The sequence below is a fragment of the Hydractinia symbiolongicarpus genome, chromosome 8 (assembly GCF_029227915.1).
Source record: "Hydractinia symbiolongicarpus strain clone_291-10 chromosome 8, HSymV2.1, whole genome shotgun sequence".
Classification (NCBI taxonomy): Eukaryota; Metazoa; Cnidaria; class Hydrozoa; order Anthoathecata; family Hydractiniidae; genus Hydractinia; species Hydractinia symbiolongicarpus.
Window position 1 is genome coordinate 14,566,277 of NC_079882.1, and position 72,089 is coordinate 14,638,365.

Here is a 72,089-nt window from a genome sequence, read left to right on the forward strand (position 1 = left end):
CTGACGTCAGCAAAATATCTAAAACAACTTATTTTTCTATTGCCCATCTGCCTAAGTGGATTTCTCCACGGGCCTTATAGACTAGTCTCTTATAATAATACGGAGAGTGTGTCTGTAACAGGCAAAGTTGATATCGTCATTTTCCTTTGATGTTGCCGAAAAAAATCTTTGATGTTGCCGAAAAAAAATATTTCTTCTTTGTCGTGAAAAGCCGCGAGTTTTGTGTGGTTTGTTAAATGAAGTTCTAGCACAAAGTAACGGAAATTGTGTTTGCAAAAAAGATGGCTGTCCTTTTTAAGCATTTGTCTTCTCTTGCCTTCAAAATAAATCTTTACAAAAGCATTTAAAAAGGGGCATGGTATATAAATGAAGTATAGAAAGGTTTCTGTAAGGTTTGTTTATGTTTTTTAAAGTTTTGATGATATTATTGATGCGAGACATGTTTGTTAGCTAGCATCAACCACAACAACAACAACTAGCTAGCTAGGAATTTATAAATATGTAGCCATGTTCTTTATACCTAGCTAAGTCTCCAGTTTATATTTAAGTGACCAGCGATTAGCTGCTGTAGCTACCTTATGCTAGCTTCAGTTTTATGTTGCTTTTTACATGTAAGCTAATCTTAGTGGTCTTTGCTAAGAATGTGACTGTAACTTATTTTAATTGACATTTTAAGCTTAAATTAACAAGCCACAACAACTTTTAAAAAAGTATTACATAATATTTAAGAAGAGTTTAAGGACTGTTTTTAAGCAAATAATGTATTTTTCACAATTTGTATATGCAAATAATGTATTTTTCACATTTTGTGTAACTAAACTTATAGTAAGTACGGATCATTAGACGAAAAATTGTTTTGTTAACCGGTTAATTTTTACATTTTGTGCATATTTTTGCGGGAGAGGATGGTATGCAACCGAATAAATGATTTTTCAAAGTTTAACTTTTTGTTTTTAGGTGTTTTGTGTTTGTTTAAGTTTGGCTTTTTGATATTATTCAGGTTGTATTATTGTATAAGCATTTAGGGAAAAGACAATGTTTAAAATGCGTAAAGAACTTGTTTCATAGATCTGTGCTTACTGTTGCAAGCCTTTCTTTTCGACACTTCAGATTAAAATATTGAAGGTTTTCAACATAATTGAGATATGTGTTATTTCTGACATTATTATTATTGTTGTCGTAACTGTCTGGGTTGTAACTTTCTACTAACTAGATTTTACACCTTGCACGCCGTTGTTTTTCATATTTTGTCTGAAGTTTTGTTGGGAGGATTTCATGCGATTTGACATTTGATATTTTGTGTTAGATTTTAAGAACTTTTTTGTTAAATTATGATATACTTTCTTTTTATGCATTTTCAGATTATTTTTTTTAGTAAAAGGCATATTCAATATACTGAAATATTTGCTGATGTCATCAAAATTCAAATGACAGAACTTTTCAATTGTTTTTCTGCCTAAGTGGATTTTTCCACGGGCCTAATCGACTAGTATTTATATAATTTATTCTAGTTTTATTTTGGTTATTTAATAGTATTTACTTCACATTATTTTTCTTTGAAACTTGACTTCTATGGTTTTCTTTGTCAATTTTACAGAATTTGTTTCCAGGTAGATCCCCAGTTTTTATACGTTTTAGAACTATGTGTAAATGTGCATATTTTTGTTATTTATTCAGATGTAATTTTAAATTAAAGTATATGTAAATCGCGTTATTTTTCGCCCACATTTAATAATTTTTAGGCCAGGTTACTTTAACTCCTGTTTTTTTTATATAAAAACAATATTATAAGAACATGAACCTCAGACGCAAAACCTCAGACTAAAATCATTGTTTTACAACTAAAACTACTCAAGAAATGGAATAGTCAAAAAGCCTCAGAAAGGGGTTAAGTCACATAGTTTTGCGCAATCATTCAATCGTTTATCCTGTTTTTAAATTAAAAATCTCAGCCTTGGGTCGATCATTAAACGTTTTGCTCTAAGGAAAGTTTCTCTTGACAAGGCGAAAATCTTCAAGCCGTAAGGCTTTTTGTTTTGTTTTAAAGACAGCTAAAACATGGGAAAAGTGTACAATAGAAAAACATCGTTGTTTCTTTTTTCATTTGTATTGGTCACTTAAACTCAATTAAAGTTTAGGTTGTGTAATATATATTGTTTCCTACGTACTTATCGCGTAAATATTATTTAGTCTATACATATGTGCTGATTCAGCAAATGATGCAATTATACTTTAACACGACAAAAGTAAAGCTTAAATAATTTAGCAACATAAACAAAGTAGAACCAGCGATAAAAAGAAGGTAATGAAACCATTTCTAGGGACTCAAGAAGAGACAATTTGCAAATAACTTGGTGCCATAGGTCAATTTCGATGCCCGCTTTTTTGCGTAGGAAGTCAACATGTTACCTAATACTATCGCATTAATTAGAGTTTCACTGAAAAATAGAAACTTAAATGACCGATAAGGCGCACAGGTCTAACATTAAAAAAGCATAACACATACAAGGAAAAGAAATGTACCAGCCGTTTTTAAATGAAGTTGTATACGTTGTACAAAGAAGTTGTACAAACCACGACGTTATACACATTTTTTATAACAAATTTACAGAGATTTTACCCTTCTAAAAAATTTTATTCTTTGCCGTAATTTCGAAAGTTTTTACCCTCTGCTGTAATTTAAATGTTTTTACTCTCTGCTGTAATTTTAAATGTTTTTACCCTCTGCTGTAATTTTAGCTCCGAATATTTCCTAAAAACAACAACAATTCTTTAGTCGCAAATATGTCTGACTAAATAGACATGTTTTGATATGAAGATTAACACTGTGTTAAATTACTGTTCTTTAACACATAACGAAATTAGCGGTTAGCCATTACAAAAAATTTTATTTGCAAACTTTACACTAAAATTTGTTTTACCCTCTGATTGGGTTGGTTTTCAGTCAGTTGATTATAAACCTATCTTTTACTAATAAGACAATAAATAAGTGAATAACGTCTAGCTTCGTACACACGTGCGAAAGGTTTTTTTTGTAAATCCACTTTCCAATTTTCGTTGAAAAGAAACTACAAATATACAAACAATATGCATAAAATCTATTTCATTAGGGTTTTCTCTTTCAACCAAGTAAGCTTAAATAAACGTCTAGATTACAGACAAGAAATGCAAATACCAAACAGGACGCTTTACCGGTCATTTCCGTTAAATAAAAATACTAACCGGAACACACGACAGGAACAGTTCAACCCCTTTGCAGCAATCGTGCAGTGAAGATCAACAAGAACAATAATAAAAATATTTGTCGGAATGTGCAATCAAAATTTCCTCAAACCTCTACATCATCAAGAAACGTGCAAGTGAAATCACTCTAATCAAAAACAATTGCTGCATAAAATAAATTCTAGGTGGCACATACAACTCGCATACTCGTTAGTTAAAGTGAGTTTTAAACTCACGGTCAAAAAAGGAAGAAGTACAATCGTGGACTTTGTGGTAGAAAATCTCATCCAAAAAAAAGGGAAAGAAAAAACCCATCTCTATATTTCAATTAAAGCGAGCCTAAAATAATGTCATAAACAATAATCGTTCCTATTAAATACCCACACTACAACTTATATTTCTCCTGCAGTCTCTTTACAATAAAGGCAAGGAGTGAGCTCGTGTGGAAAGGAACTTACACAGAAAATCGACACACATATACAACAGACACACTCAAATAAGTTAGTGAAGACATTTACATGTAAACATATAAGCAACAATATTAAAAAACATCCCTCCAGCTTTCACCGTTACCTTTTGTGTAATTTGACGAAAATTGGATTGCCTAAAAAAGATGATTTACATCGAATTATGCACAATAAAATATAGCAAAGCCATATTTAAAAATAAGATAAAGAATAAGAAGTGTAGTATAAACAAGACTACACGCTTTTTTAGCATCTCCTGGAAATTGGAGTACTTCAAAAATTCATTCAGTTCAGCTCAGCATACTAATAATCAGAGGTGTACAGAGCCAGACAAAATTAAGCCCCGATCAAACTCCCAAGATGGTAACTGTTTTAAGAACAATGTTTCGCTAAATAAGCATTTTATCACGTTATGTGCACACTTCAGCGGGACGCAGCTCGGCATTTGGTTTTCTACAGGCCAAACTGTTTCAAGGCACGGTCAAGTGAGCTGCATGGCACGGCTCAATTTAGCACATCAGATATTGATTTTATAAGCTGTGCCGAGCCGAACTAATTAAAATTTTGAGAATTTGAGCCTGATTATATGAGGAATTTGACTCCGTGTTGGTCCGGTTAGCGGGTCAACCCGTTTGAAAAAATTGCATGTTATATGGGAAAAGTCAGCCCGGAACAAGACCTACACTGCTGCTGGGTTGAAAAAAAATGCGCGTAATTTTTTAAAAATGGCGGAACAAGATGTAAACAAACAAGCGGAATTAAATCAAAATTATCATTTAAGGTATTTATAACCTGTTCTGAAGTCTAATTAAACTTATAGTATGCTACTTCGCTCGCCATTATTGTCTTTCTTCTGTTTTCGATTGCAATGCACATGCTCTTCTTTTTCAATCCGGCGCGTGGATCGGCAAAGTGATATTATATGAAGCGAGTCAACCCACCTAACTAACCCGTCCCAGGTTGAAAAAACGAGCCAGCTCGCCTAGGCGGCTTGACCCATCTCATATAATGTCAAATATTTTTTACTAGTGATCTGCCATTATGCCGAGCTGTTTAATTTTATCAAGCTGAGCATGTGGCGAGCCAACACCGAGCCAACTCACCTCATATAATCAGGCTCTTTGTCTCGAAAATGGTTCGGCACAACTTATAATAATGGGCTTAAACAGTTAAGTTATGTTTTTGTGAAAATATTATTTACGAATGTATCATTACAAATTAAAAAACTTTAAATCAATGCCTTCAAGTCTTTGGCAAAGAAATCTGAAGAAAATTTTATTACCGAAATTGTCGAAGTTTTAAAAATGTTGCAGCACTGCCCTACTAATTTTTCGGCTTGATTTTATTAAAAAATATATAAATAAGCCCGTTCAGCCACAATAACAATTTATCAAACAAGTTGTTAGCCCGTGGGAAACCCACGGGTTCGCCCGTCCTTTTTATACCGCATTGCGTGTCTAAGCTACCATTTTGCGTGACAGACAGACAGACAGACGTATACGGGTATTATAATATCAACAATTAATCAAATATGGTGAGAAAAAAACCAGAAAAATAAGACAAAGCAACGAGATCTAAAGGGACTTACAAACGTCGAGGAGGAGAAATTTATATACAGAAACGTCAAACTACCAATTAAACTTGTAATTGTATAGGAATGTCACAAAAAATGGTGTTTGTGTAGTGAGTTAATTTTCAAATTATTGACAATGATTATATGCTAAAATCAAATTACTGAGTATGATGGTTAGTTGCTGTTAATTGCTACCTTCTGTGGATATTTTTTGAACTAACTTTTAACAATCGGTCTCCTTGCTTCAATGACCTTGTTTTTATTGTTTTCATTGTTGTTATTTGACGCGTGCTCTGCTTTCAATTTCTCTTGTTGTTCAAACAATTTAGTCCAGTGGTGTCTATTGTTTATACACTCTTTTACCAAGGGTTGGAAATATGAGTACTGTTCAGCTAAATGCTAGAAAAGAAAAGTAGTACATATTTTATTTTAAGGGTTTTTGCAACAAGAGTTTAAAATGTAAGCTCTCTTCACTGATCATGATTGTATTACGAACTAATCATGTTATTAAACTGTACTGGGGGATAATGCAAAATTAATACATTTTGCTATATACCGTAAATTTCGAGTTTATTCATGTTTTTTAATACCTTAAGGGAAAAAATTATTGTGCAAAAAAATATTGCGGATAAAAAGATTACGGAATTAAAGATTGCAAATTAGGAAATCCACCCTAAGCAGACAACAGTTAAATTTACTGTATGCAATTTTGAAATTTTTGTTATTTTAGAAATTTGTCCGTTTCAATAGGACATCTTTTTTGACGAATTGTTTGGGAAATTTTTAAGGATAAAAGTTTTTCATGGCGTCATCAGTCAGTTGGTTCCAAAAAGGGTGGATTGGTCAAGCTTTGGCTAATTTGACCAATTTTGGTTACAGGTGGATTAGAGTTACACATGCGGGACAGTTATTCCTAGCCGTTATGTTATTTGTCCCCAAACTTACTTTGGTTTCAGTAATTCCTTCCCGTCAATATCATGTCTTACTTGCTAATAATGCCTATCACAGACACACCCAGACTTGGTGTATAAATATAAGCGATCTTTTTTTCACATAGGGGTTTGTTTGTTCGAGTTCTTTCTCCCTTCTTCAGGCATCGTTTACAGAACTTGTAATTAATTTGTTATTGCAAAGCGTAGTCACTTACTTGATATACTGGCAAACAGATGTTATCAATAAAACCAACTTGCATCTTAGGTAGCTTATCCTTTTTCGCACGATCCATCATTTCCTGGAACAAATTGACGTTATTTATTTTATAAGATAAAAAAATCAGGAATCGTTTAAAACTTAAGAAAGACCAATACTGGGTTTTTCAGTACGAAAATGAAGATGTTATGTTTTGGACAATATAATTTCTATGAAGTAGTTTATTTATTCAACACCAATACAACGTCCTTTTTTTTCGACTTTCACACTGTTAAAGGAAACCGTGGTAATAAATGATATTCAACTTGTGTTTTAGAGCTGTCTTGTGTATAAGTCTTTTAAAAACTATTACACGGTATAAAATATATAAGGTTTTATACGGCATAAAAACGTCATACACTTCTATAAATATTGGTGATATATAAGTATTTTAACTTTAACAATATAACGGATTAAACAAACAAGAAAAACGTTGCAAAATCTATAGTTTAATCGCACTAGGTACTTTACTTTACTAAAAACCCTGTAATTAGGAATTTGCTGATCAGTTTGTACAGTGTAAGCATGCTCAAGAACCTATTAAACTTGCATGCAAAATTTTACTGTAATCCCCTAAGCGCGGCATTGGTTCCAGGTTAGCAGCGTCATAGTCATAAGAAAAAGAATCGCGCGGCTCTATTGGTTATATTTTTGTAAGCAGAATATACCTCGTATCCAGTGCTTTGACTGCACGCTCGTGTTGAAAAATGACGCATTTAAGTGGTTAGTTACTGTAAACATAGGATTAACAAACATTTAAACAGAATTATTGCTTTATATACGGTTGCACAGTTTTACAAAGGGTTCACGGCTGTTTCAGGGGGCAATATTTCGGAAACTCAGACTGCGCATGTCTAAACATTTTTTTGAATTAGGACTGGGGCGAGATCCGTTAAAATGTAAACATATTTTAGGCTAGCTAACCTTTATTTGGATACAGCTTTATACCCATTAAACACACTGAAACCTGAAAATGAGATTTGATAATAAAATTTTTTTCATTTATCAATAAAATTTTGAAAAAATAATTAAGTTTCATTTGTTTATCAGCAGCCACAACAAGCTTGGATTTTGTCTTTTTTTTATTCAAAACAGATACCCTCTAAATCCTGTTAAATTCTTGTAAACACGAGGCAATAAATTTGGTTAAAAAAGGTAGTTGAGGCTTACGTGAAACCGATAAGGCATTAATTTGAAGTGTATCAGTACTTAAGAAAAAATTAAGGTCTGTGACCAAAACACGTTATTTTTAAAAATATTTTTGTTAAATTCAACATGGCCACTGTAGAATTTCACCTAGCCTTGATAGGAAAAACGTTCTACATGTTCAAAGAACTTCAGAAAATGAGATTTTTTTGCACAAAAAAAAGTTGGGGAGCAAAATTTTGTCCCACACTATTTCTTGGATACCTGTTTTTTAGTATGTCGACCGACCTTCACAATACTCGAGACACACCGGGTTGTAAGCTACTGATATGTACCTTATATCTCCAAGTGAGAATGTTTTAACCTTGGCCGACATGTAAGTGATTTTGCCGGTAACAGGGTAATGTCGGTTTGAATTAACTTTTTAAAAAGAATGCTCAGACGAAGTAAACATATGTTTTAACATTTTCCGGCAAACCAAGAAAATTCTTCCAAATATACTAAGCTTAGGCATTTTAATCCTATTGTAACGACAAATTTTATTCCCTCTATTTCAGGCTAGTAAACAGGAAATAAAGCACTGTGAGTACAGAATCAACAGGATTCTGTACTTACAGTGCTTTAGCAAAAATGGGCCGTTTTTAGACATTTTATTTTAGGGGGCATTTTTATTACTATTAAAGCAAACTTTCTGGAATAAAGTTGAGAATAAAGAAATATAAAAACACTTTCGGGCACCAACTTATGACTTTGAAGAAACGGTAAATGCCTAATTAAACAACCAATCTATATTTATGCCTGTCTTCAATAAACACCCACTACCCAAACGTTGAGGCTCTAATAACTACTTCTTTACTCAAAAAGGTGCATTTAAATTTATTTTATGTGAATTTATGATAAAAATATAGGTTTGTGTTAAAGAGGAATATTTGTATTAATGTAACACTTGTATCCAATAACGCTGCCTAGAAGTTCTGAAAATTGAATAAACGCCACATGCTTTTATTAAAATTTTATAGTACGTTATATTCTTTAACATTTGTCAAGAAACTTAAATGACCCCTAGACTTAAGTTACTTTTTACATAGAAAAAAACCTGCATGTTGTTGAAACATTGTCTTTGCGGAATTTTGAATGTAAAATATTTTACAAAACATTTGGAGAATGAGAACTTCTAACAGCTTAAACCTGTGACAATCTGAGAGCAATTAAAATAGTTTACACCACATAATACATTACATAACAACCTCAAACTGGAATAATGTGTGGCAAATGCATGTTGTAAAGTCTTAATTTGCAATGTCTCAAAAGCATACTTTTATTCACAAAAATTTATGTTGCAGCAATTATTTTTTTTCTGCAACATAATATGGCTATAAAATCAAACTAATGGGAGGCATTTATTGCATTTTTTGCTAAAATGGCTGCTTTTTGCAGCTGTGCCAGACCACCTTACACATAATTTTTTGGGCACTAAAATTTTAAATTAACAAATAAAACTTTTTCACAAGAATATAATTGCCAGGCAAAAAATAGTTTTGTAAACAAGATGCCAGCTTGTAAGAATTTTTGACCCAGGAAACAATTTTTTACATGAAAAATACATATAAATACTCACAACTGATGATCGCATACCACCAAACTTGAAGTTTTGTAAATATTTTATCCTTGTATATATATTTTTAAATATATCTAATCCGATTTGCAAACACACGTATATATTATACTATAAATATACTACAAATACAATACTAGGGGACTCTATATTAATGCATTTATGGGACTTTAAAAACAAAAGAAAACTGTTATTTGCTAAACATGTGAGTATTATGTAATAAAAGATAATTTATATATATATATACATATGTAATAAACACACACACACATATATTCTCACTAAAACTATCAAAATTCCACAGCAACAGGTTGTTCCATCTCGTATGCAAATGTTCTAACTAATTAAAAAAGCAAGTGAAATAAAAGGATAAAAAACTAACAAAAACAACAAAACAAATTTAATAATGTAATGGAACACACACAAAAAGGCAAGAATTGATTACTTTTTAAATATTTTAATATAAACCATATCAATTGCATATATATTTTTTTTCTCAAAAAAATATCACAAGCAAACTCCTTGACTTTTACATCTAGTTATACAACATATAAAAGTTAGTCTAGGAACTTTCTTTAGCCAGACAAGGTGGTCCCAATTGCAGCATCTAGCTTAAAAGGTTTGAACAGAATAATCACAAAAAGAATAAAAAGAACCTATAATTGTGGCTGAAAAATTGTTTGAATTCTGCGTATGAATACTACCTAGCTTGTGAATGTTGGAGCAATAGGTTGTCCTACTTACTAGGTATTATTAAGGTATGTAGCTATCCATTCCATTCATGTTTGTCCACTTTTGCACTTTTGTATATATTACCCATTCGGCCCAGCAGCTACAAACGAGATTATCTAAAAGACGCATTGCGTACGGTATTACAAACAAATATTTTGCTGAAAAATTTAGGCTAAAAACGAGCAATTTTTTACAATAAAAGTGAATTTATATCATTATGGTGCCTTTAGGTTTCAATACGCAGCATATTTGACCCTGCCAGTAAATAACAATACTAATAAATTAGGCAATAAGTCCTACAAGCCAAAAGACAACGGAATTTGTTACACTTTCAGCACATTTTTTACCAAAAGTTTGTCAAAACAGTAATTTTTCAGAAGTACTTATACAAACTTAATTTTTTCTTTACCTGTTATATTGTTCTTTTAGCTTTCTAAAAAGGTATGCCGCACTAGCTGCATAACTTCACACAGCCCACAAATTCAAAATGATTTAGTGTAACTTTCATTTTCCCAATTTCGATAAAAAATGTATGGCTAAATTAGACCAAATTTGCCCAATCTAGCTCGTCTATGATGTGATGCACACCAACGCCGTCAACGGCTTCAATAATTTTGAAAAACTAAAACAAATCCGCTGAAATTCATTTAAGTATGTAAACACGATATGGAAAGTGTATCTACTTATTTATCGAAACTGTTTTTATTCTCGGCCGCCATTTTGCGCCCGCAACGTGCTCAAGCAACTAGCGCATGCGCAGTCTTACTTTCCGCGCTGAAACAGCCGTGGGCTAAATATAAAGGTCTATCTATTTTTAAAGTTCCTGCTGGTGAGAATCAATTTGACAAGTCGTGGAGAGAAAAGTTAGTTGCTGTTGTGCTAAGAGATAGGGAAGTTGATCATGCTAAGGGATACAATTCAAAGAAAGAAAATATTTGTGAAAAGCGCTTCAGCGAAGATCAAATAAGGCGTAATCACTCTAGCAGAACCACACTTGTTCCCGGTGCTATACCTACAATAAAACTTCCTATCAAAAGTTAACTTTTTCTAAGCCTCGTCAATCAGCACAATCTATTTTGCAGGAAAAAATTGAACCAGTGGAAAATGTCATTACTGATCGGTACAAGTCATTTACAGATTTTATTTCTAAAACTCAGTTATTAAAATTAGTCAGCTGGAGTTTTGCTTATACAAGTAATTGTGCTTCTTTTGCCTGTCATGATGCTATCCACTCAGTTCCAAAGTTTGAGATATATGTTGATAATAATCTTGTTTTTACTGTTCGTGTTTTATTATGGTCTGTTCCTGCTAAACACGACATTTATTCTCAATCACTAAAACTTATTACAATCACACATTAAACAAGATTAATTATGGATTTGAAATTATGCCCAGGTTTGACAGACCACTTTGCTGGTAGCTGTCTTGAGCACTGTGTTCCAAAAGTATTTAACATCAAGGATACTGCACCTCTTCATCAAAGCAAATGGTATCGATCTTCAAATTGCATAGTTCTTATTCCAGCTTCTTCTAAAAAAAATGCTTGGAATGTGTTAGGTCGGAGTCAAAAGAAAGCCTAAGTTTGAAAAGGAAAAGGGACAATTTAATTGCACCATAAAAACCCTTCAAAATCACCGGTTTGAAAATAAAGAATTAAAGGAAGAGTTAAAGATTAATAATGGAGTTCCATATGTACTGACAGAAAGATTTTGTCAAGATCCCCTTGAAAACTACTTTGATCGTCAACGTGAAATTGGTCATAAGAGAAAGATAACCCATTAATCCGTGATTTTGGTTAAAATGACAACACAATTATAACACAAAAGATTCTCCGACCCATAGCTGGTAACTGTCATGAAATTGATCTTGAAACTGTGACATGCCGTAAGAGCAATTAAACACACTTGGAAGAAAGAAGAAACTAAAAACGGTTATTTTTATAGCCACACATTTATAAAAAACATTAAATTGGCTTAATAAGCAAGAAAAAGCACTGTATTTCAAATGATGACAGGTAATATCAATTTAAAGCTTTTATCTGCTTAACACAAACATTAATAAAAAATATTTTGAAATACCTTATAACCTATATACACTATCTGGACTTTTTTGTAGACTTCCATAATTATTTATTATACTATGTGCCAAAATAATATTGTTTTAAAAGTTGTTGCTATAAAAATAGCAGTTGCAACAGGTTTATAGTCACTGTTCTGGACTGTTAGTGTTAATGTCCATCTGAAAGATTGCTTGAAGATTTCTTGATTTCAGTGCGTAGAGATCGAGCGTTTTTCTGTTTTGATGCAATTTTGTGCAGCTCACATTTATCTTTCACAAATGAAAAAAACGAACACGAAAGCATGATCAGATGCTCAAGTAAGTTCATTGCTAATTCTTTTGTGACTTTTTCAATTGAGTGTGATGTTATTTTGGCGTAATTCCAAAGCACAACAGGGTTCTCAAGCAGGTCTGAAACAATTTTCTTACTATCAATTGTATGGTGAAAATTACCAGTCACAGCACGAACTTCAAGTTCTGCACAACAAAAAATTCTGAAAACATCATCGGTTACTGACCATAACCCTCCTCTGTCCTTGATATTTACTAAATCAGAATTTTTATCATCTTCCACAAGACACGACTTTCCAACTAATAAGATGTCCAAACTTTGAACTCCAAGCATACTTCTTGATTTTTTTGATCTCCTAATGCGACGATATAAGGTACAAATGCATAACCACTTAGATATTGAATTATGTTTTTTCTTTGGGTGAAAAATTCTACAGTGTTTTCTTTTACAGTTGAATTAGTGAGATGAGCAAGTACGTGATTAGCCACTTCAAAACCAAGGAGAAATAATATTTTCAGACACAGATTTGTAGAAGGCCGGATAAAACTTTTCAGCATCACCTTTAAAACTACCAATCACATCTCTGACAAAACTATAGGAAAAGTTTGTATCGTCGTTTGTAATAACAAAATTGACACAATTCATTTCTGGTCTTCTCACTAGAGCATTCATCAATAGAAAGTTTACTTGCACTTGATTGGGTGTACTTCTTAAAGTATAACGGATGGAGCTTGGTTTCAGCAGTAGTGAGGCTGTCGTCATTAAACTCGTTTTGTGGCTGACGATGTTTCGCATCACGGTGTCTTGTGAGTCCCGTTGTGTTTTGCATGTTTTGGAGCATATATCACAGCCTTCAGAAGGGTCGTCAACTATTTCCTCAACAATTTCGGACAATTCTTCAGTTAAATCACCATTATTTTCTAAAAGTCTTCATCAATAACAGCCAAAATTGCATTAATATCATCTTCACTAAAGCAATCCTCCCCAAGGGCAGCCATTATTGATAATTCCGTGCAGTCTTAAATCGGCCACCCCGATTTAAGAAACATATTTACCCGTGAACAATAGGAACGCATTATAGACGGCCCGGAATTACCAGACTATCTCTTTTTCTTATGACTATGGCAGCGTGTACTAAGGGGACCACCATAAGCTTATTAAAATATTTACACCGAATGTCAAACTGGATTCGTAAGGAAGTCTCAATACTGAAATTGTAAAAAGTCTTAGTTATGGGCTGCTATACCAAACTTTCTTAAAAAATTAGTGTAAAAAGAAAAACAAAAGAAATAAGTGTAAACGAAAAACAAAAGCCTAGAAAATTCAAGGCAGATTTGTTACGCTAGACAAACCTACGTACAATCGGTGTTTGGTGAAGTTCTTTTTGTTCCAAGTCACCCTGTTGAAAGAATTCTTCAGCTACAAGGTGTGCAACCTAGAAAGAAAAGTAAAAAGTTTTTTTTCTTCTCAAAATTTAATCTTCTAGCGCTTTAGAGGAAATATAGTAACACACCAAAGTGTACTCAATAACGCTAAAGGAGCAATAAAAAACTTAACCCTATTTTATAAGAGGGAGAAAGAAATTTTGAGTATTTTGAATTTAAAGGGAGACAAATACTCTGCCTATGAAACTCAGTAAAGTAACTGACTAAAATAAAAGTGATTAGACCTCAAAATAATTAAAGCTGACGTAATCATTTTTTCCAAAAATCAACCTTTTTCATCATTTAAAATCATATTGTCTTCATTTGCCCTTAAGATGTCAAGAAATAGTGTATTCAGATTTGAGCACTTTGAGCACCCCCACTCCCCCCAAAAATAATTAAAAGAAAATTGATCAATACCCAATCAACTTACTCTTTGTTGCACAGGCCACGGTTTGCAAATTGCAGATATGTCACACGACGTCATTAACATTGACCTGTGTCAAACATTGAGGAGATGGTTAAACATTTCATGCGTTATTTTTTTATCTGTTTATGGTTATATTTGAATAAAAAGTTACCTCAACAGCGAACGTTTATTTATATCTTCCCAATTATACGTCTTTTGATTCACCATTTCAAAGTATTCACTGCGTTTCCTGCAACGTTAGTAAAAAAAACCCTGATTATCGAGCACAAACAACAAAACCTATTTGACACTCAAGTTACAATTTACAATACTATGTAACTACGACGAGGAGGTCACAGCTCAAGGTTTAGAATTTTAAACACATTTTAGCAGATCTTACCAAAATTTAGCAAGAGATGATCAAGCCTTAACTTTCTTGAATATCGTGAAGGTCGTTTATTTCCATCTATCTTGCAGTAGCTACGCAAATATAGCTCATTACTACATACTAATCTGCCTTGTTGTAAAGTAAACATGTGTTTTGTTGTCACATTGGTATATTTTATTCAAAATACTGATCGCGGTAAGTCAGAGACAATACAATAGAAATTGCTAGGGTAAATACTGGTTACTCTTTTTATTTAAAATACAATAAATGTATAATATAAAAATATTGTGACCAGGTTGCAAGTGCACAACATCAAAGAACAAACTTTTCCATGATTAAATCAATGACATGACGAAATATGAAGAGATGAAAAACCAAGTAAAAAAGAACTTAAGAACGAGAGATATTGTAAAATAAAAGGTTATCAACATTTATTCAGAAAATTTACGTCAATTGTATTATTGTTATTATTATTATTATTATTATTAATCGACATATATTTCAATCATCCATAAATTACAATGGTTCTTAATGCCGAAATGCGTAAATAATAAATGTATGTGCAAACAAACGTAAATATAAATTCAATCAGAAATAAAAACAAAATGAACAATACAAAAAAAAACATACACGAAAGACGCAGTCAAATAATCATACGAAAGTTTTGAGTTGTGAAAACGTATTGAACAACATTAGGATAAATGAATCATTATAATTAAATAAAGCTAAAGGAGGCTTGGCAGTCTATCCGTCATGATCAGGATAAGCTAAGACAGAGAGCATATATTCAACCGAGTGTTTTGCTAGTGTCACTAACCTTGTAAGTTTTAGACAAACTAATTAAACCAACCACCCATTGGGCAAGAACAATACACATGACCTCTGCACCGTAATACCATTCTAAATTTTTTTTATGCATTGAATTTCACAAGTGATCTAAGTATCTTTTTGCTTCAAGTCTGTTAAAAGTTGCCTCGTTATTTATTACTTAAAAAGAAAGTCATAATTGTTAAAGGAATTTTAATATTGGATTTGTTAAGAGATCAGTCTGTAATTAAGATACACACAAGATAAAACTAGATCATTATCGTATTTTTGTTACAGTAAAAAAATATTTACTGCGTTGGGCCAACAAACAACGTTATCAAACGCACGCGGGAGCGAACAAACTTAACGCAACCACTAATCAATGATTGCCAAGAAAACGGACCCATAGTAGGTAAGAACTAGTATCAGTAAGCAGAATGTTGGCAATTTAAGAACGCAAACAACCTACTCGGCTATTTTTAAGATTAAGTTTTCAGTAATAACTTTCGTATCTCGCTTATCGACAACAATACCAAAATTTAACAAAAGTTTAATCAATACTTTGCAGCAAAAAATTGATTTAAGAGTTTGCTCGATGACTAGGTCAGACCACAGTCCTGCCCAGAATCGTCCAGATTGTCGTACAGCTGGAGAAGATAAATCTTTTGTCTCGTATGTTTTAAAATCCTTATAGTTTCATATTTCGGCTTTGAGGAACTAATCGATATTATCCCCTTTTTGTGGAATGTGCCTTTGCCATAAGTTTCGTATATTGTATGAACAAAAAATTGCTAGCAAGGAAAAGACCATGCTGAGATGGTCAAATTGCTTGGGTGGCCGGACAAACAAGTTTGAAGTGTGGATCATCATAAGGTGCATTCATCATATTTGCGAAACACCTAAGCGAAGTTATACCAATCTGCTGGTAAACAAAGAAACTACCAAGGGTAGCCAAAAGCCCAATTGCTTCGGAAACACTTGCTCAAGTGAAGGAGCTGATGCTAGTTCTTATTTGGCCTATGTCATACAGTAAATCTGCAAGTTGACAAAGGTTCTAATGATCACTTGTATTATCGACAACAAGTCAATATTTGAAACCTTGAAAATGACAAATGTCACAAAGGATTTAAGACTGCAAGTTGATATAGCCTGAATGAGGGACATGGTGGAACAAGATGAGATTACTGTCAAGTGGGTTGAAGGAAAACACCAATTAGCCGACTGCTTGACTAAACATGGAGCGTCTCCAAACAAGTTGCTTGAGGTTGTGGAGACATCCAAAATACCTTTACAATAATTGATTGTAGTGATTACCGTTGTGTTTTTGATAATTTTAATTTGTTTGTCATGTTGTGACAAACGGTTGCAGCATGCAATTTGATATTCTACTTGTGTTGGCTTTAAAATTGTGTTACTGGTGGCAATGTTGATATTGCGATTTATGTTACTTCTTTTGTTTTCTTTCAGTAACCAATACAATAGTATTAAAGACTGGTGAAACCTTCAAGTTACGTCATTAAGGTAAGAATCATTTAACAGAACTGTCTATAGTGTCTAGGGAGAATAAAATTTAGACTACAACGATGCCATCCATCAAATAGTGCTAAACGATTTTATGACATTTTACAGACACATTTCATCAACAGTACGCTTAAAAATTGTAGCTAAAAATGAGAAGCAGGAAAGTTTAAACACTATTTCTATGAATATATAGTTTTGAAAACTGGCTGTAGACTTACTTAAAATATAGGGCTAAATCTGTCGACAAAATTGCGTGCTCCAAAATATTGATAACAACATTATACTCATCTGATGACAAGGTGTTAAAAATTTCATTTCCCTAAAAAATAACAAAATTACCAAAGAATAAAAAAAGCGAACAATACTTCTTAAACAAAAAAATCATTTACAATGTATAAACAAAATGAAGTGAGAGTACCATTAGAGTCGGTGTGTTTATGTCGAGATAGCCTAGGTGTTTTTATTGAAACTGCCCTAACACTTTTAAACAAACAGTGCAGGAGAGTAAAAAAAATAAACTGAAAATCTTTTTATAAATTGTAGCAAATTATCATGGATTTATTATCCATGTAAAATAAGTAAGGTCAAAGATTGACTTTTTGATTTTCTGTTATAGTTAGATTCTTACTACAAAATAATTTTTTTTTTTGGGGGGGGGGCGGGCGTATGAGGGTAAAACAATAAAAACTCCTTTGTGAATGGCGAAACAAGTACAAGAATGACTGGTGAGACACAAAATCAAATATCACATTATAAAAGTGAAGGGTGTGGAGGATGACTAATCTATATCGGACACTTTTGTGACATTGCCAGGCTCTGGTCACCTAATTCCTGTCTAGACCACCTGCAAGTGGTGCACCTGCGTTTGGCTGAGCTGTCTATCCCGGTACCTAATAAGAGACGTTATATTTTCTGGGCTTTGCCTGAAGATGGTGATCTTTGGCATCAGTAAGAAGATTTAACAACTGGTCAGATGTTGTCTTAGGAAAATTACCTGGGTTTTACCTTGATCAAGTTGAATAGACAAGTACAAAAACAGCCCTTAGTCCCGGTGTACCAGCGAGGGTGCAAAAGAAATCTGCCAGAAAGTCGCTTAGCGCAAACATTGCCACATGGAATGTGAGAACAGTCAATGATAAAACTAACTTCAAACTGAAAAACCTGCTGAAAGAAATGGATCGGTTCAAAATTGATACACTAGGGTATCCGAAACTCATTGCACTGACCAAGTGGATAAGGCATTTGAACTCGATGGATATGTCATCATTCATTCTCCGCGACTAGACAGTATTCACAAACAAGGTGTTGCTTTCATCATGACCAAGGAAACTTCTCAGCACTTGCAAGGCTATCAACCAATGGACGACGATGATCCACTTCGTAATGAACAACCCTTGTTTGTGCTTTAAGCATATGCCAGACTCTTCAATTCTATGACAACCTGCAACAAGAAATCAATGCACTACCAAGACGATGTAATTCATTCATCCTGGGTGATTTTAATGGTAAAGTTGGAAAGTATGGTTGCACAAGATGCAGGTTCAGCACTAGTGTTATAAACGATGGCGGAGAAAGGCTTCTATGGTTCTGCGCTAGTAATAACTTAAGCGTTATGAACACTATACGTAAGCACAAAGATAAAATGCTTAACACCTGGACATGCCCTGATGGAAGACACAGATTGACTTTATTATTGTTCCCAACAGCCAGAGAGGCTTGGTGAAAAACTGTAGAGTGTACAACTCTGCAGATATCTTCTCTGATCACTCTCTCCTGATTGCAAAATACTACTTGGAAACTAAAAAGAAGAAAAAGTTTCATGCCAGAATTCCCAAATATGATGTTTCTAAACTATTAAACTCAGAAACTGCGAAAATTTTCAGGGAGAAATTAGGAGGAGCCTTTGAACCGATAATAAACTCTGATAAGACACTGGATGATTTGTATGAGGACTTTGCACATGTCACAAATGAAGTTACTGAATCCACTTTGAGTTTCGATGTACTATAGCTGTGGAAAAGATGTCCAACGAAACGTTACGACTGTGTGCACACAGATGTGAACTATAAATGCTCCTCAAGACAGATCTGTACAGGAAAAGAAGCTAATCGAAAAGCTAAAGCCTTGGTGAAATCGGAAAAAAACTATTGGAGGACAAAATCATCAAAATGGAAAACGACTTCCAAAACAACAAGACTCACGATCTGTTTAAAGAAGTTCATAAATTGGTAAACAGACTTGTAAATCGCTCATGACTGTTAAGAAAAAGAATGGAGAGAAAATAACACAGACTGATGAGGTTTTGCAAATGTGGAAAAAGCACTTTGAAGCTCATCTCAATACCGGATTTCTGCATGACGATGAAGCAATTAACTCCATACCAGGTTCTCTTACCAAAAATGATTCAGATGACCTCACTGTAAATCTCCCTGATGTGGAGAAAGCTGTTTTCTCCATGAAGAACAGAAAGGCACCAGGATTAGATCAAATTACCGCAGAAGTTCTCAAAGCAGGTGGCAAGACATCTATGCTCCATAAGATCTTTGAAAAGATACTGCATACTGAGGATACACCATCCCATTTCTCAAGCTGTTAAATCCAACTTTCAAAAAGGGCGATGCCTGCAAGCCTGAAAATTACCGACCGATAGCAATGCTTTTAATACCTGGTAAGGCATTCAGCAAAATCATGGCGAATAAAATCGGAGAGAAGACCGAAATGTTTACAAGCAACTCTTAGTTTGCGTTCAGACCGGGGTATGGCACAGTGGATGCAATCTTTATCGCCAGACAAATCATGGAAAAAGCTAAGGGAAAAAATGTTAAGATGCATTTTAATTTCGTTCACTCTGGAAGATGATTACGTTTGGCATCAACAAAAAGAATGTGAACATCATCAGAAACATGTACAACAATTCCACCTGCAATGTTGTAATTGATGATTACATCACAGAAAGGTTCCATGTAGATGTGGGTGTGAGACAAGGTTGCCTCCTGCACCGACTCTCTTCAATCTGTTTCTCGATTTCCTCATGAAAAAGGTAGAGAGCCAGCAACAAGAACTCGTTCTAGACAACAATTTAAACTTTAATTTAAAATATCCAGATGACACAACCCTGATTTTAGCAATATTCGAACAATTGAAGCTGTCAACAGAGCAACTTCAAAACGCTTGTAGCAAATTTGGATTGAAAATAAATTCAGCAAAATGCAAAGTTATTTATTTCTGATGATCTAGATGAACTCATGTTAGATCATATTGCGATTAACAAAGTAGATAACTTCGTTTTTCTTGGATCAATGATTCCAGGTACATCTCTGGATGTTAAAAGAAGAGCACCTCTTGCAATGCTTTTGGAAATCTAAAGAAAAATGTTTGGTCGAAAAAGGATGTCAGCTGAAACTTAAAAATACGTCTTTACTATGCTTTAATTCATCCGATAGCAATTTACAGCTTAGAAACGTTGCGAATAACGAAACAGGACTTGTCTGAAGTATTTGAGAACAACTGTCTAAAAGCGATACTTGAGAAGTTACAAGATCGAATCCCGATCAACACTATCAAAAATATGTTGGGTACGACAAGCAATATCACAGAGATCATACGAAAAAAAGAAGGCTCAAATGGTTCGGTCATGTCTGTAGACTGCCTCCTAACAGTATAGCGAAGACAGCTTTCAAAGAGGATTTCGTAGGGACGTGAAGATAGGAAGACCAGTGAAATGGTGGATTGACCTTGTTGAGGGAGACACTAAAATACGCAAAAAAAAAACAAAAGGTGGAGAAAACTTGTCGACACAAAGTGAGTGAAGCCTCTATTGGGGTGTGCTACAAAGTAAAGTAAGTACGTAAAAGTGTAGCATAAGAGAAAGGTGCTTGGATTGTCGAAATATTTTCAAACTAAGTCAGCTTGTGCCTAGATTTCTCTTTTCTTTCTCTTCCATTTATAACTTTTTATTTACATATTTTTAACATTTTTTAAATCAACCTGTTTGGATTTCTTTCCTGTATTTGTACTTATTTTTCTCTTTTCAGATATTTCTGTCTGTACTCTATAGGCACAATGAAAACAATCAAATAAAATTTAATTGATAAATAAAAATGTTTGATGTTCCGTTTGACAAAAATAACTTTTTATAAGGGCTGATTAGCATAAGACTTATTTGAGCATTTCTTTTTTTAAAATAACTACTTTGTTTTGTATTCTGACAGCTTTATTGCTGTTTAAAACAACATTTGTTCCACATTAATGTCTCTTGTTTATCAGGTTTCTGTTAGGCCTTGTAAATTGTGTTATATATTTTTAAACACTTGACATTTAAATGTAGTAAAGAAACTTTTTATATTTTTTGCAGATATTATCAAAAGCATGAAGCAATTCCGCTACTATCTGAAGATGTCCTTTGCGTTTTGAAACTGTTCAACGTCATACAAGTGATGTCACACTTTTAATTCACACTTTTAATAACGTGACTTTAAAAACTGCTAATTAATAGTTATATACAAATATTTTAAGCTGAGGTCATATTTTGACTAAAGTTCTCTTTTATTGGATGCATCTTTTCCACTCAAAAAATAAAATACGAAGAAAAACCTATTTCTTCAAACGTATCTAAAATTTACTAACAGAAACTTAAAAACTGTCTACAGGACTTCACACCTTTAAACTGCTGAACATTACGGATAAGACATGGACCTAACTAATATTTTATAAACAAGTCACTTACAGAGCTATGTATAATCATAATACAGTGATCAAAATGATGGTGTTCCATTACTGATGTCCCATATAACTGTGCCAGTGGGGATGCACTCCTAAAAATGAAAAAACCTAGATGTAAGTATTAGTGCGGAATATCGTCTTAGATAACACCATAATTTATATGGTACTTACTTAACTTGAAAAGTGTTATTAGTTCCTCTATGATCCAAATCATGACACAAGCAACCAACTAAAAGCGCTAATTTTTCTTCGTCTGTAAAATTTACTTTGAAATCAGGCAATTCCTACAAAAGAGAACCAGATATCAGGCAGACTTTGGTATAAAATCACTTTGTCAGAATGCATGAACAGAACTATGTGTGGAGCTTACAAGTCAATTTGTCAACACAATATAACAAAATAAGTATTAAGACAACATGCTATTAATAAAGGCACATTTACATGAAACAAAGACGAAGTTGTGATACATCTCAACCAGATGTAACAATGAACAATTAATGAACAAAACATAATTCTTCATTTGCACAAAAATAGCTTCAGCTGCTGTTAATACCAACAAAGAAAGAAGAACAAAACATCAAAGTAAAACAAAATTCCTTTATCAAAGGTGGGGTGTACAAAATAATAATAAAAAACCGGAAATCACCAACTGAGCTATTGGTGCGACAGTGATTCGAATTTGAAATCCTCTTTTTCCTTACTACCAGATCAAGCACCAGTTAAAAATAAGAATGGAATTGTGTGTTGATATTTTTGTGAAAATCGAAGGCAAAAATGACATTTAGCAATAAACATTGAAAAAATTGACTGGAGTATTTCAACTACTTTCTTAACAAAAACGTGACATTTCCTGTTACTGACCAAATGCAATGTCCCTTGAAATAATTAGCTAATACTGTTTAGAATATTACTGGAAAATAGTGGCAACAGGCAAAACTGTTGAATTTATTTGCATAATTTTTCTTTCTAAGTAACAACAATATGAAAACACAACAGAAATATTACCTTTAGCATAAGAAACATCATTTGTGCCACATTAAATGCATGCCTCCAGTTATGATATATTACTTTTCTGTAATTCTTTTTTACTGTAAGTATCCAATTACATAATACCTAAAATGAAGAAAGACATCACTAAAATCCATTAGTTTGTAAAGACAATAAAAAAATAAAAAGCTTTCTGGTCTATTACAATCATGCTTAGGCTCTTTACCAACCTATTATTCTAATAACATAAGTGGAGTGTTGGTAAGCAGACATCTGCAAATCACAGTTGTCCATCATCTCCTCAGATTAACTTTTTTTTAAAAGATGTTCCCTTTGTCCTTTCAATAATATTTTGTGCAAGAACAACAGGTAAAACTTTTCTTACCTGATAATCAATTCTGAATCTTATAATTAAGCGTAAATCTTGAAACATTCTCAAGGTTGCTAAACATGTCTCTCTATCTGATAGAGTTGCATCATCAAACGAAAACTCTCTTAAACGGAAAGTCTTTGAGGAGGGAACTATTTCTTTCTATAAAAAAAAAGAATTTCATTAATGAAAAGGATAATCACGTAAAATAGATTTCGATTCATAAAACCGATAATCATGTAAAATAGATTTTGTTCATGTAACGATAATCACGTAAAATCGATTTTGATTCATGGAAACCATAATTACTTAAAATAGATTTAGATTCATGAAAACAATGACAACCTTGGTGACTTTTAATATTTAATATTGAATATTTTAAAATCTGAAATAAAATTTAGATTTATCAAAGCATTGTTATTACATATAGTCAAAGTTATTTTAATTATGTGGAACCATGTACCAAACTAAATTCTCACATAAACCAATTTCCGTTAATTATTTTTGCAGTAAAACATGTTATCATAAATATAATGACAAAAAAATGTTGTGTCAGCTAATTTTTTTATCTTATCGATTATTTTTTATGTTATATTATATTTCTGACAGAGGTTGCGTATATAATTAACATGAAAATCAAGTCAAGTCTCTATAATATAGGAACTCTCTTGAAAAATTGAATAGCATTAAAAGGACAATCATTACCTGTAAATTAACCCCTTCATTTTGGGAAGCAGCTGCATGGTATGAAAGCACCTACAAGACATTATTTTAAAACACGCAATCTGTTATACCAAACTTCTTGGCTCAGAATTAAACAGATAAAACAATAGTAGACTATTAAGTCTAGTTTACATACCTAAATTAAAAAATAGTCTATTTCAATAACTCTTAAGTAAAAAAGTCTTACATCGAGTGCGATTTTTTGCCTTGCCATAGCTTTCACACATTCTTCATATATATATGTGTTATGTATAGCAATGCCACAGAAAATCGCAAACGCCTAACATGAAAGAATATCAAAAGCATAAATAATTACAATTAAAATGGTGAGGTGTGGTTTGCACAAATTAAAATAATCCAGCTGCAAAACAAGTTGATCTGGTCTATTGTTAAAATCATTTTGACTTAAATATCATAGTTCCATTAAAATGAAATTTCAGAGAAAGAAAATGTTGCATAAAATACACCATAAAGAATACAAATACTTTCAAAGTCAACATACATACCTCAAATAAATTTTCGTCATTTTGATTAAATGGTTTGCCATCCATTTTATTTAACAACTGCACAACACCTGAAATATTAAAATCCTATACTATTCTGACAAGGAAGCAAACTTACATTTTGTCAATAATCCAAGTAAATAACCAAGAACAGTACCTATAATATCGCCTTTGCTATTTTTAATAGGCATACATAAAATTGTTTTTGTCTTAAATCCCGACCCACCATCAACCTATATATAAAAAAAGATTTTAATACTTAAAAAATAAATACAAATCAAAAATATAAATCAAAGATACATACCGAAGGATCAAACCTTGGATCATTGTATGCATCTGGTATATTCAAGGTCTACAGTATAAATATAAATTGGTTAAAAGGCACAAAAATTCCAAAAAAAATTAATTAGTAAAAAATTTTAAAAGTAAAAGTTTAGCTATTTTAAATTTAAAGATTAGCACCTCTCCAGTTGTGGCTACATATCCTGTTATACCAATATTAATAGGGAACCTCACTTCGGATGTACCACTAAAAAGAAATTCAGGGAAAATTATTGAAAATTGGTAATACATACAAAATAAATGAACAAAGCTCCAGTAATACAGTGCGGAAAACTTGTTTTTAAAGGTAGGTAGGAACCATATGTAGTATATGGTTCCTAATGTTTGTTAAATCATAAGAGTCATCATTAAATTATTGAAATACAACTTTGCAACAAATTTGTTACCATAGGTTAAATCAGAACTACTTGAAAATACAAGGAATTCTGTGATACACATCTTACAACATTTAAAACAATCATGGAATACGATTTAGCATCAAGGATGTCTGTGGTAGAGTTAGTGAACTGTGCCACATTTAATTTTCTCAGCCTGTTATTCATACCACCCTGATTGTTTTATTTTAAAGTTGCCATTTTTGTTACATTAACCAGACATTAATTTTCTTTTAATGCATCAGCTATGCAGTTAATTGTATAAAAATTGATAAAAATATTCAATCAGTTTCATGGATTCATATCCCACTGGATTATATATCCGTGAGCTATAGCTAGCCACAATCCTGTTTAAAAAATTATTGGAATAAATGCTTAATGCTTGTACTTACAGGAAATTATTTTAAACTGTTTTATATTAGAACCATTATATTGAACTTGTCAATGTTCACAAAAGGACAAGAAATAAGGATTTTAGGATATTTGGTTAAATCCAAAACCTTAACCATGATAATTCTTGCTGACATCAACACAGCCTTTTTTTGACTACCTGAATCTTTGTGGATTGTCGCGTTAATTGCTTCACAATGAAAACATAACAGGAACTGTGATTAGCATCTCTAACTTTTCTCATCCGTCGTATACATCTTCCTAATTAGAAATTTTCCAGCTTTTTGCCAGTGGAGCATTTGTCAGGTGATGCTGTTTTGTCATTTCGAGAAATGGCCAAAAAATGCCATTTCTTGAAGAAACTATAAACAGGATTGTAGCTCAAGACCACAAAATAAATATATTTGAAAATTTTAAGTATATCCCACAAATTTGATAAAGATCTCACCAAAGTTTAAAACTGCATAAAAAATAAAGAGATACATTAAAGAAACCTGTGACTACATTTATCTACCCAGGTTTTGTGAAGTGACATTGATAAAGCATGTTTTACACCACAATGTGCAGAGTGTGAATTATAACCAACTTTTCGTTTTTGAACTTAGCTTTAAAGACTACCTAATTAAAGATGGGAGTGAAGTATATATAAAAGTGGGATTGGGAAAAAGTTACCACTATGTATCCAGAAAGGTGGGTACCGTGTTGATACTACAAATAATTCAATAATAATAATAATAATCACCATTAAAGCCATGTTCATAGTAAGAGCAAATTCTGTCTTTGAAGAAAACTAACACTACCATACTATACTTCGCTCGCAGTCCAATAGACTGTCATATTATTATGGAAATAAAGAACTTCATTTGGTAGAAAAAACATTTGATCTTTTAGACCCTTCATCTTGTTGGCTCTGTAACAAATCAGTGAAAAACAAACTTGCCATGACTGCTTTCTACCAACAGTTCCATTTTCATCAACATAGTCTCTTGCTTCAAGATCAAAAGCTTGAGAAAATAAACCCTAAAAAGACAAAAATTACAAAATAACATACTAAACAGTTCAATAACTCAAATAAATAACTAGGTTTATATTTTGCTTACTAAGTTAAGTTATTAGTATTAATACCATCTAACAAGTTAACAGGGTTTCTACTCCATATTAACTCCTTATATCTCTCACTGACATTCCCCTGACCATTTAGCTATTTTCGGCCGACATTTCACACTTAGTGGAACCTTGGATTTAAAATTTAATTACAATCGTACTGATAATTAGACTGTAAAAAATTAAATTTCCTGAAAAATCAAAGAAATTGTCAATATCCTTGAATTTGTCCTGGCATTTTGTCAATATGTTAGAAATTCCTGACAACTCCTTATATAGTGGATACCCTGATTAAAAGACAAAGTTCACAAAATTTCCAGAAAGCTTTTAGCCAATTTTGCTATAATTTCCAGGACATTTTTTTAAGGGCAGTAAGGAAGACCAGCAGGGGCAGTAAAAGAAGATGTGTCAACTTGAAAGGACAACTGATTAAGGCTGAAATACAACATATGAAAATGTTAAATTATTTAGGAGGGTCTATTTTCAAGTATTTTCTGCTAAAATTGCATTTTATAAAATTTATATAAAATATAAAATTTATTTATTTAAGACTAATACACAGCACAAAAGCAACTTACTTTTGATGTTGGATCTACTAAAAGAACAGAGCAGCGTTCACATTGCAAAAGTGTTTGAGTATTCATCATAATTTTATGAACAACATCATGTAAGGTGCTTTGTTCCTCAAATATAACACGTGCAAGGTCTAGCAACACCTAGAAAACAGCAAAAAGTACATTCATGTTAAAATGGTGAAATGAAGAAGATTCATTAGTAGATACTATTACTGTCAATAAAATGTTTAAAAAAATCTTATCTAGAAGACAGTGCTTTAAGTGCAAAAAATAGATGACAAAAATTAAGTTCTTATTCCTTGATTCTATCTTCTATTTATTAATAGCCAATTTATGTGTGTTTAAAAGGGTTGCGTGTAGCTTTCTTTCGGAAAATTTTTGCAGAACCTGATTTTTACAGACTTTTTTTTTTGGTTGCACGCAGCTTAATGTTAGAATCGTGGCACAAAAAGGAAACATGCTATGAAGGCCATTTTGGTTTGGAAGTCATGGTGTGAGGTTTGTAGGTCTCCTTTTGACCTTTGCCTCTTCTAATAAATTTGAATCTACAGGATTAGATATTTTCTGTATGTATTTCCTGTATGTTTTCACATGTTAATGAATATATCATCACATTTTCTAGCTTTTCCTAGCCACAAACGTAGATTTCAAGGCAGCACCCTGGTAACGTCAGCTAGCTACCTTATTTTTTTTTCTTTTGAGTTGATTATATTAATTTTCTGTTGGGGTTGTGGCTATCTATCTAGCTCTTTAGCTTAGCTACAACAAAATTCTTAATCAATAATTCTTATTCCAAATGCAGGTAGGTAGATACACCTTTCATTACTATCATGAAAACTTATGCCACAAAATGAAATTGCTGAATAATTTTTCAGATGCACAGTGTAATGATGGGCTGTTTATTGTGTTTTTGTTTAAAGCAAAGTTGCAATAAAGTTATTTGAAAAAGGCTGTTATGCCTAAATGCATGTTCAACACGATTTACCTGTACTAAGCGCTCCGCCGGTGTTACGATTCATTTTTTAATTTTTATGGAAACTTATTTCCCAAAATAAAAAAATGGGACACAGTTACTTGTGGCTTAACTCAGGGTTTTGACACTGGTCCTTTGGCTAGTCTATTAAATGATAGCCATATTTTGGTAGCTATATACTCTATGCTAAGGACACACAAAATAGAACGTCAGCTTTACTTCAGAATCCGTATAGAACCCTATTTAATAATCAATCCAAGTTCTTCGCTGCCTTGACAAGCTAATGGAGGAAACATGCAATGGTTGGGCTACGTTGACAAAGGCTAGTTTGGTTTGAAAGTGGTGGTGTCATGTTTGGAGATCTCTTTTTGATCTTTTTCTCTTCTAAATACCAAAGCAATATTTGTTTTCTGTATTTTTTCACACATTAAAATGAATATATTGTCACTTACTTTAGCAAATTTTTAAATCTTTAGGCTATGATTGTACATCACAACATGATCTAGCAGATACTAGCTTTAGCTAGAAAGCTATTAAACTAGCTACGTTTTTTTTGTCTAGTGTGGTATAAATGCACTTTATCCTAGCCAGCTTTATGCTTTCTCTCATCTAGCTGAAGTAGCAGTAGCAGAGCAGATGTGTGTTTGTATTATGAACAAACTGCCAGAGAATTTCCTGATGTTGTTTTATGCTTAATGTCACTGGGTAAGCTGCACCTTTGAGTTTCGAATTAAAAGCAGTCTAGATAGCCTGTTTAATGCTTAAACTTGGGTAGGTGATACACACAACTATTTTGATCAGTGTAAAATACCAAGAATTTTTTTCAACTTTTCCATATGAATAATGACGTGTTTGGTAATAGGGTCCTGATTAGATGACCCGCAAAGAATCTCTGAAATTGAAACTTAAAATCAGAAAAAACAAAATTAAATCGAAAAAATTAAAAAAAAACAATATTGGAAAAGTTAAAAAGTTATTGGAAAAACTAAATAAAAATTCAGAAAAGTTAAATCATAGTTAAATCAAAAGTTAAATCACAATGATTATTATTTTTAATTTTAAATACCTTTCTTAGAAACCTTTTGTGGACAAAAAATGTTGCTACCATTTTTCCAATTACACAATATTAACAGGCTGTGGGCCGTGTTTGTATTTAAACTGAAGTTGCAGAAAATTTTTGGAAACATTATGCCTAAGAGCACATAACTGGCAATGTTTCGGACCAATGTTTGCAGCATATCTTAACATACTAATGCTAAACCCTTTTCGCTTTTTGTTAATTTTTCAATATTTACAGGAACTTTGACCTAATTTGCAAATTAGAAAAAGCTAGGTGGCTGTTTCTGCTATAATTGGGTAACAACAGGGTTTATCCTGTGTTTTTATTTTAATTGAAGTTACAATTAATTTCAAAACTTGTTCTCCAAAATGAAAATTCTGGTTGACTGTTAAAGCTAGCTACATGGAGTGATGAAAGGCCTGTGTTTTTTTTAAAGTTTTACTTTCAGAAATTTCAAAACTAAATTTATTCTCAAAATAGAAAATGTTGGATGTCCAGTTGACAGAGTTGTAATAAGCTGTATTCTCTATTTTTATTTGAACCGCTGTTGGGGGAAGTTCTTTTTTGAATATTAATTTAGCAGATATGTGAGGCATAAAGTATACCTGACTTAGTGCTCCAGTTAGATGTATGACTTTGTTAACGTGCACCAAAACGCTCAGCCTGGCGTTCAATGCTATGTCCTTGTTTATATGTTACCCTGAAACGCTACATCGCTGTAAGCGCTTTATTGGATTTGTGACATACTGCATACTTATAGTAAAGTACTCCACTTGGATGTGTTGCACAGTTCACCTGGACGTAAATCCTTAACCAGGAATTTAAAGCCACCTAGTATAAACGGTACAGTAAGTCTGTAACAGGCATAGTGGTTGTGTTCGCTTTTCTTCAAAGTTGCTAAAAAATGCATGTCTTAAATGTTAATTGACAAATTAAACGTGAGACATCAATAACATTAATTTGACATTGATAACTTAGTTTAAATTAATGAAGACATTACAATGCACTTATAACTTCAAATGGAACTTAACCAAAATTGGTCATATTACCTACGCTAATTTATCCGATTTGGAACAAATGAGTTTACAACCTTATAGAAAGCCTGGTATCTCTGCAGCGGTTCTTCAAAAGCACAATTTTTATCAGCGTTTAAATTCTACACAATAGATGCAATAGGTCAAGATATTCTTTGCCATTGTTCTTCTGCCTAAGTTGGCTTATTGACTAGTTTTCAAAAATAGCATCTTAGGCTACCTATAATTGGAACTTCATTTATTGCCAAATTATATATTTAGGATTTCACCATTGATATTATTCCCTACATTTTGATTCCATAAAATTTTCTTTTGGTAAGGAAATTTGTAATTCAATTGACTTGTAGTGTAGTGCAAAACAAAGACAAATGATTGAAAATACATGTGTGTTCCATCATAACGCCCTGCTGGGCACATTAAATTTTGTCTTTTTTCTCCATCGTTGTACAATTCTTCGTTGTCTACTTTTTAATGTTAAAAAGACCACATTGATTGGGAGTGAACCATGCTTTTTAAATAAATTTTGTGTTTCCTTATATTTTCAATATGGAAAAAAATGTTGTCCTATGCTTGATGTACCAACACACAGATGTAACCTCCTCTGTATGCTTGTTCAATTTTTTTTATCGCTAAAGGCTACAATGAATTTCTGATGTGTTCAGAGAAGAAATGGTTAATAACAGCAATTAAATTGTTATCGCTAATTTGAAAAAGTCGTAAGGCAGGGGCATTTTATTGATGTCGCTCATGGCTGATAATAGTATATATCCCTGGTATCCTACATTTCTGTTTAAGGCTATGAAATGACAATGAATGAATTTTTAAATATAAATGGTCTTAGAAGTACAGCCTTTCTTGCACCCTTTTGTGTTGTTCACAGATACATCCAATAAACAACACCTTTCAAACTAAAAAAATTAACAATGCCTTTTTGACATGCATTTATTTTGACCAAATGGACAGCTACTCGAGTGGGTTTTTTTTTTGCAAAATATTTGCTTCAAAAAAGGTACTGTTTCAAAAGGAAAAGTTATGTCGAGCATTTACATTGAAAAAAAGGTTACCTGATTGCGTTTAAGTTCTATGTTAAATTGTTCAAACAACTGTGCATTAGTGATTCCAATGCCACAAAAAGTGAGATATTTTTCAAAAATCTAAAACAAAGATGTAAAAGATTACATAAGTTCATCTTCCCTAAAGAAAAAATCTATATTATAACACTGGCAAATGTCTGTCTGTCTGCCATGCAAAATGGTAACCGCATTAGTAAGACACATGAAATTCGGTTAATAAAGGAGGGGCAAACTCGTGAAATTATCCACAGGTTACCAATTAGTATAATCAATATGCTTCTACCTTTTCATCCTCCTCTGTAAATACATGGCCCTTGCTCTGAGTTCCACTTTTATTTATAACTTGTGCCACAGCAATTACCTAAGTTTATAATAAATATATCATGCAAACTTCATCTTCTTAAAGGATCATCGTGAGAGAAAATACTGCTTTGCCAAGCATTAAAACACAATACAGGTCAGACAACTGAAGTCAAAATAGTGTTAACGGTCACCTCCTAATATCAACCACCTGCTTATAAAACATGATGCATTATTCGTTTCTGAAATAATTGTTATACCAAAATTTGCATGTTAAGAAGACCACAGGCTGGTTAAAACAATAAAGTCAAAATGGTTGTTTTCAAGTTTTTGTCTTAGATGGCAAAGATTATGAATAATCGTATTTTACACATGTATAGAGGCTGTTTGCCTTAAACGTCTAGTACTTAGCGCATTATGTAGCCACTGTAGACAGGTTTAACGGTAATTAAATTTAACTTCATAATGGATGTTTAAAAAAAGGAAATAATCCATGGATTAGCCATCAACTATTAACAGACATAAACTCTGTTGATAGTTGATGTATTTATCTGGCAATATTTGGGTGACGTTATGCACCTTTAAAAAAAATATTGCCAACATTTATACTTCTGTTATAATAATACAAAAACATTTTTTCTTTCAAGTTGCTAAAAAAAATGTGGTCTGTAACGTTAAACTAAAAAATAGACATCACAATGATGTAGATATCAATGTGATTTAAAAAACACATTAAAATGTACTTATAACCTTAAGACCAAATAACTTTCAAACGTCAATATCCCTGTAATAGTTCGTCAAAAAAGCACAATCCTATACATTTTATTGACCAGCATTTAAATCTCCACACAACAGAAACAATTGGTAAATAAATTTCCAAGTTTTTTAACATGGACAGGCTGCTGACATGATCAAAAATGTTAAAATCAATTATTAATTCTATTCATAGTCTTATGAGGTGAATTTTTCCACATGAGATCATGTGGAAATAATCTGCTAATAATGCGAACAGGTTATGAAATTTCTGACAAATTTTGCCCGATATGGTCAAAACTAATTTATTTCAGTGCTACCCTCCATCATTAGTCAAACATTAGCCAAAAGTGAACACAGGAACTTTTAAAATGTAAAACCATCAACAATAGAACATTCATTCTAGATATTTATAGGTATTTTTATTATACCCTACCCTTTCATAATTTAGGTATTATTAAAACCAGCAGGTCATATGAAACATTCACAAAAAGATTATCAAGAATGTACCTCACTATTTCCATCCTAAAAAAGAAAAAAAGTAAAAACACAGCCAGGTAAGAAAGATTTTTAAATGTGAACATTACAGTACAGTCTAAATGAAGCTTCCACGTACGTGCACCTTGCATAAATAATTATTTTCATAATTGACCATTACAAAATAATTACATTGTGAAAAATTTAATTGTTTAAAAAACAATAACCTGTGTGTGACAATGTTGAGAATACTTTCAGAACGAATAGAATTTGTAAACAACTGCAATTAAAAATATAAAAAACTTCATTATAGTATCTTGATTTTTATCTTGAAGGAATAAAAATATCTTAAATTTTCAGAACATGATTTAAATGCATTGTTTATTTCTTACATTGCTTTAAAACAATCTTTTTGTAACACTGTAACTTGTTTAAGTTATGTGAAGTCTTAACTCCCACCTTTGTTATGATTATTATAATTATCATATGATTATTATAATATATCATATATATCATAAGTATATGATGGTGAAATACGCTTGCTAGCTAAAATGAAATACTGTTGACTATCGCTTAAATAGTCTGCTGTATAGGAAAAATCATATAAAAAAACAAGTTTCCTTGTTGTTTAGGAAAATGCCTAGTTAAATTGTATTGTAATATTGAAAGACTGTTGTTAAATAGACCATTATGTGTGGAGAATACATACAAAAACAAGGCAGAATATGCTTGCTGTTACACCCTCCTTCATTATGAATTTTAAATTATTTTAATTGCTGTGAGACTTTATATATTACCAATTATAGTCCCTAAAAAATGTTTGCACATGTGGGACTTACATTTTTCACAAAAAAAACAATTAAAGAACAATAAAATTTTTTTTAAGTGGGAGGGGCTGTGTAAATTTCCACACAGAACAAGTTTAACTTGTTGTTTAACTTTCAAACAACACATATTCTGTATAACTTGCAAAACAGCACAAAAAAACTTCCTGCTGCATAACTTTTAAAAACAAGTTTTTAAGCCATTTTTGAGCATTGGAACACTTCGAAATTTTTCCTTGTTCTTTCCAACATGGTTCTTTGCACGAGAACGCGTGCTGCTACCACGATCGAAATAGCTGTTTTACAGAAAAGGCAAAAGCAACGAATACAGCAAAATAAAAGATTATAGATAAATCCTTGGCTCATTTCTAATTTGTCGCAAATGCGAATGATTGCCTTTGCTTTCTTATCCCTGTTTTTGTACGGAGGATTTTAAATCTTGGAATATGTTTCTCTTCTCTCGTGCTTTTGAAATTATATGATTTTTTAAAGCAATAATATTAAATTAAGCAAACCGTTACTTTATTGGCTAATTCTCTAAAGACAATATCTAAAAAGTTAATTTTTTCCAACTTTTTAGATTGTGTCTGACGATAAATTTGACAGCAACAACCACTTCCAATTTTTCTGTTTAACTATCAGATTGGCGAATCGGATAAATCTGTTAGACAAAATCTAATAATGTAAACGCTGCTTTACAGCTACCAAAGTAAACTAAAAATACTTTTATGCACAAAATGTTTTTTTTTTTAAAGTTATGTTACAAAAGTTATACCTAAATTTATGTTAACGAAAAAAGAATGAAACAAAATGTTGAAAAAGATAATATTTCTTTAAATGCCAGAAGTCTTTTAAACAAAAAACATGCGTATAAATTTTCATAATCTTTTTGCATACTGTTTTGTTGAAAAAAAAATTAGCATAGAATAAAATGTCTTAAAAATATAAATTAAGGACAATAGTTTCATGCACAATTTATTGTAATCTTTCAGGTAGGTAACAAGTCATTAAATTTTATTACTCTTTTAACAATGAAACTCAGTTATAAAAAATAATTATAGTATTTTTGTATCAGAAGCTTTTCTTAAATCACTTCCAACACAGCTCTCACCAAGAACAATAAGGTAATTATGGTAAACAAAGATAAAAGTGCTTCAACTTGCAAAAAAAGGTGTTGTATAGCGCGTGTGCAGAAGTTTACATTCGGACTGTACTGTAAATTTATACTAATTTTACCTCGTCAGATGCAGCTTTAACTGGCATGCACAGGATACTTCTGGTATGATAGCCGGTTTTTTTATCAACATCCTGATTAAACCGAGGATCCTATAATTATTAAAGGAATGTCATAGTGCTATTAAATAAATGTTTCATTTTTGTAACAAATTACCGCTCTTCTAATAACTAATGATTTTCTTTTCTGTTAATATGGAAGAAAATATACAATTGAATAATATACTGTAAAATTAAAGGCAACCTGCCACCTAAAAATAATTTGGATTAGATTAGTTCCTATTATTGTTGGCTTAATGAATCCAGTATTCATTTTAAGTACCTTAGGGAATTAATTTTAGCAAGTCCCCTCTTAAATACTAAAGTTCATTATATCCAAAAAAATGCAGGAATTGATATCACAGAAGTCAAGACAAAACAAGACGAGTGAATTGCTTTAGTAAACAACAGCCCTCCTTTGAAGCAACGATTATCACAAGTTTTTTTTAAGCTAGAGGTACATCCTTAATCCAACAGAAGCACACAGCCCTACCCTTCACCCATATCCCCTTAATTTACGAAGTTATATGCATAGCATATATCTCCAAAGCTAACAAATAAGCGCAATTGCGTTTAAATTATACGCAGCAGCATTTACACGTGTTATAATCAGATGTCCGTGCTACAATGTGACACAATGATGCTATTAATAGTTGCACATCACTTTGTGGTGATATAGACACAATGTATTCACTATATTATTAATATTAACAGGCCATAAACAGAAGTGTTTTAATAAATGTGACGGTTTTGGGGAAAATGGTAACAACCTATATTATTGGTTAAAATCACCAGTTACTGTTTAACTTTTATACTTTTAAAGAAATTATTTTGCGTTTATTGGTAGATTTGAATTTAGGGGTTTGCACTGACAATTGTTCACAACTAACCTTTCGTACGACAGAAACTCATTTTAATACCCTCTAAGAAAGCCACAGATTTTTCTATAAAAAACAATTAATCGTAGGCTTGAGACAATTTAGGCAAACTTTAAGGCTTATGTTTTCATAATTTTTGTTCTTATTATTTATTTAAAAATTTGTTAAAAACTATAAGCCAAATTCTTCTCGCTTATAAAAACTATTATTAGTTTTATAATAAAGTTATTGTTTTTTGTTATACAAAGGTATTTCCTGTCAATGAGTTTCATACATCAAATCTCTTTGGGAAAATAAAAAAAATCTCAACCAATCAAGTAACGTGATTTCAACTTTGCAACTGATCGACACGAAAGAATAGTTTTTAAGCACCAATTTAATGATACGCTTTTCCTAAAAGTAGTAACCAGCAGTATTGTGAAGTAATCAGCAGAAAACCACCAGTATTGTGAAGTAACTGACAGGGAACCAGCAGTTTTTTTAAATGACCAGTTAAATAGATAAAAACGAAATGAACGCAACTACTGCTTCGAATGTGCGACATTTTATAATGTACACAACAGTTCATGTCCCGTTTTTTATGAAATGTTTATGTCTGGTGTGAGCTGGGCTTTGTGCAACAGTTGATTAAAAGACTGGAGGCTTTTTAAAAAAACATATACTGACTGTATTAGTATTTTAAAACCACATGCGAGAATTAACAAAAACAAAATTACTATTATAAATAACGAACTAATATCTTATAAACTAAATATAATGACTATACAGACAAACACGGTCAAAAAAAGAAATCTTTTGGAAATGTGTATCTTTATTAAATTACCACATCTCAAAGAATTTCACCAAAACTTTTGATTTTGATTCAATAAATGTACCAATACATAGAGTAACAATGTGTTCCAGGATGTGTGAATGTATATTATACGTTAATGAAAACACATCTGCAACAATATTTCGAATGTATTTCACATCTTTATCAAGTCAGTAAAAAATATTTTACAAGTTCACGTTTATATAGGCTGCGGGAATTACAATGAAAATTAATTACGCAAGGGTATATTTAAACTAAGGGTGACAATTTCTATAATAAGAGTTAGTAAAGGTTTCAAAAGGCTATTGATATAACTTAAAATAGGTATGAATAATTTAAATAGTACTGCTGCGTAGTGCATATATAATTACAATTTTTAATAAAATCTGTGAAAGTATATACATATTTACAAAAGTTTTTAAAAAAGGACGTAAAGAATAATAAACTAAAAAGTTCTCTGCGCGGTCAAACTATTACAAATACAATTACATTATACTGACAGTTATAAATTAATGTATCCCGCTCCCTTCTTAGTAATCAAAGCGGAGACACTACATCACAAATACAAACAGTTGAATTAATTTAGATATATACAGAACATAGGTACTCTAACAGATAAATAGTTTACAAAATAAAACTGGAAAATCTCTCAGTAAAATTAACATAAAGGTAGGTTCTCCTACAATATGTCCAAAGCAATTAAGCTTGGTATAAACTACCTAAAAATTAGGGTTTCAACACCGAGGTGGAGACCTAAGTACAAAATATCCGAAACGCCCGTGAATTAAAAAAAATAGTAAATAAATGCAATTAAAAAAAAATAAATTCAACAATACGAAACATAAACGATACACTGGACTGAACGTTAGTAATAATCATTTACATTTCGTTCATTAAAGCCATAGGGCGCAAAACTTTCAAGCTTATGTTGCCAAAAGGACTCCTTGCGCCTCAATGAATCCACAGTGTCAGCTCGGTCAATAAGTGTAAATGACCAATCTTGGCAACCATTATGACCATCTGAAGCAAAATGTGAATGGAAAGATTTTTGTGGTACAGAAGAACCTTAACTATGCTTCCGAAAGCAACTCTAGTAATTATTAAAACGAAGGCGAAACTTGGTACTTGCAGGCCATTTCGTGAGAGGCGTGCGATCGCAAGCGCACGCCTCCACACACGTGCAGATTTGTTTAGGCGTTCGATTCATCGCACGCGCAAAACGTTGCTGTATTTAAAAATTATTGTATTTATAACAAAGAAAATTTTATTTAATAAACCTTAAAAATAAACGATCATTCTTTTACTGAACTCTAAAAATAAACGATCATTCTCTTACTGAACTCACAATAGATCGCACGTGAGCAGTGTTTACTAAATGTTAATAATGTGAATTTAACTGCTACCATTTGCTTTCTTTCTTTCTTTTTGCTGACCAAGGGGTATTATGCAGAACAGATATAGGTTGCTAACGACCTAGTGTGTAGCCGCTATCTTTTGAAGAATTTGTTTCATCTTCCTTTCAAATTTTGCGAACCAATAAAAACATTGAGTTAATGATGGGATCGTTGATATTTTATTTTGTTTGTTCAGTTTGGGTTAATGTGGAGATTATATCAGCACTATAAATTTTTTTAAAAAATGTCTGAAAAAGAACGAAAGGAAATAAAGTTGAATTAAAAACTTTTAAAAGTTGGGGTAAATCAGATATTCTTGGTTGGAAGACAGAGGAAAAAGGTGGAAAGGTATTGGTGAACTATGTTTGGTGTAAAGTTTGTGCGAGGTATAAAACGGAAATTACATCTCGATTAAAAGGAAATGCGAAGACAGCTGCGTTAGCGTTTATAAACGGTACAAATGTGGTAACAAAATACCAGGTGAGAGATTTTAACATTAAAAGGTTGTTTTGATTTATTTTTATTTTTTCTAATATTTAATTTTTATGTCAGGTCACTCGACATATCGATCAAGGCAGCGGACACAAAATTGCTATCCAAATAGAACAAAATAAACCAGCAACCAATCGTATAGCAATAAAGGACTCTTCATTGGGAACATCAACCCAAAAAAATATAGTAAACATGTGCGAAACTAATACAAGAGAAGGTTACAGAAAATTGTTTCGAACAGCCTATGAATTGGCGCTGAATCCGACTTTACCCATGGCTCAATTTAAAACTTTAGTTAAAGTTCTAAAGCAAAATGGAGTCAGATTAATTGAAGGTACATTTAAAGTTTATATATATATATATTTTTTTGATAGCGAATGATTGGTAATTTAAACCCTCGTTGTTTTGCTTTTGTTCTTAGCACGCCTTTTTTAATTTCGTCCTCAGATCCTTTTATCCTGTTCTTAATATATTTTTTTAAACTAGATTGATTTTTTTAAACACTTTTCTTTCTAAAACTGTTCCTTATTTTAGGACATGAAAACGGTAAATCAGGTAGAGAATTCATCCATTACATCGCAAATGCAATCATAGGAAAAGTTGCAGTAATCATGGCTAGTTCACATTTTTTAAGTATATTAACGGATGGTTCCTAAGCAAGGAAAACTGGTAGCGACAAAGAAATGGTTCTGACAAGAACAGAAAGAAACGGTATGTATGAACTAATTAAAACCTTGTTAGCAGTAAACCTCGTTCTCAGGGCTATTTGTCTCTTTTATATCTGGTACATTTGTCTCGCTATTCCATTATATACAAAGAGTAGTGGAAGCGCTGTTTTGTTTCGAGTATGAACTAAATGATCAGTAATTAAATCTTTATTGTATTAGGAATCCCAGTTTATTTTGTGGCATCGCTATTAGAAATGTCCGAGTTTGGTAGAACTGACGCATCTTCGTTAAAAAATGGTATTGACAGCATCTTTGATGAAACAAATGGTCAATTAAAACTCGATGCGGAGAGTTACCGCACAAAAATTATTGGATGCACATCTGATGGTGCTAGTGTAAATTTCGGCAGAAAGTCTTGCCTAATGACTAGGATGGCCTCTACTCGTCCCTGGCTTATCAAAATACATTGCGCCAATCCCCGTATTGAACTTGCTGTTAAGGATGCAGTCAATGGGACTGATTTTAGTAGCAATGATGATTTTTATATAGCTAATTTGTTCACTATTAAAAAATTCTGGAAAGATAAAAAGCGAAATTAAGCAAGCGGCTAAGGCATTAAATATACAAAATTACACATTGCCAAAACTTACAGGGACTAGATTTGTAGGCCATCATAAAACTGCGTATATGCAACTTCTTTCACTGTGGCCTATAATGTAGTGGCCGATGACAAAACAACAAGAGACACCTGAGCAAAAGTTTTGGGTTTCTTAAAAAAGTTAAAGTCCTACCCCTTTTTAACAATGGTTTGCGGTTATTTGGATATATTGGAAGCAATAACACCTGCTTCTAAATTATTTGAAGGTGAAGGGTTTATGCCATTTGAAGTTGCCTCAATTATCAATGAAGTATCTTTAAACATCCAAGACACTATTGACGCGACTAGTGACAAAGATATGCTTTCCAGTCATATGTCCTCCTTCCGTGTCATTGACGGAGAGCTATCTTCATCATTTTTAAAAGGGGATGACAACCATCGTTCAAATAGTGATAAGGAGAGAATAACTATACCTTTCTTGGAAATGACTGGATTAGACGAAAGAGCGATAGAGGTCTTGTTTGAAAAGAAAAAAAATGCCTTAGCCGACTTAAGAACATTATTGCAAAACAAATTTGACGATTTTGAAAACCCTGTCTTTAAAAACATGCGATGGATCGATCCAAAAAAACTGGTCAGCCAATGCTTCATACGGTGTTGACCAAATCGAGGAGTTAGCTAAATATTTCGAGGAATCGCTAACATCGGCAAAATTTGTTGTTGAAGCTGCTGTAAAAGAGTTTAAGCCTTCCAAAAATTTTGTCTGTGTAAACTATACAGGTTGGGAAGCCGAAGCTATTTGGAAAAAAATTTTAACTTATAGGAGAAAGGAATATCCTAACCTTTGCATAATGGCAGAACTTATTTTCTGTTTGTCTGGCTCAAACTCAACGGTGGAGAGAGCTTTCAGCTTATTAACGCAACTTTTGGTTGATAAGCGTTTATCAATGAAACACCATACAATGCAACAATTGTTGTTGATAAACATTAATGACAAAATTTGGGCACAAAAAGAGCGGGAAGAAATAATAAACTCGGCAGTTGATAGTTTTTTGTGTAAGCGCCACAGTAAAGAATCTACGAACCACCAAAAAAGGTAGTTCGAGTTGAACAGCAAAGTTGTGAAGCCACTGCAAACACTTCTTCTGAAGATGAAGATGATGATGACGACGACTCAGTCATTATTTGGTCAGACTCCGATAATTAAAGTGATTCATTTGTTTTAGTTTTGAAGATTGATCTTTCTGTAAATATTTTGACACGACATGCAACTTTACTTTATGATGTCTTTTTTCCCTTGTATCTTCCCAAATGTTTTTGAAATAGTAATGAAAAGCAGCAGAACAAGTCCTTATTACGCACAAGGCTATATTAAGGCTTTGTGAGTTTCATTTTAATGATTTTATAAAAAAATGCAACAATAATCTTTGTAAGGTCGCCTTTTGGAGAATTTAAAAGAAATTCAGCATTATTTAAGTTGAAATAACTAAAAGAAAATATAACTAATAAAAAAAAAAAACTTTAATAACAAAACATTATCTTAGATAATAATTTTTATGATTCATCGAACATAAGGTTTATTAAATAGTATTATTAGCGGCCGTTCGACTTTCCGTAATTTAATTTAAATATCTGTTTGCCCCACAAGTAATAACAAAGTTTAATCAACGAGTCTGCTTACGACTTCTTCGTATATGGGTTGAAATTCCTTGCCGTACATTGTTGGAACTTGCACTTTGTTTGTTTCTTATTCCAAAACAGCAGCCCCTGTGCGGTGTACAGGGGTAAAGGAAATGTTTTTCTAAAAATTTTTTTTGATTGCACGCGCATCGTACGCGCAGAATTTTTGAGGCGTGTGATCTACCGCATGCCTGCCTAAAATCTTACGAAATGGCCTGTACTTGCGCTACCTACATACTGTATATCGCAGGTTTTGCATTCTACCAAGTAAACAACCATTTCGGAGTTACAGTTAAGGTCCCCCTTCCTTATATCAAATTTCTTGGCAATCTCCTCCTCATTACCGCCATTCATTTTATCATGCACACTGTGAGTGCTGAGATATAAATAGATAACAAAATTCCATAAACATTAGAAAACATTAGAAAATTATAAATAGATAACAAAATTCCATAAACATTAGAACGTTCCGTACATCGCTGTTACAGACAATCCATGATAATTATTATGTTGTTTATTTTTATGCCAAAAAAACTTAAATATACATAAAAAACAGATATTTTACTTTAGATTTACAACCTGATGCATGTTTTTTTTTTTGTTTGTTTAATGGCAGGAATTTAGAGTTATTATTGGCTAAAAATAATGTTTACAAATAAAAGGAAAACATCATTGTCAAATTAATTTTAATTCATTATTATTTCGGCAATCGGAGACAAGGAAGTTAAGACTGAGAGAGTCGCTAGTTCAGACACTCGGTTCTCGTGTTTGGGGTTCACGAGTTTAAACGTCCCCCACTTGTCTCCATCATAAAAAAAACAGAACACACGCACATGTTTATAAAATAATTAGGGTAAGTAAAAATAAGTTGAATTACTTTCTTAACACGATGCGGGTTATGTAGAGGTAAGTAAAACACATCGATTGAAATTTTATGCGGGTTATACGAAGGTGCGGGCTATCTGATAGCACCTAGTTTAAACTCCCTAAAAAAGCTGAGCTGTGGGTTATACGATGCGCGGGTTATATACCGGAAAATACGGTAACATTCTTGTATTTTGTTAATATCTGTTTAAATCTATTTTTTTTCTTACAAGAATGAACTTTAATCCTGAAAAAAAACACTATTATCGTTCTGTTTTTCCCATTAATGTCTTTAGGCAAAATAAATAAAAAACTTAAGTTGATTAATTGTTATAAATTTCCCAATTTTTATTCATATTTACAAAAATTAATCAGCGTGGAATGCATTTTATTGGACCTCACGAAAACAACTTAAAAGTAGCCAGTTAGCAAGAGAGTATCTGAAAAAAGCCCTGGAAGTAGGTGCCCTTTCATTTATCATATTTGGTAGTTTTAGGGTGATGTAGTGTTGTGATCTTTATGCCTTGGGGCTGCCGTTGCTGCCTTGTCTGGAGTAACTTAATAATAACTGCTTGTTCTTAGATAGTAACTTAAAAAACAGCTGATTCTCTGGTGGTTACTTTATAAAACTGGTGGTTCTCTAGTGGTTACTTCGAAATACTGCTGGTTACTGCTGGTTCCTTTTAGTATCTACGTGATATCAAGTAAATTTTTAAAAGATTAGAAAACTTGCCACATTTTTTATTTGAACATTCTGGCTATCTGAGAGACAAGGAAGTTTAACACAGAGAGAGTTGCTAGCTCAGGCACTTGATTCTCTTATTTGGAGTTCACAAGTTTAAACGTCCCCTACTTTCCTTCAAAATAAAATAACAAAAACAAAAGTTTTAACCTCACGCCAAAATCAATAAAAAAAAAACTTTGGTGTTAACATTATCTCTTATAATATACTAGTATTATTATTTATATGGTCAAAATTTTGGACCTTACTGGTAATTATTTACTGTTAATAATTGAATGGTACTACCAGTAGTCCTTTCGTCCTTACTACCTATCTTAACAGTAAAATACATAAGAACTAAAATTTTCGGCGGAAAAAACTTTCGGACACAATGGAACATTTTCGGACAAGATTTATAAAGTCAAAAAATGTGATGCTCTCTAGAAAAATCGACCACTTCTCTTTCGGTATTTAAAAATAGGAAATACGGATTTCGTATTTTAAAATATGCGTATTTTAAAATACGAAATACCAATTTTCGTATTTTTAAAAATATGAAATTCTATTTTTAAAAATTATAAAATTTGTATCTCGTATTTTTGAAAAATACAAAATTCTATTTTTAAATTAGAAATACGCGTATTTTTTAATACGAATTTCGAAATACAGAAAGAAATACGGAATTCTATTGTTTTAAAAATATGAATTAAAATAGAAGCAGTCAATTTTCCTAGAGAGCATCACAAATGTATGTAAGTCTTCTAAAAGAGTTTTGACAAATTTCAAAAGTAATAATTATGTGAAATGACACCAAAAGAAGACTAAGCATTAAAGAGTACATATTCAATCAAGATCTAAAAAAGGGTCTTCAGGATCCAACTTTATAGAGATAGAGCCTCAGCCAGATGGGAAAATAATGAAAATAAGAAGTTCAAAAAACTGCAGTTTTTATTGATTTTCTGTTTACCCTATACATAATTCCTATGCACTGGTCCTTTTTAAAAAAAATAAAAAAAACTAAAATTTTCAAACAAAAAAACTTTTGGCTGACACAAATTCTGAACGGAGAAACTTTTCGGACAAAAAAAAATCCAAAAGTTTTTTTGTCTGAAAATTTTCTTTTCTAATGTAATACCACTATTACCAGTATTATAGGTTGCTACCATTTTCCCCAAAATCGTCACAAATGTCTTTTTGGTTGTTCATGCTTCTTTCATGTTTCTTAGTGCTTTTCTGTCAATGTTTACAAAGGATTTATACTTATTTCCCAATTCTTTACATACCACCACATTCCACTCACATGACTTCAGTAGAATAACCTCTAGGGGACCCTCAATTATATTATATAATGAAAATATATCGATGTCTGCAGGAACATGGGCAGGCACTAATTCTAAAATAATGCCTGATCCAAATGAGGTTTTAGGCAGTTTATTTTTTATTTCTGAGGTTAAGAAACATCAACTTTCTTTTCCAACCCATAAATGGGATTTTTTTTTTCCACATAAATGATACCATACCACTTGTTAACAACCGCTTCTTCTGCGACCAGGGGATCTACTAATTACCAAAAGGAAGTCACTTGAACTTCTTCATCTACATTATCTAGCTTAATGATTTCGTCCTCTCCGTCTTTTTCACCCCCTCCGTTGCTTTCTTTTCCCTTTTAGTTAGAACGATTAAAAGGGTACATGCTCTCTAAAACCTGCTTTGACATTTTCTAGTGAGAAATTTATGTGCCAAATAGAACAAAACAAATCGCAAAACACAGATTTTGATATAGTTTCTCTAAGAATGTTTACTCGCTCACTTAATAGACTTATCCATACCCTTTTTAAGGGCCAAAACCACAAACATCCAGAAGCTGTAATTTACCCATGGCATGAGGTGGAAGTTTTCCATTAATAAAAGCGGTCATTCTTGGACCTGCACAGTAAATTCCATGAACCACTAAGAAATATATCCGTATCTATCCAACGATTTTCTGAGAGGAAGAGGAAGATGGCAAAAAGATTTCACGGCAAACAATATCAAAAATTGTTTGAAGGTTTAATGAAACGAAATGGCTAGCACCAAAACGAAAAAGTGGTCGAAAAAGAAAACTTCAAACATATTAACTTAAATGAAAGACACTTTTGAAAAGAAAAAAATTATATCTATAGAAATCGTGGAGCTCACGAAAATGATCGTGGGACACACGATCCTCTGTGGAGATAAAAATATTAGTGTGGTGGCCACAATAGAAGGTTTGGATGTTTGTAGCACCACGCTCGTTACACGAACACAATGTTAAAAAACCTTTTACACTTCTGTATAACAAGTTATGGGATTGGATAATTATTCCAGTATTGGTTATCTATAGTAAATTATAACAGAATTTTTAATATAAACCGATTTTTAGCTTACATTGTATTAAAAATACCAGATTTCGTCAATAAAAAAAGATAAAATGCTCTTTGATGTGTGATTTTATTTGAGATTCTTTAACAATATAAGTGTGATAATATGGAAAGTTTCGAAAATAAAACAGAATTTTTAAAATCATATTTAAGTTATTGAATAGATTTTTTTATAACAAATAATTAACTATTTATAAATTATCTGTTTCTAATATTATATTATATCTATACAAAAAAAAAATTGGAATATTTTTTAAATCAATATTTTCTTGTATATAAAAAAATTAAACCACAAAATGACTGAACTATAATTTCAGTTCTTTAAAAGAGATAACCATAAAAGTAAAAGGAGAAAAATAAGATTCATGCCTTAGGAACCTCAGGTTCACCAAAACGCTTAGGTTTCTTATAAAAAAGTGATTTCTGTGCTTCATTTGCAAATGGGAAATAGAGCTTGAAAATGGCAGTCCCACCCATAAAACAATTTAATCTGGATGGTGTACTTGTGTTCCGTTTATGAACAGAATATACAGCTTAAAAACAGGTGTTATTTGCTGACACAATATTAGGTAAATTGGGATGGCTTTACAAACCAGATTGAACATAAAGCAATTTTTGTCCAACATGTTTGGATTTTGAATTTATAAAAAGGAAGAAAAATGATGGTGTGCGGTTATAGCATGCCATAACTAATTTCAGAATATTTTCGGAAATGTTATGGTATGCGGTGGCATGTGGTTGCGTTTTTTCTACTTCTGTGTTATTACTTCTTTCAAGTTGAGAAGTGGAAACAAGTGAGGGACGTTTAAACTTGTGAACCCCAAACACACAACTATTTTACATTTCAAACTACATAAATAAAAAAGCAGTTTTGTTCATTCTCTACTGGAATGACCAGCAGGAATGTTTAATTTTTTATGAAATAAATTAAAAAACAGAAGGCACATGTGCGTCTAACTTCTGTATGTAGTATTTTGAAATGAAAATTAAACTTCATGTATAACTTTTTAGATTTTATGTCACTGTCCTTGTGGGTAATTTTAAAAGATTTTCTTTCCTTTGAAAACAATATGTTTTTTACGCTAATCGCTACGGTAACTAGATTTATATACATTATAATATAATCTTAAAACAAAACTAAGTTATTTTTTTATTTCCAGAATTATTTTTTAGACCTTAAATTTAAGAAAATCATTATGGTAAATGTGACACACATGTTGAAAAATGTTTTGGATTAATGGATAGGTTTAGACTAGTTTTATTTGCTAACATGAATTAAAATAATTATGGGGGTACTAGCTAGAAATGGTTATCTGAAACATACTTGAATTATAGAACTTACTTTTAGTTTTTATGGCGTGTGATGAAAACGAGCCTGAGCTATTTTAAGGATGTTTTAAGCGTACGTATTATATTATTGGGCTGTGCTTCTACTAAATCATTTCGAATTTTAATAATATCCATTTCATTGTGTATGGTTCTGCTTTTAGGAATGTCTGCAGATGTACCAAAATCATCTATATTTAGCTCTTGTTAAACATTCATGTGTAAGCAATCACACTTAGAATTTTATGTTGTTGTTTTTTAATCAAAGTGCCCAGGACTAAATTAATAAATGCTGTTAAAAACAGTAAAAATGTTGCATACGATAAGTTTGAATATTATTATTCTTTCTTTTCTTTTTTTATAATCGATATTCCAAACAAGTGGCCACAAAAAATGTGAAAAAATTAAAAAATACAATTAATAAGACACCATGAAACTTTGTCCTCCCCATTACTGATACTCATTTTATTATGCACACTATGATTGGTAAGACGAAAATAGATAATAAAATGGTAAAAACATGAAAAAAGAGTCTTTCGTACATTGTTGTTACAGACAATCTGTAATAATTCATTACTTTGATTCTTTTTATGCCAAGAAAACTTAAGGTATAAAAGATGTGAAAATAAATTTAGATCAAATTATTATTACTGGCTTGCTTGTTATTTAGTTTATTAATTTTTTTTTTAACTTTGTAAATTAAAAGAATTAGCAAATTTATAAAAATACGCATTTTAACTACGTACATGAAAAAGATTTAAGTTAATGATAAGGGTTGCAAAGCCTTTTTAAGTACTCTCTGACTTCATATTTCGCTTATTTCGAAATATCGATAACCTCAGAAAGCTATCTCAGACATAAAGGAAACAAAGATTTGCATGTGCGATTAAGCGCACGCCTAAATAAATCAGCGTGTGTGTGTGGGCGGGGGGTGCGCGTGCATGTGCAATCGCATGCCTCTCACGAAATGGTCTGTTTAATGTCAAACTTTTAGTAGTGCCACTGTAAGTTAAAGTTGCAAGGGTTTTATCTCTTACAAACTAGATTGGACTTAAACCTACACTATAGAAATTATTTATTATTTGCATAGCAATTTGTGTGATTTTTGACTATTTTTATAAGCCACATGTAAATTGTTTAGCAATTGTTTAAATTTTTGGCAATTTTTGGGGTGATTGTTAAAATTTGGTATTGTTTATAAAAAAATTGCAGCTATATATATATATATATATATTTCAAAGTCCAACAGGAATGAAAACATAGAAGCATATATCTTAAAACGTTTTAAAACAAACATTGGCATCGACAAATAAAAAAGATTATTCTTTTGAAATATATTTGAAATAACACTGGCTTCTGATGGCTTATTTATTTATATTTATATACCATATTTAATCAGGCTGGCCTGTTTTAAAACCAGAAAAATTTTACTGGCATTTTCACCCAGGATAAGGTGTTCTAGAACGGAAGAAACCATGTCCTGTTTGCAAATAGTACTGCGTTTTTAATCAGACTAGAACATATATAGCGTACACTGACCAAAATATGTGAACATCTTAATTCTGTGATTTTACCTTTCTCTGTAATTTTCACTTATTATTGCCAACAATGATGACTATGACATGATATCCTGAGTCTTCTTCTATGATGTACCATTACCATTTTCAATGGCACCGAAACTTGTGCACTGCATATGGCGCCGTAGATTAGTGGTTATAGCTCTCGTACTCTGTGCGGGAGACCGGGGTTCGATTCCTCTTGACGGCGATTCAACATGGGCGAGTGAATGTTACCATAGCCCTGGGTTAACCCAAGCCATGTGAGGGAAATTGGGAAGATGGCACACTGTGTGGGCCGTTGGATGTTGTCGGGAGTTGTCTAGTAGAGCGCGGGCCCTAATTGGGTCTGCGTCGCTCAAAATGAGCATTAAATACTCTAGGACTCTCCATCTAAGCCATGGCCCCTCCTGGAAATAATAGACAGGGTATATCCCTCGATATTTGTGAGGATAGCCATGTAAAATATGCACATCTATCTATCTATCTATCTATCTATCTATCACTTTACGAATCAGACAGCCAAACATCATTGGGGTAGATCATAGATGAGAAAATATTTGCATTGTGGGAGGTATGACATCTATTGTTTTCTTTGTAATCATTCATTAAATATCAAACAAATCTATAATATTATGAAACTAGACAAGCTAAAGAAAATATTTTTAAGAAAATTTTACAGGTTGACCACTAATAAAATGAGAACAAAAGTAAGGATATTAAAGAGAAGTAAGGAGACAAATTGACATTTTATAAGAATATTTTGCTGCAAACAAGAATAAAAAATAAGGATAATTAAGGACAAAACTAATTTTAATGCCTGATTGCTTTGTTGTTGTTGTTGTTGTTAAGCAGCAGATCCTAACCAACTGTCTTGACATTTACATATATATTAAGGCATCTAAAATCAAGTTAAGATACATATTCAAAGATTGAAATAGATCATTTGTTTTCACTCACAAAATAATTTATAAACAGTATAAGAGATTTCTTCTCTCTTTAAGTATTAGGTATTGGTATTTATCATAAAAGTTGTTTTTTCTGATACAAATTTAAAGAGATGGCTTAGTGAGTGGAAATAAAGTTGATGAGCATATGGTTAAAAGATACTACAAAACGTCCCCTAAATTCAATTCTATGATGAACAGAAAACAAATTGCAAGAAAAAACTAGCACCAATGGTTAAGCATCAACAGAAAATTTAAAAAATAATGATTTGACATACAGATAATGTACAAAAATATTAAAAATACATGCCCTGAAAGATATGTCTCATTTCACTGTTGATGAACAATCCATGAACACATTTCCAAAAAAGTTACCATCAGAAAAATTAAGAAATAAGAAGAAATTAAGGAGAATAGCTAAAATTTCATTTTTTAAGTATACTTAGATACTTTTAAGGTGGCAATAACCCTTTTTTAGCTGTCCAAATAGCTGAATTATTTACTCAGATTCTTTGTTAGCATCCCCTGCTGCATCGAACACTGTTAAAAGAAAAATATTACAAATAAAAAGATTCCCGCACACCGTATCATGGCTGCATGGTTCACCAAGCATGTCAGAAAATTTTAAAGTAAAACGAAAATGCTATCGAAAGTTAAAGCTTGTGTGTGGCATAATGAAGATCATCTTAAATTTCTACATAATGTGCCATCTTTGTTGTTATTAATGTTTCTCTTTAATAATTACGTCATTTCTTTCTGTACAATTTCGCAAGCGCGTAGATTAAACTATATTCGGCAGAACTAATTAATTATTTACGAATTTTATTTTAAAGAGGAATTGTTGAGGCTGAATATTTTTGGTGAAAGATAATAGTATTTTAGCCATAAAATCAGGAAAAGTGTGTTATATCAGAAAAAAAATGAATATATAGTCTGTAAACAATCTTTCGTAACTAATTATGTAAAATAAAAATTCTGATTTTTAAAAGGGTTACTGCCACCTTAAGGAGATTTTCTTTTTCTAAGGTTATTTAAGGAAGGTCACCCTGTTTTATGACCACATGTGCTCTCCTTCACAGATTCCTTTTGGTACTTCGATTTACCAGTTTTCCCAATGTCACATTCGTTTTTGAGCATCAAAAAAGGTACATGGTGATATTTGAAGCAGCTACTAGCTCCATTTAAGACAATACGTCAAGTATTGCAACTATTTTAATCATATAGATTTTAGAGATAATTCAAGTAAATCTCGCATTGGAAAGAAAAACATCACAGAATTAAGACATAAATCACAGAAATGGGACGCTTTAGTCAATTTCATTTTGCTTAACCCTGTGCACACACCCACCTTGTTCACTGGCAGTTTTGCAAAGTTGTTTCTAGGGATAGCTTATAGTCAAATCCATAAAGTTATATCGTCGCTACACGTTTTTTTTATAAGAAACCTGGCGAAGGGCCTAGTTCTAGAAGTTTCTTATTTGTAGGCTGAAATTAGGGATAGCTGTTTCTAGGGATAGCTTATAGTCAAATCCATAAAGTTATATCGTCGCTACACGTTTTTTTTATAAGAAACCTGGTGAAGGGCCTAGTTCTAGAAGTTTCTTATTTGTAGGCTGAAATTCCATGCTTTTAGTTTCAAAAGTTTCTTATTTAGTTTCTTAATTTTACTAGTAAAATAAGGGTTTCTTATATCAAATAAATAGCTAGTTCTAAGTTTCTTTAATCTTTGGACTAGTTGGTTATAAAATAAAAAAATAAAGCATTTTTCTTTTCAAAGTCTCTCTCTAATGATGATTGTAACATCTTCAATTAATTGTAAGAATCAGTTAGAAACAAGTTTCTTATTTCAGAAATAGACATAGAATGAGCAGTAAAAGTTTCTTAATTCTTGAAGATTCTACATGTAGGTTTCTTATAAACATGTTTCTTGTAAAAAAAAACAACGTGTAAAGCTGTTTGTTTGAGAGAGAGAGAGAGAGAGAGAGAGAGATTTATTTTTTATTAGGAGTTTACAATGAAAATATATAATATGAAAAATATATTGAACATTTACCTAATAAAAGGATAACTAGCACAAAGCACTTTATGTGCTTAAATAACGTGCTAGCTACCTGGGAGAACAACAGGTAGGACGACGCCACAGGACAACACAGGGACAAGACGAACATTCAGACGAGGATATCAGTTAGTTATCCTACTAGTTATCCTTTTATTAGGTAAATGTTCAATATATTTTTCATATTATATATTTTCATTGTAAACTCCTAATAAAAAATAAATCTCTCTCTTTTAGATAATCACATAATTAGGCCAGTATATGGTATGTAACACTGTACTTACTGCATAGGCATCTGGAATGTTAACAGTTTCTCCATGCTCAGCAACATACCCAATAATGCCAGTACCAATTGGTACGCTTATTTCCTCTTTAGCTTGGACCTCTTCAACATTAGAATCAGCATTGACGTCATATACCTTAGAAACTAACATTCGTTGCCCATGTGGGCCATAATCTTGAACTAAGAATAAAGAGCAACGGTCACCATCAGTAAGTATACTAACATTTTGAAGAATTTTATGACATAAACTTGTGATTTCTAAGTCATTTGCAATATCTCTGACAAGCTCCACTAAAAGAGCATGTTCATCTAGAACCTTTAATTCCTGCAATTCTTCTTTCGACTTGCGATGTCTTGAAGGTCTTGATAACGACCTTTCAAATGTGAGAAAGCTTGGTATGCCGTCATAGTGGCTTAAAATAGGCTTCAACAGTCCTCTGTCGATGAAGTCTGAAGATGATATTTTACGAACTGGTGTGCTGCAACCAGGTGGTGTACTGCTTGCAAGTAAAGGTGATGGATTTCTCATCATAGGTTCTGACGACCCAGAAGAAAAATAAGGTGAAGGAGAAGATGTACGACTTGGACGTGTTTTAGAACGCATTAATGTATCTAGTAAAAACTTATTAGCTTTACGCGAAAAATATGAGGCAACAAATTCCTCGTGATTATCAAGCCAAGCTTCCACTCTATCTTCTGAAATATCGTCATCACTCATATTAGAGTTAATACTTAATTTCCGTGGAGCATCCTGAATCTCTTGTACATTCATGTTTTCTAAAGACGTATAGACATCCACAACATTTATCTTGCAATCTCCTTACGGAATTATTTTAGCTCTGGTGACTAGCCATATTTACTCGTTCACCAGTCTCCACCTCATTTTCAAAATAACAACTGTCTGGGCAAAGACCTCAGTGCTATTATACACCAAATTGGCAATCACACTAAGAAATAGAAACAAATTATATTGATGCACTGTCTACCACGATTCAATGCCTTGTTTTTGTGCTTGCGCGAAGAACCGCTTTGTGTCCACGCGCGACGTTGTAAACGGCTTTAACTCGAAGCGCGATTATTAATGGCATTTACTTTGTCAACCAGATAAACGTTTAATGTTTTTATCATCTCTGCTCTCATACCTTAAAATATATATATAATAAATATATATATAATATATATATAAACACGAAGTAATTTTAACACAAATTACAACAGAGTGCTCAATGTGTAACAGAGCAGTTATATTATTTTTATGTTTTGTTTTCAAGAAAAAACTACATTAATTTTGCTACTTAAAGTTTCATGCTTCTTAGCAATCTTCAGGCAAATGATACAAATTATACAAGTTGGTACTAACTAAAGTATAAACCTTTTAATTACGTGATAAAACGTAATAAAACAAATAAATACAAATAAATACATTGTTCGTTACAGTTCATTTCAACCATTTCAAAGTAAATTTGTTACGCCATTATCGAACAAAAGCCAACTTGGTTCACACATACTTTGTTGATTTGTGACACACACAAATTCGTAATGGCGGATTTGGGTTTTGGGCAAAAATTCGATTTTTCAATATATTTCATGCTGAGTTAACACACGGGCTGGCCTTCAGTTATATTTTGAGAGGCCTTGGCTACAGCAGGTATTTCTTAATCATGATGACATGATAGATAGATAGACGGACGGACGGACGGACGGATAAAGTGGAGCTCTACTGCATCGAGTTCGCTGGAAAAAAGGCATGACATTTAAAGAAGTTGCTGACATGTTAGTTATGTTCGTATTAATTACAGACAAGCATGTGTTATATTTGATGGCTACGATGACATAATACCAACAAATTCAAATGAGCACTCCAGAAGGTTGAAATCTAAAGGATCATCCCAAAACAAGAGAATGAAGCTCCGTATTGTAAGGAACGGTTTCTGTCGAATGCTAACAACAAAAGTCAGTTAATTTCACTTTTATCAGATTTTCTCACAAGAGATGAGATGGTGGTGCATATATGTAGAGGTGACGCAGACAAGAAGATACTGTCAACAGCATTAGATTAGGCAAAACATTCCAATACAATTGTCATAGCTGATGACACAGATGTTGCAATTATGTTACTTTATCATTGAAAAGACAAACTCCTAGATATATATTTTCTTCAAGAGCGAGAAAGAAAATATATATAAATATTGCGAAATGCTTTCCGATGGTATCATTGAACCAGCGAAGATAGCACCATCATAGAGAGAGTTGCATACTTTTATGGTTTACGAGTACACCTACAAATCTTTGAATGGAAAATCTTGGACGAAAGATGGAATTTGGATCCAACATCTTAGGGATGGAAGCTTGACGATGATGAATTAGGACCAATACCAACAGACAAAGACGTATACCACCTAATATACTAAAAGTCATCCGATGTAATTGTAAATTTACTTTAGAGAACACATGCGGAACCAACACTTTCTATGCATTATCTTTATTTTGCTTCGATGTTACTATTGCTTATTTTGAAAATATATCTTACATAAAATATGGCGTTTCTATATTTCTATATATAATCTCCTGCATTTTGTGAAGGCTTTCGAGAGCATTATTTCAGAACTTAAAGTATGTTTTAGCCAATCTAGGACGAAAGTTTAAAAATTTTCTTAGCCCGTCGGTCCCAACCGGTCGGGACTCCTTTAATACTGAATAATTTAGCCCCTCCACTTTTAAAATTGCTCCACCGGGAGTAGTAGTAGGGAGTGATTATAGGTACTTTTCTTTCCTCATACACCTTTGTCCCCAAAAACCCAGCTTCCACCATTTCCACCACCACCTCCACCCAAAATCGGTTTAAACTCACCCATCGAAAACACCGGAATGCAGAAAGTACTAGTTCTTCAGAAATATGTAAAATGTACAAAACACAATTAAAAACATACAAAACCCTTACTAGCTATATACATACAAGTGTAGCAATAAGTCTTAAAGCAAGCATAATAAAAATCTATACGTAATATAAAGGTACTATAAATATATACAGGCTCTATAATGGTGCTTATGACTATGAGCTAAAAAAGTCCTTGTTAGGGATAAATGAACTAGGAGCAAGAATCTGTGTCACTGCAGGAAAAATCATATCTGAATGCGACTAGTAAAAGTTAAAAACACATGTAGAAGGGAGGGAGGCGGTCCTGAAAAGGCTGAAGAACTGAAAAGGAAGATGCTATGCACATGGCTCTTTTATACCACCTTGCAATGCATCATGGAATGCCAAGGGGGATGTCCCTGAGCACATGGTGAAGTGAGACAACTTCAATGTGGGTCTGAAGGTTATCACTGGGGGAATTTAAACCCTTATAAACACAAGTATTTATAAGAACATTAAACTCACCCATCGAAAACACCGGAATGCAGAAAGTATTAGTTCTTCAGAAATATGTAAAATGTACAAAACACAATTAAAAACATACAAAACCCTTACTAGCTATATACATACAAGTGTAGCAATAAGTCTTAAAGCAAGAATAATAAAAATCTATACGTAATATAAAGGTACTATAAATATATACAGGCTCTATAATGGTGCTTATGACTATGAGCTAAAAAGTCCTCGTTAGGGATAAATGAACTAGGAGCAAGAATCTGTGTCACTGCAGGAAAAATCATATCTGAATGCGACTAGTAAAAGTGCCAATCCAAAGTGAATAAGAAGTGTTAGGAAATAGGAGGTAGGTGTGATGCCATAGCACGCTGGGCAGATATTCGCTGAGATAAAGGCATATGGAGATATAAGAACATGGAATCTGACTTCCAGTCACCCAAAAGGGATATAACATCCAATGACACTCCAGCCTCCAGAGCAAAGGTAGCACCCCCACGACGGAACGAGTGGGTACCATATTGCTCAGGAGGAATGCCGATTTCTGAGAGGATCCGAGACATACAAGTCATAAAGGACTTATATGTGAAGACATTAGGTATGGTAGTTGAATCCCCTAACCAGCAAAATACTTGGGTGGTTTTAGGAGCCCCAGCCGTAAATGAAAATGCATGTTGTATAGCGGTTACTGGACAAAATATAGATTTGGGAGCAGCCAACAAAGGTACAGTAATAATACGCTGTCCTAGTTGAATGGTCTTGCTCCAGCGAACGGCTATGTAAACAGTTGAGTTTGAAAAGGAGAAGTCTGACTTGGTAAACTGCCTCCCAGGATTAAAGGTATTACATGAAACTGGCAACAAATGTACCTTACGAAATAACCCAAAAAATGCAACTACACAAATAGCCCAAAATGAGGCATGGTAACTACAGTTAAGATTAAGGCGTGAACGGATCTGAACCAATAAATCTGGGGTAATAGGCAGACGAGGTCGAGGAGGGACTCCCAACACTCGTCTAATACCCTTGAGGACTGATGACAGTATCCAGTTCTCATTAAGCGGATTAGGAAACCCCATTTCCTTATGTAATAAACCAACGAACGAAATATACAAACGAAGTGACTGTGGCAGAAGAAACTTGGCAAGATGGGCTGCATATAAGCACAAAAAACTAGTAGTGGCCGGGACTAAAGGCACAGACAGCATGTAACAATATTTTTTATAAGTAGTAAGATATGTACGGTAGTTCTTCTTAGTACTCTCAGCATAATTAGCTTGACGAAAATATATGACATCATTCGACAAGGCCTGCACCATGCCAAGAGCATCTAGAATTGTAAAAAAAAAAATAAAAATAAAAAGGAGAACCAATCAGCAAATGCTCTCCCCGGAACAGTGAGATCCGTAGAAACTTCATCATAAGAGGGTTTCGAGTAGTGCCCTTGTTTAGCATGCTGACAGCAGCCGTATTATCACAATAGACATGGACCGTCTTATTGCGCCAAGCAGAAGCCCAGCGAGCAGCTGAGAGAACAACACACAATGCTTCCTTAAAATTGATGTGAAGGCAACTAAGTGATGGTGGTTCACGACAGGCGGGCAACGGGATCTCCTTCTGGTTTCCTCATCAACGACCGCAGCAGCTAGATCTGGTGTCTGTTCAGTGTCGGAGTGCTGAGGGGTAACTGTAGGAGTAACTAAGGTAGCCAGAAGGAACCATAGCCAATGTTGTTGGAGAAACATGACCAAAGGCAAATAAATTAATGAAGATATATATAATATAAAATGTAAGAGGCTTGAGACTGTAACATACGATAAGTGATTGCTGTGTACAACTGCTGAAAAGGCTGAAGAACTGAAAAGGAAGATGCTATGCACATGGCTCTTTTATACCACCTTGCAATGCATCATGGAATGCCAAGGGGGATGTCCCTGAGCACATGGTGAAGTGAGACAACTTCAATGTGGGTCTGAAGGTGTATCACTGGGGGAATTTAAACCCTTATAAACACAAGTATTTATAAGAACAAAATCCGACGTCATCCGAAAATAAAATCCGATAAATACCGAATCCGATAATACGCATGCGCAATAGCATATACTCATATTATACAGAATATGAGTAAGGGAAATTCCCCAATTATTCAATACTTGACCAAATCAAAAAATGTTCTGGTTGGAATAAATGTACCTATAATAAAGGGATGAATTTTTTCAAAAAGGCAATCAGTAACCTACATGATATAGTATCAGCACCAGTAGCGGCAACTCGCGAAGCTCTCGCTAACCGAATAAGGAGCGTGAAGGATACTGTTAGTTACTATTATAACAGGGTCAGGGATAAATTTTCAGGAACACCAACTCTCCACGATGAGGTTCAAAGGGTCACCATCGAAGATGAATACCAAGAAATTGAGGACCTCAAACACATGTTCGGGAAAGAATCTAAGCATGCCACCAATACTGATGTAATATCCATAATATTTTTGATGATGACGCGGAAATGATAGAAGATGGAAACCGCATCAAAACATGGCGATTTAATAATAACCTTAACCAGCCATTGACGGAAGCCATCATGCGAAAAATCACACCACACGTAGACATGCGTGTGAAGGTGGTATACAGCTTTAGCTGCGAAATTTACCGATGCGGTGGAGATGTGGCCAACCACCACAAAACAAAGAGCTCCGGGTCACTCTCAAGCATGGCTGAAATCGAGGCTTTTATGGATGAATGCGAGATGAAGGGCCTGGATCTGGAAGATGCCGAATTTTTGGACGAAAGCCTACTTGCCACTACATAGAACGATCGAGACACCAGGAGCATATGAAGGTAAAATAATATTCAAGCACGTTCAGATCAAGATAGTTTTTACAAGGGAACCCCTACTTGGATGTGGACCTTTGCCAGGCTGGTTGCGCATCAAGAGGTGCATTTATAGTTTTGACAGACGAAAGAACGGACAGCCTATGCTTTGTAAGGAATGTGATTTCCTGGGGTATATGCATGACCTTATCATGTCCAGGATTCACAGTGCCCTAAACCGTGACAGATAGATTTATTCCACCGAGTATCTGGGGTGCGGTATTTGCACTTTCATTGGTCATATCCAAGCCCAATTCAAAGACGGTATGAGCTGGGGCAACAGAGGGACCTGGGAATTCGGCCACAGAATCCTTATTAAATATAGAGATAATGGTGAATATCCAAGCGAAGAAGTTCAACTCGCACGACTCCATTACACCAACATGCAACCAATCTGGATCGCGGAGAATAAAAAGAAAGGTTGCCGATATATATCTGCTTAAAGTCGGTCGCGTTGAATAGGTTTTTTTTTCTTCACTTCGAGTAACTCCTCTTCAGTATGAGTCGGTAAAAACAAGAACAAACTCATTTGCCTCATCCATTCAGAAATGTTTATCATTTCTGAATAATCAAGAGATTTTATGTATGATGAGCAAAAGACCTAACCGGTGATGCGTGAATTTTCACACAGGTAATACTCAAGGTGATACTGAATAGCTATATACAAAGCTTGATATATAGTAAAATTGTGGGAGCAGGGCTTAGGTCCTGGCTGCAGGTTAGGGCGTGCACGGTTGAGGTACGTACTAGCTGGAGGCGGCCGTCTCGCCCCGGTGTCTTTCACGCTGTACCATGTCGGGAAAAATTGTGCCAAAGTGGCAGTCAAATGGCAGTGCTAGGAACGGCCTCTGAAAGTGCTCACTTAAAAATGTGGGTTTCGTGAATGCGTAGTACAAGCACGGCATTCTGTATAGAGTATAAAGAGCAAGTACGCTAAGCCTGCCAAGCAGGACAGCACTGAAAACACCTCGGATATGGAAAACCAAAGGCTCTGAGTGGTATACTCACAGAATCAAAAACCCTCTGGGTTAAAAAAAAAATACACCCAGAGGGTTCCCTTACGAGGGTTTTGTTTTAGAAATAAAATGCGAGATATACCTATGTCTCGCTGTACTCCTGCCGTACACAAATATACAGCCCATGTGGTGGTAATCCATCACACTATCTGCCCTATTTTTTGCTTGACCTACACATTATATCAAATTCTTCATGGTATATCATGGAGAATTTAACCTATTTTAAATTATTGGATATGATCAAAGACGTACTGCGTGGGCAGTGCACTAATCAGACACAGATGGATATGCTCGTGGATGATTATGAAAAAAAGATAAAGCCCGCCATAAACGAATTTGGAGAGGGGGGGGGATTCTACGTGACGAGACGCTATTGAAAAAGTTGGCGGAAGAATTCGCAACATATCATAATTCACGCACAACAAAGAGTGGTGACACTGTAGGTATCATAGCAGCACAATCCAGCTGGAGAAACCAGCACACAGCTATCGTTGAATTCTTTTCATTCAGTTGGATATGCTAATTCGACGCTGTCACAGGGTGTTCTACGTTTGAAAGCACTTATAGATGCATCGAAAGCCAAACATCCCATTAATATACAAAGGACATCATTTAGTGATGTGGAGGTACTCGATAATGTCGTGGGATCAAGTCTACGGGAGGTTAGACTGCATGTACTAATAAGGACATTTGATGTTATTGATAATCCCAATCCAATATGGCACAATAAGTGGATGGAACGACATCCCAAAATTGACGGATCGACTATAATTCGCCTTTATTTAGATTTTAACAAATTGATCTATTTTAAAGTTCATCCAGATATGATCGAAGTGGCCATTAATAAATTTTTCTCAAGCAATAGCATCACCGGTGAAGCTCGGAATCGTTGATGTTTTCACTAGCAACAAAACGAGCCCTGTGCCTGCCCTTGTGGAGGATGATTGCCCCCAAATACCTGACGGTCACTTTTCATATGATCCGGAATCAGAACATGGGAGCTTTGTTGATAGAATTCGACCGGCACGATACCAGCGAATCCAATACGCCTCTGATGTACTGTTGAAACTCGTTATTTGTGGAAAGAAAGATGTGATTAATGCTACATATTCCAGGGAGGATGATGGTACATGGAGCATCTACGCATTTGATGGCTCCCTGGGAGATTTATGTATGCTTCCATTTGTGGATGAGCGAAGAAGTACATCCACATGTGTACATCAGTTATCTCAGCACTTTGACATAGCCGCGGCATGTATGTATATACAACGTGAATTACATAAAGTCACGGGTGATAGTGGCAATATTGCCCATGCTCAATTGGTGGCTTCCTTTATGACATTTACTGGTACAGTAAAATCCATGACACGGTACACTATGCGGGATCAAAGTGGTGCCCTGAGCTGGGGCCGCATTTGAGGAGCCGGTTGATATGTTAGTATCTAAATAATAATAATAATAATAATAATAATAATAATAATAATAATAATAATAATAATAATAATAATAATAATAATAATAATAATAATAATAATAATAATAATAATAATAATAATAATAATAATAATAATAATAATAATAATAATAATAATAATAATAATAATAATAATAATAATAATAATAATAATAATAATAATAATAATAATTATATTTATTGAGTAGTACTATTCTATCATGAAATTTAAATTGCCATAATTTTCTTTCTATTTGATTAAAAGTTGTAACCTTTCATATATGGTGTACTTATAAGTTGTTTATTTCATATACCAAACGAATTTGTCTAAAATTTATTTAAACGCTAAAAAATTAATACCATGTTAGAATAGTACTACTACATTAAATTGGCAATAAATTCTTACCCATAATCCCTTTCACACTCAGATTATATTTTTTGGGGTAAGTTTTAAATGTCCTTTAACACTACAATAAAGATTTGGAGTCTCTTTTGTTTTATTGTTATTATTTTTCAATTTGCCGAAAATTCAAGTAAAACATATCTCAGCTTACTCGATGCTCAAAATCACGGAAGCAAGTTTCAACATTTCAGCGAAAATTCTTCCTACGTTGAAATATAGTAAAATAATTAAAAAATAATGTTGGAAATAGAAGTAACATGACTGCAGCTGTATAATGATAAACTTTTTTTTATATTATTTTTCCTTACAGGTACCTGCTGCGACGCATTTATCTCTAATGTTAGAATAATACTACTCAAAAAATCGAAAGTTTGTACAGTAATATTTCTCTGTTAAGCTATGCAATGGAGGTGTAGCTTATTTTGCAGATGAGTTCAGAGACAGGAGAATAATCGACAATCTAAGTTACAATGCCACGTGACCAGCTAGCGCTATTTTGCGGCTACGTTCAAGCTCGACCCCAGCACCTTTTACCGTGGCGTCGAAAAGGCGCTGGCACAGGCTGGTCACGTGGGCATCAAATGAACCAGATTCTGGTTCATTTTTAATTTATGCAAATTCTGCATATTTACGATTTTGGCGATGGGCTGGGAAGATGTGGTACGTGTTTTCAAGCGGCTGAATAATGTTTTCGAAATTTGAAATTTATTTTGAAACCAAAACAAGTTCAATGTTTCGAGTATTTAGGAGAAGGACACCACGTTATAGCTGTTTTGCCTACTGGGTTTGGTAAATCGTTAATTTATCAACTTTTACCCGACTTTGTTCCAGAACGAAAGGCAGGCAATATTGTACTTGTTGTCTGTCCTTTAACATCAATTATTCAAGATCAGTTAGTAAATTTAAGTAAAGTAGGCATATAATGTGGTTTCTTACAACTCGAAGACCAAGCTAATAGCCAGAGATACGAACCCTTGTTTGAGGAAGATTTGAATGATGCATCAAATTCTGTTTTTAAAATTTCAAAAGCATTGTTGCAGGCAAATGTAAAATTTTATTTGCACATCCAGAATCACTGTTATCAGATCAGGGAAGGAAGATATTACGATCAAAAATTTATGAGGAAAATGTTGTGGCTTGTGTGATAGACGAGGCGCATTATGTGGAATTATGGTGAGTATAGCTAGCTAGCTAGAACTATCAGAAAACGCAGCGCCGTTGAGAAGCAAATAGTCCTGGGGACGAGGTTGGGCTACGTTTTCTATATCAGTTATATGAATTTTTACCCTTTTTTGTTACAGAGCCCTGTTTGAAGACAACGTGATATTTAGAACTAACTATCAATGAATATTTCTTAAGAAAAAAAACTTCATTCAATCAAGTAAGCATTCAGAATAGTTTTCGCATGGCTGTTTGTGTCATTTCAGTCAGTTTTGGGATTAACACTATTCGGTTCGCTCCCTGACTAACACCGCCCCCCCCCCCACCCTTTCCCCCTCTTTTTTTTGCTATGTAGCATAGCTATGATACTTTATGAGTTTTCGTATTTATCTATTAGACACCTGCCTACCAAATATTTAGGTCACATACCTCCCAGAGCCTTAAATATTAAATACCCCGAAATTTCTATGAGGTCCTCAAGATCCGTAAAATGTAATAACTTTCGCTACGATGATACTTGAAACTTGTGCCTAACAACATAACTTTCTTTTATTAACAAAAATCATTCTAGAAAGTTTTCACACGTGGTTAACAGGATTTTTTCGGATTTTACCCAAAAATCAGAATACGAAATATGAAAAAACGAAGATATGTTGTTAAGCAACTTTAATTTAGCTGTCAGAAACTTTAAACAGAATGTTAAAATTTAGATCTAGTAATTTATTTCTAAGCAGAAATGATGTTACTTCAACGAAAGTAACTTTAGCGAAAGAAATTTATGGCCCCAATCGCGAAAGTTTATTCCCGCAAAATATGTTGACACAGCCTATTCGCGAAAGTTAATCCTCACGAATTTTTTTAGCTGTGTAGCTAATTTCTTTTGTAGAAACATGTACTTCACTGAAAGACAAGAAACAAAAATAGGAGAAATGCTGTCGACACCACCGCCCATCGCAAAAGGTAATTCTCACGAAAAAATTATAGAAATGACAGATCGCGAAAGTTTTTGCCGCGAAAATAAGTGAAGGGTGTCATTCGCTAAAGTTTTTTCCCTTGATTTTGCGTTTTTTGACTCGCGCACTTGGTATAAATTATGTCTGTCATATGAAAATTATAATCCATGCCTTAAATGATTCCTATCAGCATTACTTCTTGCTGACGTCAGCATATTTTTAAAAAGAAGATCTATTGTTCGACAGATATTTTTATCAATATTTGTTTAAAATTATTCAAATAAAGTATTATTTTGATACTTTAATGACATTCAACTATTTAATCACTATTTATCGATTTACTCAGGTGCCAGACAAAACGTCCGAAAAGGTTGATTCAATTTTTTAATGAGATATTTCGTGTATTTTTGGTCGTAAATGGGTGTGACTGCAGAAAAACATTAACGCCCCAGGGAGTTTTTTAACCTTGAATTCCAAAATAAAAAAAATGAGCTACTAAGAAATTCAGGGTTGTTGGGTTAGCTAATCCTTAAGTATGCTAGGTAGAGCTTGCATTGATGTAAAATAAATGGAAAGGTGATACGATATGTATGTTTTGTATGTTCAACGATTGTGTTTAATATGCATTGAAAAATACAAAGTGATCTCCTTTACTAAAGTTGTGAAGTTCTTAGCACTCGGTTCCTTTTGCCTAAAATGCATGGAAAAATCAAATGTGTGTAAAAAAGTGTATCCAAAAAGACGTCGAAACATCGTACAAAGAATTTATTATAAATTGTCTGTGCAGGAAAGGTGTCATCCTCTGTTTAAACACATTAGATATTATAGACATACTTTGATCTAAACACTGAAGCCGACGATAACGCCAACGATGTAAGTGATGTAGATTTTCGCCATACCAAACATTCTGGAAGAGAAATAATAGAAGTAACTTCGATGACACCTTATCCGGCAGCGAGGTCGAGGCGAAAAAATCCAATACATGAAGAAAGATATTTTCAAGTAGTGACATTAAAGAGTTGCAAGCAAATGTGCTAAAATAATAAGATTTAGGCCAATTACAGAGTATAGAGTTTTAGAAAGCTTGGAAGGTTCCGGATTGCTGGAAAAATACTCATTTGCTCAACTGCGTACAAGACTTACTTACGAAAGGAAACAATAAGTTCTTTCCACATTTAGGTCCCGGTCAGTTTGCGTCACATACTATTCAAATAGTAACGATAAAGAACTTTTTAGAAAAAAAAGTTGGTTTATCAGACTAAAAAAAGAGAAAATTGCACCGCTAGCCCTTTCTTCTATGCAATTCATTTGTCTGCCGCATTGTTTTTCGCCATTTTCCCACCAAATAACGAAGTTTATTCTCCGTGAAAAAGTCCATAAATCGCAAACTATTCATCCAATAAAGAGCCTACAACTGCTATGTTTAAAAACAAAATTTTCTTTTCAAACAGTGTTCCTGTGACCTCCTGAAAACTAATACCTGAATAAGTACAATGGCCTATTAGAACCACACATCACAATTCAAGATAGGTGACACTTATATAGGTCTGTTGTGTTTATGTTTCCTGCATAATTTGTGAAAAAAAGAAAAATGATTTTTAAACTTTGCTGAAAGCGGTACTTAGGTCACAAAAAATGAGTTTTTTTTGCCATCATCATGTTCGGCATACTTTTTTTTTGCTATGCTAATCTTTGTCTAAAAAATCATTTTCAAATATTTCGACCAATTAGTGCCTAAAGCGATACTTAGTTGAAAAAAACACATTTTTTTGTTTACTATTCCAAATTATGTCGAAAGCAGACATTAAGTCAGATCCAGAAACAATTCAGGGCACAATTTTGTACTTCACAATCTGTCAAAGTTACCCTTTTGAAATGGATGACGGAGAGGTCTTATTATCACAACAGGTTAGAATAATACTACTTTATGTTAGAATAGTCCTGCTGATAGAATAATACTACTCTGTTAGAATAGTACTACTAAAAGGTAGAATAGTACTACTATGTTAGAATAGTACTACTAATGTTAGAATAGTACTACTAATAAAATAATAATAATAATAATAATAATAATAATAATAATAATAATAATAATAATAATAATAATAATAATAATAATAATAATAATAATAATAATAATAATAATAATAATAATAATAATAATAATAATAATAATAATAATAATAATAATAATAATAATAATAATAATAATAATAATAATAATAATAATAATAATAATAATAATAATAATAATAATAATAAATATTTAAAGTGGCTAGCCCAGAAAATCACAAAAACCTATAGTTAGTGGATTGTTTCCACTGGGGGCCACTAGAACAAAAAAGAAACAAAAAATGATAAACCTTAGACTGCCTCAGCTCAATCAAACATAGTAACATTTATAATCTGTGAAAATTGAAAAGAAAAAGAATAAAAAACAAAAATTAAAAAATTAAAAAGTGATCTCCATTAGAATTTGCCAAATACATTAGAGATGGAAGTCTTAAACGAAAGCAGACTTCCATCACAGGTCACTTGGTCTGGAAGATTATTCCACACTTTTGCAGCTCTAAATGGGAAGGCTTTTTTGCCAAATTCCGTGTTGACCAAGGGAAGTGTGAACCTGTTTTTTGAAGCTCCTCTTGTTTGATGATTATGACAGTTTTTTGTCAAAAGGAATTTTGAGCGCATGTAATCAGGAGCAATGTGATTCATGGCTTTGAAAACTAATATGGCATCGTTTTTGATGAGTAAATTATTCATTGAATATTCCCTCTCTTTCCCAAGAAAGGTACGGACACATTTTAATCGTTTTTCTAGTTTTCCCAATCTACCTTGGGTGGCACAAGCCCATGCCGAGGAGCAGTAGTTGAAATATGGCATGACAAGTGCATTAATTAAAAGGTTTTTTGTGTGAGGTGTTAAACAGGATGCAATGGTTCTAATTTTAGAATATCTAATTAGTATTTTTCTATTTATGTCATTAATGTGCTTTTCCCATTGCATTTTTTGATCAAATGTTACCCCAAGATATTTAACTTTTTCGCTCCTCTTCAAAGGAATACCCATATAGTTGATAGTTTTGTTCTCAACTTTTTTTAACTGGCTGTGGTTGCCGAAAAAGATTGTTTCAGTTTTGTCCGTATTAATAGTCATTTTGTTATTATTCAGCCAGAGGTCGACTTGCGAAAGTTCTAACTTGACCTGGGAGACAAGGGTATCCAAGTTTTTATGAGAGGAAATAATTATTGTATCATCTGCATATAGATGGTGGTAGTTTGAATTGATGACAGATTTTAAGTCATCAATATACAAAAGAAAGAGCAGGGGCCCCAACACAGATCCCTGCGGCACCCCAAAAGCGTCTTCATGAAGCAGATCTGATCCTGTGTCGTTTACAAGAGTCAGCTGCATTCGGCCCGTTAAGTAGGACTCGAACCAGTCAAAGGCAGCATCTCTGATGCCAAAACACCATAGTTTTTTTAACAAAATTTTATGATCAACAGTGTTAAAAGCTTTTTTAAGGTCAATGAGCACAGCACAAACAAAGTTATGTTGGTCGAGCTCAGTAAGAATAACATCAGAGACATCGACTACTGCAGTTTCTGTGGAAAAGAGTTTTCGAAATCCGGACTGTCTGTCATTCAGAAAGTTGTGCTCAGAAATAAAATGAGACATTTGCTCATGCACTAACTTTTCAAAAGTTTTCATAGGAATTGGCAAAATGGAGATAGGCCGATAATTAGTAGGATCTGTTTTATTGCCACTTTTAAAAATAGGCGAGACCCTTTTAGTCTTCCAACATTTAGGTACATAACCAGTAAATAAAGATTTGTTGAAAAGACTTGATAAATAAATACTTAAAACTGACGAACCTGCTTTTAGCAGTCGTGAACCAATTCCGTCCAAGCCTGTAGCTTTATTAAGTTTTAGTGAACTAATTATTTTTTCGACACTTTTGGTGTCAATACGAGCCCACCGAAAATCGTGTCCGCTAACAGGTGGATTAACATTAGTAGTGTCAGAAGAAAATTTAGAGGCTAGTTTGGCACCAACACTGACAAAAAATGAATTGAATGTGTTGGAAATTTCTTTTGGGTGAGAAGTTTCTGTACCATCGTTTTGGACTACTCGTTTTATCGAGGTAGTATTGCCTGACTTATCAGGAACCAGTTTTTTTAGGGTTTTCCAAAGTTGTTTTGGCCGTTTTTGAAAGTCCTGCAAAACGTCATTATAGTACTCGTTTTTAATTCGATTTTTGAGACCTATTACCTGGTTCCTTTTTTGTTTGAAAGCTTCCCAGTCTATGATGGATTTTGTTTTTGATGCTTTCCGTTTCAAGAAGTCTCTTTCTTTGATGGTTATTATTAATTCATCAGTGACCCATGCCTCAACACGGCCAGAAAATCTATGTGTTTTGAAAGGGGCATGTTTGTCAGCCACTGTTTTAACATTTTTATTCAGTTTCTCACATGCTTCATCAAGGTCATCATAATTATTAAAATATGACCAGTCTAAATTCCTGAGGTCCTTCAGAAAAGCCTCTTCACTGAAGTTCTTGTAGCTACGAACCTTGCATGTTTTAGGTTCAAATTTTGGCCTTTTGAATTTTCTGATCACATAAACTAAATTGTGATCACTGATGCCTAAATCCATGACACCAGTTTTAGAAATACAAGAACTGTTAGAAAGTATCAAGTCTATAAGAGTGCTACTATTTTCAGTAACACGAGTTGGCTCCGTAATATGTTGTTTTAGGAAAAGACTGGAGCATAATTCCTTTATTTTGGAGGAAAGAGCATATTTTGAAAGCATGTTACAGTTAAAATCTCCCAAGATGAAAACATCTTTTTCTTTTGGGAGCTTGTTAAAACACTGTTTAAAATGAGTACACAAGTTTTCGGTACTCTGCAAATCACTACCTCCAGGTGGCCTGTAAACCCCACAGACGTAAATAGGTTTAGTTTCTTTCAGGCACACTTTCACCCATAGTGATTCAACATTTTCGAAGTAAAGGTGTTTCAAAAGGTGGCTATCCAAGTTTTCATTAACAAAAATTAGAACACCCGCACCTCGTCTATTCCGATCATTCCTATAACAAACATAGCCATCAATTTTAACGTCATTGTCAGTGATGGTGTCATCAATTTTGGTTTTACAGATGATTCCTTTTAATTTCTTAAAGAACTGCCTAAGCTAGATTTACCTGTAGAAGATTACTCACATGATAAACAAACTAATGATTCTATTGACAATTCCTGTATTATTGACTTTGGATACTACAACCTACATACTTTCTCAAAACTTACAAAAAATATTTCAAAGGACAATTTTTCCATCTTTTACACAAATATTAGATCTTACAACAAAAACATCACATCTTTAACACTACTATTACAAAATTTAAATTTTAAATTTGATATAATTGGTCTAAGTGAAACATGGCATACAACTAGCAGTAACATTAACGTAGAGACTATGGAAGCATATTCTCCTTATACATATACTTGTAGCCAATCTCAAAATTCAGGTTGTGGTATGTATGTTAAAAAAGATATTAACTACATTAAAAGAGAGGATCTTTCCATCAATTGTAATGAAAATATGATAATAGGTGTTGTTTATAGACATCCAAAAAGCAATCTTGCACCGTTTTTGGAGAAGATGGAATCCATACTGGCTACATGTGATAAAGAAAAAAAGGAGTCTGTAATTATGGGGGATTTTAATATCAATTTTTTGTCAGCCAAAAATGATACATTTCTCAATATTCTTTTATCTCGGTTTTATCAACCGCACATTATACAACCTACTAGATTTTCTGAGAATGATGGTCACTCACTAATAGATAATATTTTTTTCAATAGGCTCGAATATGTTTGCACAAGTGGTAACTTGCTTTCTCACATTTCTGATCATTTACCTAATTTTTTAATAATCTGCAAAAAACAGGACAGGAAAAGCAAAAATAAGGTTTACAAAAGGGACTACAAAAATTTTGATCAGAAAGCTTTTCTGGCAGATCTCACAAATTGTAATATGGTTGACTCCCTAGAAGGTACCACAGACATAAATTCTATGTATGATTTTTTTCATGACAAAATAGGTCTTCTGATCTTATATAGGTGAGACGTCGCGTCATCTTAAGGTTCGGGCAAGCGAGCACCTCGGAGTGTCTCCCTTAACAGGTAAGAAATCAACCTCATCTAATTGCACGGCAATTAAAGATCATCTTAAAGCCTGTCACACCAAATCATCTCTGGTATTTGATAGAGATTAAAGAGAGTTTGTTCATAATGCGGGATAGTCCCCAGTTGAATAACAACATTAGATCTGCTCCATTGTATTTATACAATTAGTATTTAATCTGTAACTATGGTTGCTGTTAAACTTGTATATATTTAGGAGAACATTGTACGTTTTTGATTGCTTGAAAATGGGTGTGTGAACATCTGAAACGTCGCGAATAATGTAGTTTTTTTGTTGTCAATTTACTACCGCGATGATTCTTCATCATTGTATAGGTCTTCTTATCGATAAACATGCTCCATTGAAATCAATCTCTAACAAAAAAATGAAGCAAAGAAGAAAGCCATGGATTAATGATTTATTCTAAAACTTATTGGGAAAAAAAACACCCTATATAGCCATTTTATCCAAACCGGTGACAGGGAAACTCTTAAGCAATACAGGTCCATTAGAAATGACATTAACCACGAAATACGTAAAGCAAAATACCAATACCACAAAGATTATTTTACTTCATGTAAGAATAACATAAGAAAATTCTGGAAGGGAGTCAACCAAATTATTAATTGCAAACAGGTAAAAGATGAATCACCAAATCTTATCATCTCCAATGGGAAAACATATAATAATCCAACCGATATCGCAGCAGATAAATTTATACTTTGTAAATGTTGCTCCATCTCTCATTAAAAAACTTCCAAAACAAACTACAAAGAGAGATTTTACTTCTTACCTTGAAAATCAAATTGGCACAAGCCTTCTATATAGCACCAGTTACCAAATGTGAAGTGGAGGATCTACTAGGGTCATTTAATGGGAAAAAAGCATCTGACATTTACAACTTTCCTATCAATGTCATTAAAGACATTAAAACTATCATTAGTGAACCACTAAGTATAATAATTAATAAGTCCTTTTCAACAGGAATCTTTCCAAATAAACTAAAACTTGCAAAAATAACACCCTTGTATAAAGGTAACTGACGCTTTGAAGCAAAAAATTATAGACCCATTTCTGTTCTACCAATTTTTGATAAATTAATTGAAAAGCTAATGTGCAAACGTCTTTTAAACTTCCTTAACATGAATAAAGTGCTCACATCTAGCCAGTATGGATTCAGAGAGAATAGTTCTACTAGTTTTGCTGTGCATGACTTATTATCAAAAGTTACCGAAGCAATGGAAAGTAAAGAATTGTCTTGTGCAATTTTTCTAGACTTTGCAAAAGCATTTGATACTGTTGATCATCAAATACTACTACAAAAACTAAAACAATATGGGATAAGAGGGACTCCACTGAACTGGTTTTCTTCCTATTTATTTAACAGAAAACAATGTGTTTCTGTTGCAGCAGCACTATCCAACCCCAAATTAATTAAATGTGGTGTACCTCAGGGTTCTGTCTTGGGACCATTACTTTTCTTAATATATATTAATGATATAACTAATTCATCAAAAACACTTCATTATACACTGTTTGCTGATGACACTAGCCTTTTTTACAAAAATAAAACTAGTAAATGTGTCTGACTGGCTTATTGCCAACAAATTAAGTCTAAATGTAGATAAGTCAAACTGTCTTTATTTTTGTGGTAGACAGGAATATGATAAAACTATAAAAATCTCTATATCTGGAGAATCTATACAACAAAAACTATTTGTAAGTTATCTTGGTCTGAGGATAGATGATAGCCTAAAATGGACCCATCAATTATCTTATGTTAACTCTAAAATCAGACAAGGCATTGGTATAAATTGTAAATTAAGATTTGTACTCCCTTTAAGATCAATTCGTCAAATATATTTCATTTTTATCCAATCTCATATTACTTATGGCATCACACTCTGGGGTTTAGGTAGATCATCAGTTAAAACTCAAGTTTTAAATGGAGTAAATAAATGTATTAAATTGATGACATACAATAAAAACAAAAATATTAATAACATTCTATTTGAAACTAAAATCCTCAACTTTGATGGTCTCCTGATCATGGAAACCTGCAAGATTGCATATACTTTTTATAACAATACGTTACCTAACAACCTAAAAAATTTATTTTGTCTTAAAAACCATTATCACATTACTCGTCGTGCACATAATTTGCACATTCCACATCAAACTAAAAATAATCAAGTTTCATATTTATGCTCTTTAAATTGGAACACATATTGCACAGATCTATTAAATATAAATAATAAAAGTCTGTTTTTCAAGAAATTGAAAGACAAACTGATCAACAAATTATGGAATGCATAACCTATTTTGCAACTATCACAACAACTCTTGAGTTTAACATTGCTTGTTTTCTTCTTGTTTTTTTTTGTTTGTTTTGTTTTTTGGGTTTTTTCCTCTTCTTCTTCTTCTTCGTGATACCAGGTTTTATAGTTTTATAGTGCCTTAGAAATATTCACGAACTTTGTAAACTATATTTTGCTAATTTTAATCAATCAGCTCTTTCCATTATTATAATATTTTTATTTAAAAGTAGCCCTGCATTTGCGTCTAGTCAATTCTGAACATATTTCAGAAAAAACATCTTGTTCTTATAAGTAAGTTAATATTATATTTATATATTTTAAGCATATTAAATAATTAGTTTTGTAACTATATTTATGTGCACAACCAGAAAGCCATACATAATGGTTGTTTTTGTGTATACATTTTTTACGTCATCTGTACATTATAAAAGAGAAAATATATTACTTACTTACTTACTTCACTGCTACTATTATGAAATGACATTATTTAGCAAAAAAAAGTCGGCAAAAAATTAATCGGCAAAAATAAAAAGTTCATATTTTGTCTAAGTGACTCATATTAATATTAGTCACTTGGACAAAATTTAGTCACTTTTTGTCAAATAAATTTTTGAATTAAGTCACTTTTTGTTGACTAAATTTTTGAATTTAGTCACTAATAAAGAATAATTGCATAAAACTGATAAAAATTAGCAACAAGGAAGAAAAAACGGTAAAAAGGTGGTCGGAAAAAAAGTCAGAAAAAAAGTTAGGTCGAAAAAAAAAATGTCAGCAAAAAAGTTTGGTCGGTAATAAAAAAGTCGGCAAAAATTTTAGTCGGCAAAAAATATTAGTGACTTAGCCAAAATTTAGTTTTTTTACTGATAAGCGAGTCACCATTAACTATTTTAGAATAAATAAAAACATGTTTTATTTTTGCCACAAAGTTTAGCTAGCGTATACTGACAATATTACGTTAACATCTAAATTACTTTTGCATGACCCT

At 33.0% G+C, this 72,089-nt stretch overlaps 3 protein-coding genes across 5 annotated transcripts; 1 reads left to right on the plus strand and 2 right to left on the minus strand.

Moving 5' to 3' along the window:
* Positions 1-3,097: 3,097 nt before the first annotated feature.
* LOC130655162 (dual 3',5'-cyclic-AMP and -GMP phosphodiesterase 11-like) lies at positions 3,098-52,407 on the minus strand. 3 transcript variants are annotated; one of them, XR_008984580.1, is made up of 24 exons: positions 51,373-52,405; positions 34,663-34,752; positions 32,636-32,650; positions 31,356-31,433; positions 31,064-31,153; positions 26,936-27,073; positions 26,194-26,273; positions 24,610-24,676; positions 24,452-24,499; positions 24,305-24,380; positions 24,151-24,218; positions 23,832-23,924; positions 23,627-23,677; positions 22,937-23,083; positions 22,570-22,677; positions 21,736-21,848; positions 21,569-21,656; positions 17,061-17,161; positions 14,299-14,376; positions 14,151-14,214; positions 13,654-13,728; positions 6,410-6,493; positions 5,425-5,661; positions 3,098-3,826 (listed from the first exon to the last, which is right to left on the minus strand). XR_008984580.1 is itself a non-coding variant. In XM_057457874.1 (24 exons), the coding sequence occupies exons 1-24, from the start codon at positions 52,141-52,143 to the stop codon at positions 3,792-3,794; spliced, it is 2,736 nt and encodes a 911-aa protein (XP_057313857.1). In that variant the 5' UTR covers positions 52,144-52,407; the 3' UTR covers positions 3,098-3,791. The 3 variants fall into 3 exon arrangements, 2 of the variants coding, with proteins under 2 accessions (XP_057313857.1, XP_057313858.1); XM_057457874.1 differs by having other exon boundaries at positions 5,484-5,661; positions 51,373-52,407; XM_057457875.1 differs by having other exon boundaries at positions 5,458-5,661; positions 51,373-52,404.
* A 2,669-nt stretch (positions 52,408-55,076) lies between these two features.
* On the minus strand, positions 55,077-56,685 carry LOC130653778 (uncharacterized). The gene is made up of 3 exons (XM_057456291.1): positions 56,637-56,685; positions 56,285-56,440; positions 55,077-56,071 (listed from the first exon to the last, which is right to left on the minus strand). Exons 1-3 carry the CDS (start codon positions 56,683-56,685, stop codon positions 55,077-55,079), a joined length of 1,200 nt encoding a protein of 399 aa, XP_057312274.1.
* Positions 56,686-68,274: 11,589 nt separating this feature from the next.
* Positions 68,275-69,775, plus strand: LOC130655975 (uncharacterized). The gene is made up of 2 exons (XM_057458802.1): positions 68,275-68,703; positions 69,122-69,775. The coding sequence occupies exons 1-2, from the start codon at positions 68,313-68,315 to the stop codon at positions 69,211-69,213; spliced, it is 483 nt and encodes a 160-aa protein (XP_057314785.1). The 5' UTR covers positions 68,275-68,312; the 3' UTR covers positions 69,214-69,775.
* The last annotated feature ends 2,314 nt before the right edge of the window (positions 69,776-72,089 follow it).

Bases quoted from the DNA above. Each gene is read 5' to 3' on its own strand.
- LOC130655162 (XM_057457874.1), bottom strand. From the start codon at position 52,143: ATGAATGTACAAGAGATTCAGGATGCTCCACGGAAATTAAGTATTAAC. The intron at 26,274-26,935 runs GTAAGTTGCTTT...TTGTCTTTTTAG, and splicing joins TAGTAGATCCAACATCAAAA to GGTTTATTTTCTCAAGCTTT. The intron at 24,500-24,609 runs GTGCTAATCTTT...TTTATACTGTAG, and splicing joins ATGTAGCCACAACTGGAGAG to ACCTTGAATATACCAGATGC.
- LOC130653778 (XM_057456291.1), bottom strand. From the start codon at position 56,685: ATGTGCTCAGGGACATCCCCCTTGGCATTCCATGATGCATTGCAAGGT. The intron at 56,441-56,636 runs GTATAAAAGAGC...TGGCTACCTTAG, and splicing joins CCATGATGCATTGCAAGGTG to TTACTCCTACAGTTACCCCT. The intron at 56,072-56,284 runs GTGTGTTGTTCT...TTACAATTCTAG, and splicing joins ATCAATTTTAAGGAAGCATT to ATGCTCTTGGCATGGTGCAG.
- LOC130655975 (XM_057458802.1), top strand. From the start codon at position 68,313: ATGGGGGATTTTAATATCAATTTTTTGTCAGCCAAAAATGATACATTT. The intron at 68,704-69,121 runs GTCTTCTGATCT...ATCATTGTATAG, and splicing joins TTTTTTTCATGACAAAATAG to GTCTTCTTATCGATAAACAT.